Raw genomic sequence first — 72,089 nt, 5'->3', positions numbered from 1 at the left:
CACCGGTCTACCCACATATCAAATTATCAAAGTAACGAACGCGAATCATATGAGCGTGATGAAAACTAGCTTGACGATAATTCTCATGTGTCCTCGGGAGCGCTTTACTTTATATAAGAGTTTGTCCAGGCTTGTCCTTTGCTACAAAAAGGATTGGGCCATCTTGCTGCACCTTATTTACTTTTGTTACTTGTTACCCATTACAAATTACCTTATCACAAAGCTATCTGTTACCGATAATTTCAGTGCTTGCAGAGAATACCTTACTAAAAACTGCCTGTCATTTCCTTCTGCTCCTCGTTGGGTTCGACATTCCTACTTATCGAAAGGACTACGATAGATCCTCTATACTTGTGGGTCATCAAGAGTCTTTTCTGGCGCCGTTGCCGGGGAGTGAAGCGCCTTTGGTAGGTGGAATTTGGTAAGGAAAAATTTATATAGTGTGCTGAAATTTACTGTCACTTGTTACTATGGAAAGTAATCCTTTGAGGGGCTTGTTCGGGGTATCTTCACCCCGACCAGTAGAGCAAAGAGTTGCTCCTCAACCTACTGAACCTACTGAAAATGTTTACTTTGAAATTCCTTCAGGTATGATAGAGAAACTGCTAGCTAGTCCTTTTACAGGTGATGGAACATTACATCCCGATTTGCATCTAATCTATGTGGATGAAGTTTGTGGATTATTTAAGCTTGCAGGTATGCCCAAGGATGTTATCAAGAAGAAGATCTTCCCTTTATCTTTGAAGTCAAAGGCATTGAAATGGTTTAGGCTATGTGATGATATTGGATCATGGAACTACAATCGATTGAAATTGGAATTTCATTAGAAGTTTTATCCTATGCATCTGGTTCATCGTGATCATAATTATATATATATAATTTTTGGCCTCACGAAGGAGAAAGCATCGCTCAAGCTTGGGGGAGGCTTAAGTCAATGTTATATTCATGCCCCAATCATGAGCTCTCAAGAGAAATTATTATTCAAAAAAATTATGCTCGGCTTTCTCTCAATAATCACTCCATGCTCGATACTTCTTGTACTGGATCTTTTATGATGAAGACTATTGAATTCAGATGGGATTTATTGGAAAGAATTAAATGCAACTCTGAGGATTGGGAACTCAACAAAGGTAAGGAGTCAGGTATAACACCTAAGTTTGATTGTGTTAAATCTTTTATGGATACCGATGCTTTTCGTGAATTTAGCACTAAATATGGACTTGACTCTGAGATAGTAGCTTCTTTTTGTGAATCCTTTGCTACTCATGTTGATCTCCCTAAGGAGAAGTGTCTTGAATATCATCCTCCCATTGAAGTAAAAGTAGTAGAACTTATTAAAGTTGAATAAAAGACTATTACTTATAATGTTGATCCTATTGTTCCTACCGCTTATATTGAGAAACCACCTTTCCCTGTTAGAATAAAGGATCATGCTAAAGCTTTAACTGTGGTTCGTACGAGTAATACTAGAACACCTACACCCTCTGAGCAAATTAAAGTTGAACCTAGTATTGCTATGGATAAGGATCTCTTGTCCGATAATACTGATGGGCATGTTATTTACTTTTGTGATGAAGCTGCTAGAATTGCTAGACCCGATACTAAAAATAAACATAGACCTGTTGTAGGCATGCCTGTTATTTCTGTTAAAATAGGAGATCATTGCTATCATGGCTTATGTGATATGGGTGCTAGTGCAAGTGCAATACCTCATTCTTTATATGAAGAAATTATGCATGATATTCCACCTGCTGAGTTAGAAGGTATTGGTGTTACAATTAAGCTTGCCAATAGAGATACTATTTCCCGATTGGGATTGCTAGAGATGTTGAAGTATTGTGTGGGAAAGTTAAATATCCTGCTGATTTTCTTGTTCTTGGTTCCCCACAAGATGACTTTTGTCCCATTATATTTGGTAGACCCTTCTTGAATACTGCTAATGCTAAAATAGACTGCAAAAAGGATGTTGTCACTATTGGTCTAGGGGATATGTCTCATGATTTTAATTTTGCTAAATTTCGTAGACAACCCCACGATAAAGAATTGCCTAGTAAAAGATGAAATTATTGGTCTTGCTTCTATTGCCGTGCCTCCTAATGATCCTTTAGAACAATATTTTCTAGACCATGAAAATGATATGTTTATGAATGAAAGAAGGGAAATAGATGAAGTATTCTTTAAACAGGGACCTATTTTGAAACACAACTTGCGTGTTAAAATTCTAGGGGATCCTCCTCCACCCAAGGGTGATCCCGTGTTTGAGCTTAAACCATTACCTGATACTCTTAAATATGCTTATCTTGATGAAAAGAAGATATATCCTATTATTATTAGTGCTAACCTTTCAGAGTAGGAAGAAGAGAAATTATTGAAAACTCTGAAGAAGCATCGTGCTGCTATTGGATATACTCTTGATGATCTTAAGGGCATTTGTCCCACTCTATGCCAGCACAAAATAAAATTGGAGAAAGATGCTAAACCGGTTGTTGATCACCAAAGACGGTTAAATCCTAAGATGAAAGAAGTGGTAAGAAAAGAAATACTAAAGCATCTGGAGGCAGGTATAATTTATCCTGTTGCTGATAGTCAGTCGGTAAGTCCTGTCCATTGTGTCCCTAAGAAGGGAGGTATTACTGTTCTTCCAAATGATAAAGATGAATTGATCCCACAAAGAATTGTTAAAGGTTATAGAATGGTAATTGATTTCCGCAAATTAAATAAAGATACTAAAAAGGATCATTACCCTCTACCTTTCATTGATCAAATGCTAGAAAGATTATCCAAACATACACACTTTTGATTTCTAGATGGTTATTCTGGTTTCTCTCAAATACCTGTGTCAAAAGAGGATTAGGAAAAGACCACTTTTACTTTCCCTTTCGGTACCTTTGCTTATAGACGTATGCCTTTTGGTTTATGTAATGCACCTGCTACCTTTCAAATATGCATGACTGCTATATTCTCTGACTTTTGTGAAAAGATTGTTGAGGTTTTCAAGGATGATTTTTTTGTATATGGAACTTCTTTTGATGATTGCTTAAGCAACCTTGATCGAGTTTTGCAGAGATGTGAAGAAACTAATCTTGTCTTGAATTGGGAGAAGTGCCACTTTATGGTTAATGAAGGTATTGTCTTGGGGCATAAAATTTCTGAAAGAGGTATTGAAGTTGATAAAGCTAAAGTTGATGCTATTGAAAAGATGTCGTGTCCTAAGGACATTAAAGGTATAAGAAGTTTCCTTGGTCATGCCAGTTTTTATAGGAGGTTCATTAAAGACTTCTCAAAAATTTCCAGGCCTCTGACTAATCTCTAAAGATGTTCCTTTTGTCTTTGATGATGATTGTGTAGAAGCATTTGAAATACTTAAGAAAGCCTTGATTTCTGCACCTATTATTCAGCCTCCTGATTGGAATTTACCCCTTGAAATTATGTGTGATGCTAGTGATTATGTTGTAGGTGTTGTTTTAGGACAAAGAGTTGATAAGAAATTAAATGTTATCCAATATGCTAGTAAAACTCTAGACAATGCCCAGAGAAATTATGCTACTACTGAAAAGGAATTTTTAGCAATTGTATTTGCTTGTGATAAATTCAGACCTTATATTGTTGATTCTAAAGTAACTGTTCACACTGATCATGCTGCTATTAAATATCTTATGGAAAAGAAAGATGCTAAACCTGGACTTATTAGATGGGTTCTCTTGTTACAAGAATTTGATTTGCATATTATTGATAGAAAGGAAGCTAAGAACCCCGTTGCAGACAACTTATCTAGGTTAGAGAATGTTCTTGATGGCCCACTACCTATTGATGATAGCTTTCCTGATGAACAATTAGTTGTCATAAATGCTTCTCGTACTGCTCCATGCTATGTTGATTATGCTAATTACATTGTTGCTAAATTTATGCCACCTAGTTTCACATACCAACAAAAGAAAAAGTTTTTCTATGATTTAAGACATTACTTCTGGGATGACCTACACCTTTACAAAGAAGGAGTAGATGGTGTTATTAGACGTTGTGTACCTGAGCATGAACAGGAATAGATCCTACGCAAGTATCACTCCGAGGCTTACGGAGGACACCATGCTAGAGATAGAACTGCACATATGTTGCTAAATTTATACCACCTAGTTTCACATACCAACAAAAGAAAAAGTTTTTCTATGATTTAAGACATTACTTCTGGGATGACCTACACCTTTATAAAGAAGGAGTAGATGGTGTTATTAGACGTTGTGTACCTGAGCATGAACAGGAATAGATCCTACGCAAGTATCACTCCGAGGCTTACGGAGGACACCATGCTAGAGATAGAACTGCACATAAGGTATTGCAATCCGGTTTTTATTGGCCTATGCTCTTCAAGGATGCCCGTAAGTTTGTATTGTCTTGTGATGAATGTCAAAGAATTGGTAATATTAGTAGACGTCAAGAAATGCCTATGAATTATTCACTTTTATTGAACCATTTGATGTTTGGGACTTTGATTATATGGGATTGTATCCTTCCTCTAATGGGTATACACATATTTTAGTTGCTGTTGATTACGTTACTAAGTGGGTAGAAGCTATTCCAACTAATAGTACTGATCATAACACCTCTATTAAGATGCTTAAAGAAGTTATTTTTCCGAGGTTTGGAGTCCCTAGATACTTAATGACTGATGGTGGTTCACATTTTATTCATAGTGTTTTTCGTAAAATGCTTGCTAAGTATGATGTTAATCATAGAATTGCATCTCCATATCACCCACAGTGTAGTGGCCAAGTAGAACTGAGTAATAGAGTGCTTAAATTATTTTTGCAGAAAATTGTTAATAGATCTAGAAAGAATTGGTCCAAGAAACTTGATGATGCATTATGGGCCTATAGAACTGCATATAAGAATCCTATGGGTATGTCTCCGTATAAAATGGTTTATGGAAAAGCATGTCACTTACCTCTCGAACTAGAACAAAAGGCATATTGGGCCATTAAAGAGCTCAACTATGACTTCAAACTTGCCGGTGAGAAGAGACTATTTGACATTAGCTCACTTGATGAGTGGAGAACCCAGGCTTATGAGAATGCCAAACTGTTTAAAGGAAAATTTAAAAGATGGCATGACAAAAGGATACAAAAACGTGAGTTTAATGTAGGTGATTATGTATTGTTATATAACTCTCGTTTAAGATTTTTTGCAGGAAAACTCCTCTCTAAATGGGAAGGTCCTTACATTATCAAGGAGGTCTATCATTCCGGTGCCATAAAAATCAAAAACTTCGAAGGCACAAATCCGAGGGTGGTGAACGGTCAAAGAGTCAAACATTATATCTTAGGTAATCCTATAAATGTTGAAACTAATGTTATTGAAATCGTAACCCCGGAGGAGTATATAAGGGACACTTTCCAGAACGTTTCAGCCTCCGAAAAGGAATAGGTATGTGGTACAGTAAGTAAACCGACTCCAAAATAGTTCTAATAGCAATTTTTCTCTGTTTCAGAATATTTAAGAAAATAGAAAAATAAGAAGCAGTCGGAAAGGACATGAGGCGTCCACGAGGGTGGAGGGTGCACCCTACTCCCTGGGCGCACCCCCTGCCTCGTGGGCACCTCGTGTGCCCCCCGGACTCTGTTTTCTTACACGATACTTCTTTTGGTCGGTAAAAATTCATTATATAATCTCCTGAAGGTTTTGACCACCGTACCACGCAAATATCCTCTGTTGTTGTTTCGAGCTGTTTTCTGCCAGAGTTGTCAAGGCTAGGCATCATGTCGTACCCTTCCTCCAACAATGAGGGCAACGATGCTTGGCTAATGAAGATAGAGCTGTAGAGAGAAGAACCGGGGGAGATCAACAAGGATGATGGGATCAAGAAGGCCATAGAGGATCAAGTTCCGGCAGCAGAAGATGAATACATCCTTCAACCTCATTACAATCTTCTTACCCCTACTAAAATTGAAGCTTTCAAGATGACTGAAATAGTTCGGGTGCAAAACAAGTATCTAACTCGTGAAAATATTTTGTTGCAAGAGCATATCACCGCACTCAAGGGCATTATTTGGAGCACCTCCTACACTCGATGTTGGACGACAAGCCTACATCATCAACAACTCCATCATCACTACCACCAAAAGAGACATAAATAAATGGGTATGGGCACTCCCCTTGGCAACTGCCAAGCTTGGGGGAGTGCCCCAGTATCGTATCACCATCACACTTTTATCTTTACTATTTTTCTTAGTTCGATCCTTTTAGTAATATCTTGATCTAGTAGAATAAAGTTTTAGTATGATTTAGTTTTGAGTTTTGCTTTATGATCCTTCTATGTAATCGAGTCCGTGAGCTATATATAATAAAGATTAGTTTTGAGTCAAGGGATTGGTTATCTTGCTATGATCTTGAGGGAATAAGAGAAAGAATAAAAAGAAATAAAGAGATCATATTGATCTTATGGAGAATAATGACTTCACATATAAAGAGTATGATGAATAAAAGTTGTTGAGAGTTGAAAAACATAGTTTTGGTCATCGTTGCAATTAATAGGAAATAATAAAGAAAGAGAGGTTTTCACATATAAATATACTATCTTGGACATCTTTTATGATTGTGAGAACTCATTAAAATATGACATGCTAAAAAGTTGACATTGGACAAGGAAGACAACTTAATGGGTTATGCTTTCTTTAATCTGAAATAAATTATATTGTCATGGATCATCCAACATGTTGAGCTTGCCTTTCCCCCACATGCTAGCCAAATACTTTGCACCAAGTAGAGATACTACTTGTGCTTCCAAATATCCATAAACTCAGTTTTGCCATGAGAGTCCACCATATCTACCTATGGATTGAGCAAGATCCTTCAAGTAAGTTGTCATTGTTGCAAGCAATAAAAAATGCTCTCTAAATATGTATGACTTATTAGTGTGGAGAAAATAAGCTTTATACGATCTTGTGATGTGGAAGAAATAAAGGCGACAGACTGCATAATAAAGGTCCATATCACAAGTGGCAATATAAAGTGACGTTCTTTTGCATTAAGATTTCGTGCATCAACCATAAAAACACATGACAACCTCTGCTTCCCTCTGCGAAGGTCCTATCCTTTATTTTTGTCCTATACTTCATACAAGAGTCATGGTGATCTTCACCTTTCCTTTTTACATTTTATCCTTTGGCAAGCACTGTGTGTTGGAAAGATCCTGATATATATAGCTAATTGGATGTGGGTTTTCATAAACTATTATTGTTAACATTACCCTTGAGGTAAAAGGTTGGGAGGCAAAACTATAAGCCCCTATCTTTCTATGTGTTCGATTAAAACTTCATACCAATAAGTATTGCGTGAGTGTTAGCAATTGTGAAAGACTAAATGATAGTTGAGTATGTGGACTTGCTGAAAAGCTCTTATATTGACTCTTTCCGATGTTATAATAAATTGCAATTGCTTCAATGACTGAGATTATAGTTTGTTAGTTTTCAATGAAGTTTATGATTCATACTTTACATTGTGAATAAGATTGTTACTTTCACATAAGAAATCATATGACAATATATATATGTTGCAGTTATAAGAATGATCATGATGCCATCATGTCCGTATTTTATTTTATCGACACCTCTATCTCTAAACATGTGGACATATTTTTCGATATCGCCTTTCGCTTGAGGACAAGCGAGGTCTAAGCTTGGGGGAGTTGATACGTCCATTTTGCATCATGCTTTTATATCGATATTTATTGCATTTTGGGTTGTTATTACGCATTATGTCACAATACTTTTGCCTATTATCTATTATTTTACAAGGTTTACACGAAGAGGGAGAATGCTGGCAGTTGGAATTCTGGGCTGGAAAAGGACCAATATTAGAGACCTATTTTGCACAACTCCAAAAGTCCTGAAACTCCACAGAATTCAGTTTTAGAATATATAAAAAATATTGGGCGAAGAAAGCACCAGAGGGGGGCCACCCACCATCCACGAGGGTGGGGGGCACACCCTACCCCCTAGGCGTGCCCCTTGTCTCGTGGGCCCCTGGCAGGCCTCCGTTGCCCATCTTTGGCTATATGAGGTATTTCTCCCTGGAAAAAATAATAAGCAAGCTTTCGGGACGAAACACCGCCGCCACGAGGCGGAACCTTGGCGGAACCAATCTAGGGCTCCGGCGGAGCTGTTCTGCCAGGGAAGCATCCCTCCGGGAGGGGGAAATCATCACCATCGATCCTCTCATTGGGAGGGGGTCAATCTCCATCAACATCTTCACCAGCACCATCTCCTCTCAAACCCTAGTTCATCTCTTGCATCCAATCTTTGTCTCAAAACCTCAGATTGGTACTTGTGGGTTGCTAGTAGTGTTGATTACTCCTTGTAGTTGATGCTAGTTGGTTTATTTGGTGGAAGATCATATGTTCAGATCCTTTATGCATATTAATACCCCTCTGATTATGAACATGAATATGATTTGTGAGTAGTTACGTTTGTTCCTGAGGACATGGGAGAAGTCTTGCTATAAGTAGTCATGTGAATTTGGTATTCGTTCGATATTTTGATGAGATGCATATTGTCTTTCCTCTAGTGGTGTCATATGAACGTCGACTACATGACACTTCACCATTGTTTGGGCCTAGGGGAAGGCATTGGGAAGTAAATAAGTAGATGATGGGTTGATAGAGTGACAGAAGCTTAAACCCTAGTTTATGCGTTGCTTCGTAAGGGGCTGATTTGGATCCATATGTTTCATGCTATGATTAGGTTTACCTTAATACTTCTTTTGTAGTTGTGGATGCTTGCAAGAGGGGTTAATCATAAGTGGGATGCTTTTCCAAGGAAGGGCAGTACCCAATCACCGGTCTACCCACATATCATATTATCAAAGTAACGAATGTGAATCATATAAGCATGATGAAAACAAGCTTGACGATAATTCCCATGTGTCCTCGGGAGCGCTTTACTTTATATAAGAGTCTGTCCAGGCTTTTCCTATGCTACAAAAATGACTGGGCCATTTTGCTGCACCTTATTTACTTTTGTTACTTGTTACCCATTACAAATTACCTTATCACAAAACTATATGTTATCGATAATTTCAGTGCTTGCAGAGAATACCTTACTGAAAACCGCCTGTCATTTCCTTCTGCTCCTCATTGGGTTCGACACTCTTACTTATTGAAAGGACTATGATAGATCCCCTATACTTGTGGGTCATCAGACACCATCACGGAGGGGTTCACCACTTCCATTGGTTCCTCTCCGATGATGCGTGAGTAGTTCTTTGTAGACCTTCAGCTCCGTAGTTAGTAGCTAGATGGCTTCATCTCTCTCTCTCTCTCTCTTGATTATCAATACAATGGTCTCTTGGAGATCCATATGATGTAACTCTTTTGCGGTGTGTTTGTTGGGATCGATGAACTTTGAGTTTATGATCAGATGTATCTTTTTATATCCATGAAAGTATTTGAGTTTCTTAGATCTCTTTTATGCATGATCTCTTATAGCCTCGTATTTCTTCTCTGATATTTGGGTTTTGTTTTGCCAACTTGATCTATTTATCTTGCAATGGGAAGAGGTTCCCGGTAGTGGATTCGATCTTACGGTGCTTGATCCCGATGACAGAAAGGGAACTGACACGTATGTATCGTTGCTACTAAGGATAAAAATATGGGATCTATATCTACCGCCATAGATAAACGGATCTCATCTACATCATGCCAACGTTCTTATTGCATTACTCCATTTTTTCATGAACTTAATACACTAGATGCATGCTGGATAGCGGTCGATGTGTGGAGTAATAGTAGTAGATACAGGCAGGAGTCGGTCTACTAATCTTGGACGTGATGCCTATGTAATGATCATTGCTTGGATATCATCATAATTATTTGAGGTTCTGTCAATTGCCCAACAGTAATTTGTTTACCCACCATTTGCTATTTTTCTCAAGAGAAGCCACTAGTGAAACCTACGGGCCCCGGGTCTTCTTTCTCATATATTTGCCTTTGCGATCTACTTTTTATTTGCTTTTATTTTCAGATCTATTAAACCAAAAACCCAAAAAAACTTTGCTGCACTTTATTTTATTTGTGATCTATTTGTTCAATATATCACAAATTTATCTCCCGTCCACGCACCGTTTGAGGCACCGTACCCGAAAGGGATTGACAACCCCTTTAACACGTCGGGTTGCAAGCTGTTGCTATTTGTGTGCATGGGTTGTTTACGTTGTGTTGCTTGGTTCTCCTACTAGTTCGATAACCTTGCTTTCATATCTGAGGGAAATACCTACCGCCGCTATGCTCCATCATCCCTTCCTCTTTGGGGAAATACCGACGTAGCTTCAAGCAACATCAAAAGGAATTTCTAGCACCGTTGCCGGGGAGGAACTTCATCATAACCAGGTTCCTAATCACAAATCTCATCTCCTCGCAATTTACATTATTTGCCATTTGCCTTTCTTTATTTTATTTTTTGTTTTAGTTAGATTTATTTATCAATTCTCATACAATTTAATCTATCTCAATATCGTCGAGGGATTGACAACCCCTTCACGCGTTGGCTTACAAGTATTTATTGTTTGTGTGCAGGGGCTATTTACATTGTGTTGCTTGGTTCTCCTACTGGTTCGATAACCTTGGTTTCATATCTGAGGGAAATACCTACCGCCATTGTGCTGCATCATCCCTTCCTCTTTGGGGAAATACCGACGTAGCTTCAAGCGACATCACTAAGTTACTACTGTTGCTGCTACTGTTACAACTGCTCCGAAATCATTGTTACTTCTATTACTGTTACTATCGCTGCTACTACTATTGCTATCGCCATCAAACTATCATACTACTATGTTGCAGATATTTAGTCTCCAGGTGTGGTTGAATTGACAACTCAACTTCTAATACTTGCAAATATACTATGGCTTCCCTTGTGTCGAATCAATAAATTTGGGTTGAATATTCTACCCTCGAAAACTTTTGCGATCCCTATACTTGTGGGTTATCAAGACCTTTTTCTGGCGCTGTTGCCGGGGAGCATACATATATTTGTTGAGTCACTTTGGATTTATATCTATTGATCACTATGAAGAATCTCAAGGATGAAAAAACCAAGATCTTTCCCTCTAAGACGAAGGGAGGCAAGGAACTGTTAACTATATTTGCACTTGATTCGCCTTCTGTTTTGAGTAAGCTTGTAACACCACCACATGCTATTAATCCTGATATGTCACAAGTTACTGATGATGCCACTTCTACTATGAATGATGCTATTGATGATGATAGTACCTTGCTTGATGATAATGTGCCACTGGGTGAATTTCTTGATGAACAACTTGCTAGAGCTAAAGAAATTGAAACTGATGAAACTGATGAAGTTATTGAAACTGAGAATTATGAAACACCTATTAGAACTAGCTCTCCTATATATGAATTTCCTGAGATACCTGAGGGTTATGTTATGGATGGAGAGGTTGCTAGGGATTTCCTTGCTTGTAAGGATAGAGAGGACCTCAAGAAATTGCTTTGCAAGTTGAAAGAAAAATCTTTGAATGCTGGAATCAAATATGATCCTAAGTTTGGTACTTCACATATCTTTATTACCGATAAGAATTATGAATTCTCTATCGACCCAGGGTTAATTACTTTGGTTGAATCTGATCCTTTCCATGTCTATGAAACTGAAACTGTTGTGGCACATATTACTAAACTAAATGATATAGCCACCCTATTTGCTCATGATGAGAAAACTCACTACTATTACATTCTTAAGTTATTTCCTTTCTCATTGAAGGGTGATGCTAAGATATGGTACAATACTCTTACTCCTGGCTGTGTGCGTAGTCCCCAGGATATGACTTAATGCTTCTCTGAAAAATATCTTCTTGCTCATAAGAAACAAGTTGCCTTTCAGGAAATATGTAACTTTGTGCAAATTGAAGAAGAGAGTCTCCAACAATCTTGGGGGAGGCTTCTCCAATTACTTAATGCTTTGTCTGATCATCCTCTCAAGAAAATGAAATACTCGATATCTTTTATAATGGACTAATAGATGCTTCTAGGGACTTCCTAGATACTTGTGCTGGTTGCATTTTCAGGGAACAAACTGTTGAGGAAGCTGAGGAATTATTGAATAATATATTAACGAATTATGATGATTGGACACTTCCTGAACCACCGCTTAATCCCACCCTGAAGAAGAGGGGTATTCTATTTCTTAGTTTTGAAGATATGCAAGAGGCGGAGAAATGTATGATGGAAAGAGGTATTAAAGCTGAAGACGTTAAGAATGTACCACCTATTGAAGAAATGCATGGTCTTGACAGACCACCCTAGGTGGTGGACATAAATTCTCTGTTAAAGTTTGATGAAGGTGACATCCCTTACAATAAAAATCCTAGCCAATGCTTATATGAATTTGAAAATTACATTATGAAGAAAGATCATTTCAATGCCTATGTTATGAAACAGTTAAGACAAAACTCTGATATGATTGCTTTCTTGAGTGATTTGTTATTTAGAATCACTATTGATGTTAGAGGAGTAGGAAAACATGCTGCTATGGTCCAAACTCAGTTAGAACAAGTTGCTAAATCTCAAAGTGAGTTACTTAATGAAATGACTAATAATATGAATGATCATGTTGTTAGAGTAATGACTACAGGTAAAATGACTCAGGAACCTCTTTATCCCGAGGGACACCCTAAAAGAAATGAAAAAGACTCTCAAAGAACTAATGTAGATGCACCTAGTCCTTCTAAAAAGAAAAGGAAAAATAAAAATGATAGGACTTTGCATACTTCTAGTGAACCTGAGGTGGAAAAACCTTCTGATGACAATGATGTTTCTATTTCTGATGCTGAAACCCAATCTGGTAATGAACATTCACCTAGTGATAATGAAGATGATAACTATGATGTTCATGTAGATGCTCAACTAGACAATGATAAGGAACCAGATAATGATGTTGAAACAGAACTTGTTGTTGTTCTTGACAACCCACCTCCTAAAAACAAATGATGTGATAAGAGAGGCTTTGCTGTTAGAAAACATGGTACAGAAAGAGAACCCTGGGTTCAAAAACCCATGCCCTTTCCACCTAAACCATCTAAGAAAAAGGATGATGAAGAATTTGAACGCTTTGCTGAAATGCTTAGGCCAGTCTTTTAGCGTACTCGTTTGACTGATATTTTAAAGATGGACCCTTATGCTAAATATATGAAAGATATTGTCAGTACTAAAAGAAAAATACCCGAAGCTGAAATATCCACCATGCTTGCTAATTACTCTTTTAAGGATGGAGTACCTAAGAAATTAGGAGATCTAGGAATATCAACTATACCATGTTCCATCAAAAGAAGTTATGTCAAAAACTGCTTTATGTGATTTAGGAGCTGGTGTTAGTGTCATGCCTTTCTCTTTATACAAAAGACTTGATTTGAATAAACTCACACCTACTGAAATATCATTGCAAATGGCTGACAAATCAGCTGCCATACCAACTGGTATTTCTGAGGATGTGCATGTTGTGGTTGCAAATGTTACTATCTTAACAGACTTTGTTATACTTGAGATGCCCGAGGACGACAACATGGCGAGTATCCTTGGTAGACCCTTTTTGAATATTGCAGGGGCTGTTACTGACTGCAAGAAAAGCAAGGTCACTTTTCATATCAATGGTAATGAGCATACGGTGCACTTTTCGAAGAAACAATTTCAAGTGAATGGTATTAATGTTATTGAAAAATCTTTGGCAATTACTATTGGAAGTTTACAACTCCATCTACCTACTACCAAAAAGAAATATGAAATACTTATTGTTGGGGAGATGCTTATCCCCGCTGAGGTAACTCAGTATTTTACGGAAGTTCTTCAGGTTCATTCTAATCGGAAGTGGTTGTTAATAAGAGTTGATCAACCTTATTAATGGATTATTTTCAAGAGGCGTGTGGTCGATGAACTTAGTAGGCACAACCTTCTATACCCACTTTTTATTTTTTCTGTTATTTCTAGTTAAATACAATAAAATGCCATGTTTATCCTATTTTCTGAATTTTCCGTGCAATAAAAAAGTGCCCAAAAATAGAAGTGATCAGGATGACCTGAAACTCTGACATGATTTTTTCTGAATATTTAAGAACTTTTTATACAAAAAACATCACAGGGGGTGCCCTGGTGCCCACTAGGCACCAGGGTGCTCCAGCTACCCCAGGCGCACCCTGGTGGGTAATGGCCCCCACAATGCCCCCCTCACTTATACCCTCAGCTCACTTCACTGCCTACCTCCAGAAAAATCTCTCTCTCTCTCTCTCTCTCTCTCTCTCTCTCTCTCTCTCTCTCTCTCGTGTTCTTGCTCTCAAACCCACGGATTTCGATCTCTTTGCTCAAAACTCCATTTACGAAACTATTTTGGGGGATTGCTAGTTGGTAGACTCTTTCATTGCTCCAATTAGTTTTTATTCTAGTGGTTTATATTTTGAGTAGTTAGCTACTCTTGGTGCTGCTGCAAATGAGCTTGCATGTTGAATTCTTTGAGTTCCAAGTAGTTTGAATGCTTGATATGGCTTCTAGGCATCCATATGAGTAGTTATTACCAATCTTGTGAAGTTTTGTTGACATAATTTTGTGGCTCAAAAATTCCAGAAATTTGTTCGTACGAAAAAAATGTACCTCTTTGGGAGGAGATCTTCGTGGAGGAGGTCCTCAAAGGCATCATCGAGCGGTAGCTTGATACGAACTGCTTATGTTGAACCAAGTGCAAGCTCGATCCGGGACGCCGATACCAAATCATGCCTATGGTCATATAACAAGTTCATGTTAGGTGCAGGTATCAAGGAAGAATTTGAGCAGCATGTTCACAACATCGAGCTCGCTCCCTTCATCGCAGATAAGTGCATCCAACATCTCAACCTCACACAGACATTCACTAAGAAATATAAATATCATTCTCGTGATTCTAGAGTTTCATTTAGCCTTTTATGATAATGCCTTCATCATGCCTCTAGAAGAGTTATGTGTTCCATGTGAAATTCCATATTGGGGTTCGTTGGACGAACCACCAAAATCTGAGTATGAGATGTTTTTAATTGGCCTCTGTTGTGGTGAGAATAGAGGAGTGGCACAAGCTAGAATAAAAAGCATACAATTTCCATCAATCTGTTACTTTGCACTCCTTAATGGCAAATGCATCATGGGCAAACAAGATTGCAGTACCCTTTGTGCTCCAGACCTTAGCCTCATACACACTGCTCTGGCGGGAATTAAATTTTATAATTTGGGAGCAATTGTTGCACGGAGGTTGCAACGCAACACTGATAGTGGTTACTTTTAATGGGGGGTTTATGCCTCCAGTATAGCTAGGAAGCTGGGAGTGTCACCTTGGCCCAATGATCCTATTTTACCTACCCAGTACCTAGACTTTGGGGCCATGCAACGTCATGAGTTCATTAAATATAAGGCCACTGACTATAAATATAACTTGATGTTTGATAAAAAATCCATTGTACCTGTTATTTTTCCTGCACCTGCTCTCTTTGATTATCATAGTAAAGGAATATACTACATTTATGAGAGCAAGGCGCGCGAGCACAACACGGCAGTCGAGGCTGCTTGATGGGTTGAGGAGGCAGCACCAAGAGCCTCCGTGAGTTATCACTCTGACTATTACCCAGGCCACGGATGGTGATTACCAAGCTAGGTCAAAAGCCTAAGCTTGGGGGAGTACGTATTTCCACCGACATTATATTCATGTTCACACACTTCATTCTAATTGTCGGTGTTAATACTTTTTCATTGTATTATCTATATTAGTTTTATTTTCTCACTTTCTTCTTGTGTGTTTGAAAAAAAACTTTGAGAAAATCCAAAAAAATCTTGCTTCTTTTCAGTTTTCTTTCTAGTTTAATTTAGTTCTAGTATTAAAAGAAAACCCAAAAAGATTTCCCATTTCTTCTTTTGATTGTTGGGAGCTCTCCGATGTAAATAGTTTTTCTCGTCTTCGGTCTTCTTTCTTTAATTTGCTTTCTTTAAGAAAAATCAAAAATTCCAAAAATATTTCAATGTGTTTCTCTGAAATTCTTTTCTTTTGTTGAGTCGGTCTAAGGAGAAGACCATGATGAAAATGTTGAGTGGCTCTCATATGCATTATTGGTGATCTAACGAAGAGCCCATGTTATTTTATCTTCTCCTCTGAGTAAAATGTTGCAGATTCCAGCTTAGTCCATGACAGTCTTGCACTATTATTATTTTCAGATCATTCGGGCGTGCAAGTGAAAGGCAATAATGACGATATTTGATGAAGTGTCTGTGGCAGGGAAAAGCAGGTATGAACTCAACTTGTTTTTGTAATATGTTTAACTCGGTATCCATGATTCAACATATTATGATTGAACATGTTTGTAATGACAATTAGAGATTATAGTTGCTCATGCCATGCTTAAGTAGCTAGGAGTGGATAATGATTTATCTTAGATGTCAACATGCATTAAAATGATTGTGATATAGTATGATAATATGGTATCCTCCTCTGAATGTTTCAAGTGGCTTGACTTGGCACATGTTCACACATGTAGTTGATTCAAAACCATCATAGCCTCCACGATATTTATGTTCGTGGTGTCTATATCCTACTCATGCTAGTATTCAATGTTAATTGTTCATAATGCATGATCAAGACCGTTTTCGCTCTCTAGCTGGTGGCTTCTCAACCTAAATGGTAGCCTTCGCCTGTACTAAGCGGGAATACTGCTTATGCATCAAAATCCTTAAATCAAAGTTATTTTGGATGAGTCCACCATATCTACCTATATGCGGTATTACCCCGCCATTCCAAGTAAATTTGCATGTGCCACCTCTAAAAATTCAAATGAACGTCTGTTTTGTGTGCATGGGTCGCTCATGGAGCGACAGGGGGTGGTCAGTATCTTCCATTCTAAGCGGGTTATTCTCATGATGAGTGTTTATTCACTTGTCCTTACACGAGAGGGGCTGGTAATCGGGATGCCCAGTCCCATGATAAAAAAATGCAAATAATTAAACAAAACTCCCCAGGACTGTTGTTGGTATGGAAGGCACCTGTGGATTCGTTTAGCCATGACTTGTGTTTGTTGGTGGAGGGGGAGTAAACTTTAATTTTTACCACTTGGGAACCACCACTAATTTGTTTACCATGGAAGATATTGAAAATTCTTGGTCGTAACGTTAACAGGAAGGGTATACCTCCCAAAAATTATATGTATCTCTGATTTAAGCTATGAGCTTTGACACATCTGCAAATCCCTGCTTCCCTCTATGAAGGGCATATGTGACGCCCTCGATTCAATCATACACTAATCATACATGCAAATGTGTACGATCAAGATCAAGGACTCACGGGAAGATATCACAACACAACTCTAGAGACAAATTAAAATAATACAAGCTTTATATTACAAGCAAGGGGCCTCGAGGGCTCGAATACATAAGCTTGAAAACACAGGAGTCAGCGGAAGCAACAATATTTGAGTACAAACATGAGTTAAACAAGTTTGCCTTAAGAAGGCAAGCACAAAAGCAACATCGATCGAAAAGGCAAGGCCTCCTGCCTGGGAGCCTCCTAACTACTCTAGGTCATCAGTGGTCGTCACGTAGTAGTAGGCACCCTCGGGGTAGTAGTAATCATCAGTGGTGTCGTCTGGCTCCTGGGATCTGTCATCTGGCTCCTGGGATCTGTCATCTGGTCGCAACAATCGGGTATGGGGGAAAAAGAGGTAGCAAAGAAACCGTGAGTACTCATCCAAAGTACTCGCAAGACTTACATCAGATCTAAACTAAGTATGCATCTGTATCAAAGGAAATGGGTTGTATCTGTGGACTAAACTGCAGAATGCCGGAAGAGAAGGGGGAAAGCCTAGCCTATCAAAGACTAGCATCTTTTGGAACCCACCATCTTGCAGCAACAGGAGGGAGTAGAGTAGCATAAAGTAAAGTAGTAGAAGTGCTATCAACCTCGGCGAGAGATCCTTTCTCGACTCCCTGCGAGAAAGCAATCCCAGAGCCATACTATCCATTTCTCATCACAATCCAATTCGCATCACAAGTATCCAGTTCTAGTTGTATCGATCGGGATACAACTCCAAGTGTCCGTTACCGTAGGGCAGGCTATCGATATATGTTTTCTTCCCTGCAGGGGTGCACCAACTTACCCACCACGCTCGATTAACTCCGGACGGACACACTTTCCTGGGTCATGCCCACCCTCGGCCAAACAATACGCTGCAACCCGACCTAGGCTTAATAGAGAGGTCAACACGCCGGACTAAACCTATTCCCCCAGGGGTCATGGGCCATCTCCCCGGGAACTCCTGCATGTTGCGTATGCAGCCAGTGAGCAGACCTAGCAACCTCCTTCAAAAAGGCAGGTGCTTACCAGTCCAACCCGGCGTGCGCCGCTCAGTCGCTGACGTCTATTAAGCTTTGGCTGATGCATACGACGCATAACGCCCATACTATGCCCATGTGATGATTAGTGCTATCAGGCCAGAGGCCCCTCGGATCAAATATCCAAATCGTAGTGGATTAGGAGCACGCGGTAACAAGCAGAGACTCACGAAAGATGTGACCCCGTTGCCCCGTCTCGAGTACTTGCGGCAAGGGCTAAGAATGTCCGGCCACGCCTCGTAAGTATCTCGCGGGCACCTTCTAGGCCAACCCAACTCCACATCACTCGCTATTAAGCTCGCGCGGGTACCCCTCAGGGTCGACCCATCTTTAGTAACATGGTTCAATGTAAAGTCATAGTAATCATAGTAACTAGGTGTCTAACACCAAGGGGAAAACCCGAGGAATCACCCCCGGTGAATTCCACTCGATGTTATCATCAAGGTGAACGTAAGAGGATCCACCCTCGAGGTTCACACTTGCGGGGTTGCACGACGGAACCGTAACAGAAGTGGTTAAGGAGGAAATCACCCTCGATGACCACGACCGAATAGCTACACTACAGACATCTCATCAGGAGTGATGTAAGAGGGTCCACCCAGGGCACTTGATAGTAACTCTGCAGAGTCATACAACTAGGGGGGTGATGTGTGGTGTCGGGGTCTGGACGTTGATCACGTTAATCGAATCATCGAACATAAAGCGGGGCAACTGGGACAAGGTGGGGGTCACTGATGGATCACTAACCAACCTATACTAAGCACTTTAGGATAAGAAGGTAAGGTAACAATAAGAAAGTAACAAAAATAGGCTGTGCATCAGAGTAGGATCATACAGAAAGCAGTAGCAGTTCTAATGCAAGCATGAGAGGGTAAGAAATGGGCGATATCGGAATGCTCAAGGAGGGTTTGCTTGCCTGGTTGCTCTGGCAAGGAGGGGTCGTCGTCGACGTAGTCGATCATAGGGGCTGCATCGGTCTCGAGGTCTACCGGAGAGAAGAGGGGGAAGAAATAGTAAATACAGAGCAAACAATGCATCATAAAATATAACAAGGCAAAACGCGGTGCCAGGGGTGACCTAACGCAGTACTAGGCGATACTGGTGAAGGGGAGAAACATCCGGGGAAAATCCCCGATGTTCCGCGTTTTCGGACAGATGAATCGGAGGGGGAAAGTTGCGTTTCCGCTATGCTAGGGATGCGTGGCGGACGAACGAGCTACGTATTCGGATTCGTCTCATCGTTCTAAGCAACTTTCATGTACAAAGTTTTTCGATCCGAGCTACGTTCTATTTAATATGATTTCTCAAAGTTTTATTAATATTCCAAAACTGTTTTAATTATTTATTTCAAATTTAAATAAGGCTGATTCTTTTTATACCCAGACTGGGCCAGCCATAGTCAATGACATGTGGGGCCAGTCAAAGCCCAGTCAGCAGGTCAACAGTGAACAGTCAAGGTTGACCTTGGTCAAAGTGTGAACAGTTTTAGTGAGGCCTACATGTCATAGACAATGTGTCTATTAAGTCAATTAATTAGAGATAACTAATAGGGTTGGTCCACATGTCATTTGATATTAATGTAAATTAGCACTAATTTAACACTAACTAATCTAATCCTAATTAAACAAGGGGCCGGCCGTACTGGACAATGGTCCAGCCGGCCACAAACACAACACACACACCACGCAAGACACTTGGATGGCCATGGCTAGTAGCAGTAGCAGCCGGTGGCACAAGCAGTAGGAGCACCAACAGCGGAGCAGCGTTAGCAGCGGCAGCAGCACACATCAGCAAAACTGCACTAGCAGGTGAAGCGGCGGCAGCGACAACTAGCATCGACGTAAGTAGCAGCAGAGCAACGACATGGAGCAGCAGCAGAGCAACAGCAACAGAAGAGCAGCAGGGGCACGTCCATGCGCGGGTGCACGCGCGGATTGGCGCGGGGGCACGGCAGTGCGCGGCCAGAGATGGGCGTGGGCGCGGGCGGGCGCGTCCGCGCAACAAGATGGGGCGCTCGCTACGGCGGCTACGACGGTGGATCGAGCGGCCACAAGGGGGAATCGGTGCGGCTCACCGAGAGGAAGTCCAGGGACGTGCTTGCGACGGTCGGGGTGGCGCGGTGGTGTAGATAGACGGCGAGATGCCACGGCCGTGGAGGAGAAACCGGCTCGATCTCGAGCGGACGGTGTGGCTCCGGTCGAACGGATGCACAGGGATGACAGAGTCGGCGACGAGGAAGTCCCTGGACAACCTTCCAATCGCCGGGGAGGTCAGTGGCCACGGGGACGGCGACGACGCGTCGACGGCAGCTTGGGCACAAGTCCGAGGGAAAACGTGAGTGGGAGTGGGGGATTTCGGGGGCTAGGGTTCGTCAACTGTGTCGAGGAAAGTCTTATACATCTCCATGAGTGCTCAGATGATCGACATGAGGCAATCTGGACATGGACGGCGTGTGCACGCGTGCACAGTGCCATGGCGCCCTTGCCTCTGCCTTCCTCCTGTACGTGAAGTAGGAGAAGGCCGGTGGTGGGCTAGGTAGTGCTACTGTAGCACTGGGGCTATAGTGCACAGTGGTGCATTTTCTCTTTTTCCTTTTATATCTCTGTTATATATTTTTCTTTTCTATTTAAATGGCTACTAAATGAATTTTGTTAAAAGTGAGACTTGTCACGAAAACACTTTGCAATATTAGGGGGCTGTCCACAAAGTTTGGGGGCATTTTGAAAAGGTTCTAAATATTTTTTTGAAATTGCAAAGGTCACTAAAATTGATGTTGGTCCAATTTTTGTTAGGTTAGGGGCATTTTAAATAATCAATTAATGTTGATTCCTACTGTACAATTACTAGAGGAATATTTAGAATATTGTACACATTTTTTTCCTATTGTTTGGTGAAATAATTTCTGGACTTTATAATTTAAATTTGAATTTGAACCAAATTGAGAGTGGGTGGTATAATTTAATCATGTCATTATGAATTCCTATTGTGCCATGTCATCTTTATTGTACAGCTACAGTGACCACATGCTAATGCAACTTAATCATGTCATCAAGATGACATGGCACATTAGCATGTGGTCACTGTAGCTAACCACTAGGGGTGTTACAAATCTCCTCCACTATAAGAAATCTCATCCCGAGATTTAAGAGGTGGAGTAAGGGGGAAGGGGTTTGGCTACGAAATTCTAACGGATCTTCTCGTTCTTGGTTGCTCTTCTCGAAGAAGTTGATTCATAGTGTTGATGTCTTCATTTCTCTGCAGCAAGGCTTCATGATGAAGTTGTCAAGATCGGGATTAAGTATAGGCATGTGGTATTAGGTATCACCTGCTATTAAATAACATTCATGGATCAAATATAGTGATATTAATTCATTTCTTAATACTTCATCAATTTGGCAAATGTCAGAGATAATTGAAGGTTGCACATATGTCCGCATATAACCACTACGACACAAATATACTATTAGAGATGTGTTCTCCAAAGGACAAAGGGTATCTTGATGCAAGATGGGAGGCATAAGAAGATTACACGTGCACGCATGTGCGAATTTACTAGTTAAACAAGGGGCCAACCGTACTGGACAATGGTCCAGCCAGCCACAAACACAACACACAAACCACGCAACACACTTGGATGGACATGGCTAGTAGCAGTAGCAGCCGACGGCACAGGCAGTAGGAGCACCAACAGCGGAGCAGCGTTAGCAGCGGCAGCAGCACACAACAGAAAAACTGCACTAGCAGGAGAAGCGGCGGCGGCGGCAACTAGCATCGACGTAAGTAGCAGCAGAGCAACGACATGGAGCAGCAGCAGAGCAACAGCAACAGAAGAGCAGCAGGGGCACGTCCATGCGTGGGTGCACGCGCGGATTGGCACGGGGGCACGGCAGTGCTCGGCCAGAGATGGGCGTGGGCGCGGGCGGGCGCGTCCGCGCAACAAGATGGGGCGCTCGGCTACGGCGGCTACGACGGTGGATCGAGCGGCCACAAGGGGGAATCGGTGCGGCTCACCGAGAGGAAGTCCAGGGACGTGCTTGCGACGGTCGGGGTGGCGCGGTGGTGTAGATAGACGGCGAGATGCCACGGCCGTGGAGGAGAAACCGGCTCGATCTCGAGCGGACGGTGTGGCTCCGATCGAACGGATGCACAGGGATGACAGAGTCGGCGACGAGGAAGTCCCTGGACAACCTTCCAATCGCCGGGGAGGTCAGTGGCCACGGGGACGGCGACGACGCGTCGACGGCAGCTTGGGCACAAGTCCGAGGGAAAACGTGAGTGGGAGTGGGGGATTTCGGGGGCTAGGGTTCGTCAACGGTGTCGGGGAAAGTCTTATACATCTCCAGGAGCGCTCGGATGATCGACACGAGGCAATCTGGACATGGACGGCGTGTGCACGCGTGCACAATGCCATGGCGCCCTTGCCTCTGCCTTCCTCCTGTACGTGAAGTAGGAGAAGGCCGGTGGTGGGCTAGGTAGTGCTACTGTAGCACTGGGCCTATAGTGCACAGTGGTGCATTTGCTCTTTTTCCTTTTATATCTCTGTTATATATTTTTCTTTTCTATTTTAGATGGCTACTAAATGAATTTTGTTAAAAGTGAGACTTGTCACGAAAACACTTTGCAATATTAGGGGGCTGTCCACAAAGTTTGGGGGCATTTTGAAAAGGTTCTAAATATTTTTTTTGAAATTGCAAAGGTGACTAAAATTGATATTGGTCCAATTTTTGTTAGGTTAGGGGCATTTTAAATAATCAATTAATGTTGATTCCTACTGTACAATTACTAGAGGAATATTTAGAATATTGTACACATTTTTCCTATTGTTTGGTGAAATAATTTCTGGACTTTACAATTTAAATTTGAATTTGAACCAAATTGAGAGTGGGCGGTATAATTTAATCATGTCATTATAAATTCCTACTGTGCCATGTCATCTTGATTGTACAGCTACAATGACCACATGCTAATGCAACTTAATCATGTCATCAAGATGACATGGCACATTAGCATGTGGTCACTGTAGCTAACCACTAGGGGTGTTACAAATCTCCTCCACTATAAGAAATCTCATCCCGAGATTTAAGAGGTGGAGTAAGGGGGAAGGGGTTTGGCTATGAAATTCTAACGGATCTTCTCGTTCTTGGTTGCTCTTCTCGAAGAAGTTGATTCATAGTGTCGATGTCTTCATTTCTCTGCAGCAAGGCTTCATGATGAAGTTGTCATTCTTTCTTCGGGATCTTCATCGTCCTACGAATGCGATAAGTGGGGAAATTCCGGAAGAACGCATCCCCACAAGTTGGGCATATGACGGTGAACTCAGGGAAGAAGACAAGACTTATTTCTCGAGTTGCAACTCAGGGAATTCATTGAGAGCAATTTGCGATGGTACAAAAGTGTCAAACGGGTAGGCAATCATTCGATGCCTAATCAGAAGGCGAGAAGGGTTCAGAGAAACGAAAATAAATATTGCATTTGATACTAGAGTAGATCGTTTCTAGGAAGGTGGTTCGTGATCTACATATGAAGCCAAGCGTGAGGAATAACTTTGGAAACATGGGTGTACAGGAGAGTCAGGTTTCGATCCTGTTGAACTGTGGATTATGGGCCCACCATGTGGTTAAAAAGTAGAAAGGGCGTTGACATCTTGCAAGGTTAGGATAGCAAGGTATGTCAGAGCATAGACTGCCAGTTATATTGGCAACAACGTTGGTACCAAGGGCGAGGGACGAAGAGAACCATTTTCCTGCTTGTTGAACGAGGCGGACCATTAGGCAAAGTTCTCGTCCATCGGTGGCTACCGGAATGTCATCAACAATAGTAGCAGGGTCTTACTGGCAGAGTGATACAACGAGGTGTTTGATGTCTACTACACAACCTTCTTCTTGTAGACGTTGTTGGGCCTCCAAGTGCAGAGGTTTGTAGGACAATAGCAAATTTCCCTCAAGTGGATGACCTAAGGTTTATCAATCCATAGGAGGCATAGGATGAAGATGGTCTCTCTCAAGCAACCCTGCAACCAAATAACAAAGAGTCTATTTTGTCCCCAGCACACCCAATAAAATAGTAAATTGTATAGGTGCACTAGTTCGGCGAAGATATGGTGATACAAGTGGTATATAGATGGTAGATAATAGTTTTTGTAATCTGAAAATATAAAAACAGCAAGGTAACGAATGATAAAAGTGGGCACAAACAGTATTGCAATGCTAGGAAACCAGGCCTAGGGTTCATACTTTCACTAGTGCAAGTCCTCTCAACAATAATAACATAATTGGATCACATAACTATCCCTCAACATGCAACAAAGAATCACTCCAAAGTCACTAATAGCGGAGAACAAACGAAGAGATTATGGTAGGGTACGAAACCACCTCAAAGTTATTATTTCCAATCAATCCGTTGGGCTATTCCTATAAGTGTCACAAACAGCCCTAGAGTTCGTACCAGAATAACACCTTAAGACACAAATCAACCAAAACCCTAATGTCACTAGATACTCCAATGTCATCTCAAGTATCCGTGGATATGATTATACGATATGCATCACACAATCTCAGATTCATCTATTCAACCAACACATAGAACCTCAAAGAGTGCCCCAAAGTTCCTACCGGAGAATCACGACGAAAACGTGTGCCAACCCACAAGTTGATCACCAAAACATACATCAAGTGAATCACATGGTATCCCATTGTCACCACAGATACGCACAGCAAGACATACATCAAGTGTTCTCAAATCTTTAAAGACTCAATCCGATAAGATAACTTCAAAGGGGAAACTCAATCCATTACAAGAGAGTAGAGGGGGGAGAAAACATCATAGGATCCAACTATAATAGCAAAGCTCATGATACATCAAGATCGTATCACCTCAAGAACACGAGAGAGAGAGATCAAACACATAGCTACTGGTACATACCCTCAGCCCCGAGGGAGAACTACTCCCTCCTCGTCATGGAGAGCACCGAGATGATGAAGATGGCCACCGGAGAAGGATTCCCCCCTCCGGCAGGGTGCCGAAACGGGTCTAGATTGGCTTTCGGTGGCTACAGAGGCTTCTGGTGGCGGAACTCCTGATCTATTGTGCTCCCGGATGTTTTTAGGGTATATGGAGATATATAGGCGGAAGAAGTACGTGAGGGGGGCCACGAGGGGCCCACGAGGGTGGAGGGCGCGCCCAGAGGGGGTGGACGCGTCCCCCTGCCTCGTGGCCTCCTCGTAGGTCCCCTGATGTGCACTCCAAGTCTTTTGGGCTTCTTTCCTTCCAAAAATGAGTTCCGTGAAGTTTCAGGTCAATTGGACTTCGTTCGATTTTCCTTTTCCTCGAAACCCTAAAACAAGGTAAAAACAGAAACTGGCACTGGGCTCTGGGTTAATAGGTTAGTCCCAAAAATGATATAAAAGTGCATAATAAAGCCCATAAACATCCAAAACAGTAGATAATATAGCATGGAGCAATCAAAAATTATAGATACGTTGGAGACGTATCAGCATCCCCAAGCTTAATTCCTGCTCGTCCTCGAGTAGGTAAATGATAAAAACGGAATTTTTGATGCGGAGTGCTACTTGGCATAATTTCAATGTAATTCTTCTTAATTGTGGCATGAATATTCAGATCCGAAAGATTCAAGACAAAAGTTCATATTGACATAAAAATAATAATACTTCAAGCATACTAACTAAGCAATCATGTCTTCTCAAAATAACATGGCTAAAGAAAGTTCATCCCTACAAAATCATATAGTTTAGTCATGCTTCATTTTCGTCACACAAGAATGCTCTCATCATGCACAACCCCGATGGCAAGCCAAGCAATTGTTTCACACTTTAGTAATCTCAAACTCATAAACCTTCACGCAATACATGAGCGCGAGCCATGGACATAGCACTATGGGTGGAATAGAATATGATGATGGGGGTTATGTGGAGAAGACAAAAAGGAGAAAGTCTCACATCAACGAGGCTAATCAATGAGCTATGGAGATGCCCATCGATTGATGTTAATGCAAGGAGTAGGGATCGCCATGCAACGGATGCACTAGAGCTATAAATGTATGAAAGCTCAACAAAAGAAACTAAGTGGGCGTGCATCCAACTTGCTTGCTCACGAAGACCTAGGGCACTTGAGGAGGCCCATTGTTGGAATATACAAGCCAAGTTCTATAATGAAAAATCCCCACTGCTATATGAAAGTGACAAAACAAGAGACTCTCTATCATGAAGATTATGGTGCTACTTTGAAGCACAAGTGTGGCAAATCATAGTAGCATTGTCCCTTCTCTCTTTTTCTCTCATTTTTTTGGGCCTTCTCTTTTTATGGCCTTTTTCCCTTTTTTTCTTTTTTTGGGCCTTCTCTTTTTTTTCCTTTTTTTATATTCCTCACTTGGGACAATGCTCTAGAAAATGATGATCATCACACTTTTATTTATTTACAACTCAATGATTACAACTCGATACTAGAACAAAGTATGACTCTATACGAATGCCTCCGGCGGTGTATCGGGATATGCAATGAACCAAGAGTGACATGTATGAAAAATTATGAGCGGTGGCTTTGCCACAAATACGATGTCAACTACATGATCATGCAAAGCAATATGACAATGATGAATGTGTCATGATAAACGAAATGGTGGAAAGTTGCATGGCAATATATCTCGGAATGGTTATGGAAATGCCATAATAGGTAGGTATGGTGGCTGTTTTGAGGAAGATATAAGGAGGTTTATGTGTGAAAGAGCGTATCATATCACAGGGTTTGGATGCACCAGCGAAGTTTGCACCAACTCTCAATGTGAGAAAGGGCAATGCACGGTACCGAAGAGGCTAGCAAGGATGGAAGGGTGAGAGTGCGTATAATCCATGGACTCAACATTAGTCATAAAGAACTCACATACTTATTGCAAAAATCTACAAGTCATCAAAAACCTCGGTACTACGCGCATGCTCCTAGGGGGGATAGATTGGTAGGAAAAGACCATCACTCGTGCCCGACCGCCACTCATAAGGAAGACAATCAAATAACACCTCATGTTTCAAATTTGTTACACAACGTTTACCATACGTGCATGCTATGGGACTTGCAAACTTCAACACAAGCATTTCTCAAATTCACAACTACTCAACTAGCATGACTTTGATATTATTACCTCCATATCTCAAAACAATCATCAAGCATCAAACTTCTCTTAGTATTCAATACTCTATATGAAAGTTTTACTAATCTTGGATACCTAGCATATTATGATTTTAAGCAAATTACCATGTTATTTAAGACTCTCAAAATAATCTAAGTGAAGCATGAGAGTTCATCTATTTATTCAAAATAAAACTACCACCGTGCTCTAAAAAGATATAAGTGAAGCACTAGAGCAAATGACAAACTACTCGGAAAGATATAAGTGAAGATCAATGAGTAGTCGAATAATTATGCAACTATGTGAAGACTCTCTAAGATTTAATAATTTCAGATCTTGGTATTTTATTCAAACAGCAAGCAAAACAAAATAAAATGACATCTAATAATAGCAAACATCATGTGAAGAAGCAAAAATTTAGGATCAACCGATACTAACCGATAGTTGTTGAAGAAGAAAGGTGGGATGCCAACCGGGGCATCCCCAAGCTTAGACGCTTGAGACTTCTTGAAATATTATCTTGGGGTGCCTTGGGCATCTCCAAGCTTGAGATTTTTTGTCTCCTTAATTCCTCTCATATCACGGTCTCCCTAAATCTCAAAAGCTTCATCCACACAAAACTCAACAAGGACTCGTGAGATAAGTTAGTATAAACCATTGCAAAAACCTTATCATACTCTACTGTAGAAAATCACTAAAATTATTATTCAACATTGCATACTAAATGTCTCTGCATATTTAATAGTCCTATCCTCAAATAGAATCATTAAAGAAGCAAACATATGCAAAAAAATGCAACATAACAGCAATCTGCCTAAACAGGACAGTCTGTAAAGAGTGCAGCAAGATCCATACTTCCCTAGATCCAAAAATTATGAAAGAAAATTCCCACTGGAGTAAATTTATCATATCTTAATATGCAAAAGGTTTCAACATTTTATCACATTCTGACTTTTCTAGGGAATTATTGCAACAGCGGTAAACTTTCTGTTTTCAAACAGCAACATGTGGACTCCTAAAATAGGCATAGTAAAGGCTATCAATGCCACTTTTATTGAAATAAAAGATGAAAAACATTGTTCTAAATAAAATAAATAAAATCTTAACAAAATAAATTGACACTCCAAGCAAAACACATATCATGTGGTGAATAAAAATATAGCTCCAAGTAAAGTTACCGATGAACGAAGACGAAAGAGGGGATGCCTTCCGGGGCATCCCCAAGCTTAGGCTCTTGGCTATCCTTTAATATTACCTTGGGGTGCCTTGGGCATCCCCAAGCTTAGGCTCTTTCCACTCCTTATTCCATAGCCCATCGAATCCTTACCCAAAACTTGAAAACTTCACAACACAAAACTTAACAGAAAACTCGTAAGCTCCGTTAGTATAAGAAAATAAATCACCACTTCAAGGTACTGTAATGAACTCATTATTTATTTATATTGGTGTTAAACCTACTGTATTACAACTTCTCTATGGTTTATAAACTCTTTTACTAGCCATAGATTCATCAAAATAAGTAAACAACACATGAAAAACAGAATGTGTCAAAAACAGAACAGTCTGTAGTATTCTGGATCAAACGTATACTTCTGGAACTCATACAATTCTCAAATAAATTGCTGGACCTGAGTAATTTATCTATTAATCATCTGCAAAAATAATTAACTAAATAGCACTCTCCAAATAAAAATGGCAGCAATTCTCGTGAGCGCTAAAGTTTCTGTTTTTTACAGCATGATCAACAAGACTTTCCCAAAGTCTTCCCAAATGTTCTACTTGGCACAAACACTAATTAAAAGCATAAAACCACATCTAAACAGAGGCTAGATGAATTATTTATTACTAAACAGGAACAAAAAGCAAGGAACGAAAATAAAATTGGGTTGCCTCCCAACAAGCGCTATCGTTTAACGCCCCTAGCTAGGCATGATGATTTCAATGATGCTCACATAAAAGATAAGAATTGTAACATAAAGAGAGCATCATGAAGAATATAACTAGCACATTTAAGTCTAACCCACTTCCTGTGCATAGGGATTTTGTGAGCAAACAACTTATGGGAACAATAATCAACTAGCATAGGAAGGCAAAACAAGCATAACTTTAAAACTTTAAGCACATAGAGAGGAAACTTGATATTATTGCAATTCCTACAAGCATATATTCCTCCCTCATAATAATTTTTAGTAGAATCATGAATGAATTCAACAATATAACCAGCACCTAAAGCATTCTTTTCATGATCTACAAGCATAGAAAATTTATTACTCTCCACACAAGCAAAATTCTTCTCATGAATAATAGTGGGAGTAAACTCAATAAAATAATTATCATGTGAGACATAATACAATTGAAAACTAAAATCATGATGACAAGATTCATGGATATAATTATTCTTTATATCATACAAGTCATCACAATAATCATCATAGATAGCAACTTTGTTCTCATAATCAATTGGAACCTCTTCCGGAATAGTGGATTCATCACAAAAAAAAGTCATGACCTCTCCAAATCCACTTTCATCAATATAATCATCATAAATAGGAGGCATGCTTTCATCATAATAAATTTGCTCATCAAAACTTGGGGGACAAAAAATATCATCTTCATCAAACATAGCTTCCCCAGCTTGTGGCTTTGCATATCATTAGCATCATGGATATTCAAGGAATTCGTACTAATAACATTATAATCATGCTCATCATTCAAATATTTAGTGCCAAATATTTTATAGATTTATTCTTCTAGCATTTGAGAACAATTATCCTTTCCATCATACTCACAAAAGATATTAAAAAGCTGAAGCGTATGAGACAAACTCAATTCCATTTTTATAGTTTTCTTTTATAAACTAAACTAGTGATAAAACAAGAAACTAAAAGACTCTATTGCAAGATCTAAAGATATACCTTCAAGCACTCACCTCCCCGGCAACGGCGCCAGAAAAGAGCTTGATGTATACTACACAACCTTCTTCTTGTAGACGTTGTTGGACCTCCAAGTGCAGAGGTTTGTAGGACAGTAGAAAATTTCCCTCAAGTGGATGACCTAAGGTTTATCAATCCGTAGGAGGCGTAGGATGAAGATGGTCTCTCTCAAGAAACCATGCAACCAAATAACAAAGAGTCTCTTGTGTCCCCAACACACCCAATACAATAGTAAATTGTATAGGTGCACTAGTTCGGCGTAGAGATGGTGATACAAGTGGTATATGGATGGTAGATAATAGTTTTTGTAATCTTAAAATATAAAAACAGCAAGGTAACGAATGATAAAAGTGGGCAAAAACAGTATTGCAATGCTAGGAAACAAGGCCTATGGTTCATACTTTCACTAGTGCAAGTCCTCTTTGTTGGGGAACGTAGCAGAAATTCAAAATTTTCTACGCGTCACCAAGATCAATCTATGGAGTAATCTAGCAACGAGGGGAAGGAGAGTGCATCTACATACCCTTGTAGATCGCTACGCGGAAGCGTTCAAGTGAACGGGGTTGATGGAGTCGTACTCGTCGTGATCCAAATCACCGGAGATCCTAGTGCCGAACGGACGGCACCTCCGTGTTCAACACACGTACAACCCGGTGACGTCTCCCATGCCTTGATCCAGCAAGGAGAGAAGGAGAGGTTGAGGAAGACTCCATCCAGCAGCAGCACAACGGCGTGGTGGTGGTGGAGGAGTGTGGTACTCCAGCAGGGCTTCGCCAAGCACCGCAAGAGACGAGGAGGGAGAGGGGTAGGGCTGCGCCAAGAAGGAGAGAATTCACATGTGTTGGGCAGCCCCAAACCTCAAGTATATATAGGGGGAGGGGAGGGGATGCGCCCCCACCTAGGGTTCCCTACCTAGGGGTGGGGGCAGCCCCTAGATCCCATCTAGGGGGCGGCCAAGGGGAGGGGGAGAGGGAGGCGCACCAGGCATGGGCCCTAAGGCCCATCTGCCCTTAGGGTTTGCCCCCCTCCTCCCCTTTAGGCGCCTTGGGCCCTTGTGGGGGGGGGGGCGCACCAGCCCACCTGGGGCTGGTCCCCTCCCACACTTGGCCCATGCAGCCCTCCGGGGCTTGTGGCCCCACTTGGTGGACCCCCGGGACCCTCCCGGTGGTCCCGGTACGTTACCGATAAAACACGAAACTTTTCCGGTGACCAAAACAGGACTTCCCATATATAAATCTTTACCTCCGGACCATTCCGGAACTCCTCGTGACATCCGGGATCTCATCCGGGACTCCTAACAACATTCAGTAACCACGTATATCTATTCCTTATAACCCTAGCGTCATCGAACCTTAAGTGTGTAGACCCTACGGGTTCGGGAACCATGCGGACATGACCGAGATAACTCTCCGGTCAATAACCAACAGCGGGATCTGGATACCCATGTTGGCTCCCACATGTTCCATGATGATCTCATCGGATGAACCACGATGTCAAGGACTTAATCAATCCCGTATACAATTCCCTTTGTCTAGCGGTACGATACTTGCCCGAGATTCGATCGTCGGTATCCCGATACCTTGTTCAATCTCGTTACCGGCAAGTCTCTTTTACTCGTTCTGTAACACATCATCCCGTGATCAACTCCTTGATCACATTGTGCACATTATGATGATGTCCTACCGAGTGGGCCCAGAGATACCTCTCCGTTTACACGGAGTGACAAATCCTAGTCTCGATTCGTGCCAACCCAACAGACACTTTCGGAGATACCTGTAATGTACCTTTATAGCCACCCAGTTACGTTGTGACGTTTAGCACACCCAAAGCACTCCTACGGTATCCGGGAGTTGCACAATCTCATGGTCTAAGGAAATGATACTTGACATTAGAAAAGCTTTAGCATACTAACTACATGATCTTGTGCTAGGCTTAGGATTGGGTCTTGTCCATCACATCATTCTCCTAATGATGTGAGCCCGTTATCAACGACATCCAATGTCCATGGTCAGGAAACCGTAACCATCTATTGATCAACGAGCTAGTCAACTAGAGGCTTACTAGGGACATGGTGTTGTCTATGTATCCACACATGTATCTGAGTTTCCTATCAATACAATACTAGCATGGATAATAAACGATTATCATGAACAAGGAAATATAATTAACTAATTTATTATTGCCTCTAGGGCATATTTCCAACAGTCTCCCACTTGCACTAGAGTCAATAATCCAGTTCACATAGCTATGTGATTAACACTCAAGGTCACATCCCCATGTGACTAACACCCAAAGAGTTCTGGGTTTGATCATGTTATGCTTGTGAGAGAGGTTTCAGTCAACGGGTCTCCAACATTCAGATCCGTATGTACTTTGCAAATCTCTATGTCATCTTGTAGATGCAGCTACTATGCTATATTTGTAGCCATTTCAAATAACTGTTCTACTTGGAGCTATTCTAAATTGTTGCTCCATTATACGTATCTGGTATCTCTACTCAGAGCTATCCGGATAGGTGTTAAGCTTGCATCGACGTAACTCTTTACATCGAACTCTTTATCACCTCCATAACCGAGAAACATATCCTTATTCCTCTAAGGATAATTTAGAGTGCTATCTGGTGATCTACTCCTAGATTACCTTTGTACCCTCTTGCCAGATATGTGGCAAGGCACACATCAGGTGCGGTACTCAGCCTGGCATACCGTATGGAGCCTATGACAAAAGCATAGGGGACGACCTTCATCCTTCCTCTTTCTTCTGCCGTGGTCGAGCTTTAAGTCTTAACTTCATACCTTACAACTCAGGCAAGAACTCCTTGTTTGACTGATCCATCTTGAACACCTTCAAGATCATGTCAAGGTATGTGCTCATTTGAAAGTACCATTAAGCGTTTTGATCTATCCATATAGATCTTGATGCTCAATGTTCAAGTAGCTTAATCCAGGCTTTCCATTGAAAAACACTTTCCAAATAACCCTATATGCTTTCCAGAAATTCTATGTCATTTCTGATCAACAATATGTCAACAACATATACTCATCAGAAATTCTGTAGTGCTCCCACTCACTTCTTTGGAAATACAAGTTTCTCATAAACTTTGCATACAACCAAAATCTTTGATCATCTCATCAAAGCATACATTCCAACTCCGAGATGCTTACTCCAGTCCTTAGAAGGATTGCTGGAGCTTTGCATACTTATTAGCATCTTTCAGGATTGACAAAACCTTCCGGTTGCATCACATACAACCTTTCCTCAAGAAAATCGTCGAGGAAACAATGTTTTGACATCCTATCTGCAAGATTTCATAAATAATATAGTAATCGCTAATATAATTCCAACAGACTCTTAGCATCGCTACGAGTGAGAAAGTCTCATCGTAGTCAACTGCTTGAACTTGTAGGAAAACATCTTAACGACAAGTCGAGCTTTCTTAATGGTGATACTTACCATCATTGTCCGTCTTCCTTTAAAAAATCCATCTGTACTCAACAGCCTTACGACCATCGAGCCGTTCTGCCAAAGTCTACACTTTGTTTTCATACATGGATCCTCTCTCGGATTTTATGGCCTTGAGCCATTTATCGGAATCCGGGCCCACCATCGCTTCTCCATAGCTCGTAGGTTCATTGTTGTCTAGCAACATGACTTCCAAGACAGGATTACGTACCACTCTGAAGTAGTACGTATCCTTGTCATCCCACGAGGTTTGGTAGTGACTTGATGTGAAGTTTCATGATCACTATCATAAGCTTCCACTTCAATTGGTGTAGGTGCCACAGGAACAACTCCATGTGCCCTGCCACACACTAGTTGAAGAGACGGTTCAATAACCTCATCAAGTCTCCACCATCCTCCCACTCAATTCTTTCGAGAGAAACTTTTCCTCGAGAAAGGACCCGATTCTAGAAACAATCCCTTATTGCTTTCGGATCTGAGACAGGAGGTATACCCAACTGTTTTGGGTGTCCTATGAAGATGCATTTATCCGCTTTGGGTTTGAGCTTATCAGCCTGAAACATTTTCACATAAGCGTCGCAGCCCCAAACTTTTAAGAAATGACAGCTTAGGTTTCTCTAAACCATAGTTCATACGGTGTCATCTCATCGGAATTACGTGGTACCCTATTTAAAGTGAATGTGGTTGTCTCCAATGCCTAACCCATAAACTATCGTGGTAATTCGATAAGAGACATCATGGTATGCATCATATCCAATAGGGTGCAGTTATGATGTTCGGACACACCATCACACTATGGTGTTCCAGGCTGTATTAGTTGTGAAACAATTTCCACAATGTCTTAATTCTGTGCCAAACTCGTAATTCAGATATTCATCTCTATGATCATATCATAGATATTTTATCCTCTTGTCACGACGATCTTTCAACTTCACCCTGAAATTACTTGAACCTTTCAATAATTCAGACTCGTGATTCATCAAGTGAATATACTCAACATCTACTCAAATCATCTGTGAAGTAAGAACATAACGATATCCACTACATGCCTCGGCACTCATTGGACTGCACACATCAAAATGTATTACTTCCAACAAGTTGCTTTCTAGTTCCATTTTACTGAAAACGAGGCTTTCAGTCATCTTGCCCATGTGGTATGATTTGCATGTCTCAAGTGATTCAAAATCAAGTGAGTCCAAACGGTCCATTTGCATGGAGTTTCTTCATGCATATACACCAATAGACATGGTTCGCATGTCTCAAACTTTTCAAAAACGAGTGAGCCCAAAGATCCATCAACATGGAGCTTCTTCATGCGTTTTATACCGATATGACTTAAGTGGCAGTGCCACAAGTAGGTGGTACTATCATTACTATCTTATATCTTTTGGCATGAACATGTGTATCACTACGATCGAGATTCAATAAACCATCCATTTTAGGTGCAAGACCATTGAAGGTATTATTCAAATAAACAGAGTAACCATTATTCTCCTTAAATGAATAACCGTATTGCGATAGACATAATCCAATCATGTCTATGCTCAATGCAAACACCAGTCTTGATGGTAGAGGGAGCGTGCGATGCTTGATCACATCAAGCTTGGGAAAAACTTCCAACACATATCGCCAGCTCACCTTTAGCTAGTCTCCGTTTACTCCGCAACCTTTTATTTCGAGTTTACTAACACTTAGCAACCGAACCGGTATCTAATACCATGGTGCTACTAGGAGTACTAGTAAAGTACACATTAACACAATGTATATCCAATATACTTCTATCGACCTTGCCAGCCTTCTCATCTACCAAGTATCTAGGGTAATTCTGCTCCAGTGGCTGTTCCCCTTATTACAGAAGCACTTAGTCTCGGGTTTGGGTTCAACCTTGGGTTTCTTCACTAGAGCAGCAACTGATTTGTCGTTTCATGAAGTATCCCTTCTTGCGCTTGCCCTTCTTGAAACTAGTGGTTTCACCAACCATCAACAATTTATGCTCCTTCTTGATTTCTACTTTTGTGGTGTCAAACATCGCGAATATCTCAAGGATCATCATATATGTCCCCGATATATTATAGTTCATCACGAAGCTCTAGCAGCTTGGTGGTAATGACTTTGGAGAAACATCACTATCTCATCTGGAAGATCAACTCCCACTCGATTCAAATGATTGTTGTACTCAGACAATCTGAGCACAAGCTCAACAATTGAGCTTTTCTCCCTTAGTTTGCAGGCTAAGAAAATCGTCGGAGGTCTTATACCTCTTGACGTGGGCACGAGCCTGAAATCCCAATTTCAGCCCTCAAAACATCTCATATGTTTCGCGACGTTTCAAAACGTCTTCGGTGCCTCAACTCTAAACCGTTTAACTGAACTAGCACGTAGTTATCAAAATGTGTATGTCAGATGTTCGCAACATCCACAGACGACGTTCGAGGTTCAACACACTAAGTGGTGCATTAAGGACATAAGCCTTCTATGAAGCAATGAGGACAATCCTCAGTTTACGGACCTAGTCCGCACAATTGCTACTACCATCTTTCAACTAAATTTTCTCTAGGAACATATCTAAACAGTAGAACTGAAGCGTGAGCTACGGCATAATTTGCGAAGACCTTTTGACTATGTTCAGGATAATTAAGTTCATCTTATGAACTCCCACTCAGATAGGCATCCCTCTAGTCATCTAAGTGATTACATGATCCGAGTCAACTAGGCCGTGTCCGATCATCACGTGAGACGTACTAGTCATCATCGGTGAACATCTTCATGTTGATCGTATCTACCATACGACTCATGCTCGACCTTTCGGTCTCTTGTGTTCCGAGGCCATGTATGTACATGCTAGGCTCGTCAAGTCAACCTAAGTGTTTCACATGTGTTCCGAGGCCATGTCTGTATATGCTAGGCTCGTCAACACCCGTTGTATTCAAACGTAAGAATCTATCACACCCGATCATCACATGGTGCTTCGAAACGACGAACTTTCGCAACGGTGCACAGTTAGGAGGAACACTTTCTTGAAATTTTAATGAGGGATCATCTTATTTACTACCGTCATTCTAAGCAGATAAGATGAAAAAACATGATAAACATCACATGCAATCAAATAGTGACATGATATGGCCATCATCACTTTGCTCCTTTTGATCTCCATCTTCGGGGCTCCATGATCATCATCGTCACCGGCATGACACCATGATCTCCATCATCATGATCTCCATCATTGTGTCTCCATGAAGTTGTCTCGCCAACTTATTACTTCTACTACTATAGCTACCGGTTAGCAATAAAGTAAAGTAATTACATGGCGTTGTTCAATGACACGCAGGTCATACAATAAATAAAGACAACTCCTATGGCTCCTGCCGGTTGTCATACTCATCGACATGCAAGTCGTGATTCCTATTACAAGAACATGATCAATCTCATACATCACATATCATTCATCACATTCTTCTTGGCCATATCACATCACATAGCATACCCTGCAAAAACAAGTTAGACGTCCTCTAATTGTTGTTTGCATGTTTTACGTGGCTGCTATGGGTTTCTAGCAAGGACGTTTCTTACCTACGCAAAAACCACAACGTGATATGCCAATTGCTATTTACCCTTCATAAGGACCCTTTTCATCGAATCCGATCCGACTAAAGTAGGAGAGACAGACACCCGCTAGCCACCTTATGAAACTAGTGCATGTCAGTCGGTGGAACCAGTCTCACGTAAGAGTACGTGTAAGGTCGGTCCGGGCCGCTTCATCCCACAATGCCGCCGAATCAAGATTGGACTAGTAACGGTAAGCGTATTGAACAAAATCAATGCCCACAACTACTTTGTGTTCTACTCGTGCATAGAAACTACGCATAGACCTATCTCATGATGCCACTGTTGGGGAACGTAGCAGAAATTCAAAATTTTCTACGCATCACCAAGATCAATCTATGGAGTAATCTAGCAACGAGGGGAAGGAGAGTGCATATACATACCCTTGTAGATCGCTACACGGAAGCGTTCAAGTGAACGGGGTTGATGGAGTCGTACTCGTCGTGATCCAAATCATCGGAGATCCTAGTGCCGAACGGACGGCACCTCCGTGTTCAACACACGTACAGCCCGGTGACGTCTCACATGCCTTGATCCAGCAAGGAGAGAGGGAGAGGTTGAGGAAGACTCCATCCAGCAGCAGCACAACGACGTGGTGGTGGTGGAGGAGCGTGGTACTCCAGCAGGGCTTCGCCAAGCACCGCAAGACGAGGAGGGAGAGGGGTAGGGCTGCGCCAAGAAGGAGAGAATTCATATGTGTTGGGCAGCCCCAAACCTCAAGTATATATAGGGGGAAGGGAGGGGCTGCACCCCCACCTAGGGTTCCCTCCCTAGGGGTGGCGGCAGCCCCTAGATCCCATCTAGGGTGCGGCCAAGGGGAGGGGGAGAGGGAGGCGCACCAGGCATGGGCCCTAAGGCCCATCTGCCCTTAGGGTTTGCCCCCCTCCTCCCCTTTAGGCGCCTTGGGCCCTTGTGGGGGGGCGCACCAGCCCACCTGGGGCTGGTCCCCTCCCACACTTGGCCCATGCAGCCCTCCGGGGCTTGTGGCCCCACTTGGTGGACCCCCAGGACCCTCCCGGTGGTCCCAGTACGTTACCGATAAAACCCGAAACTTTTCTGGTGACCAAAACAGGACTTCCCATATATAAATCTTTACCTCCGGACCATTTCGGAACTCCTCGTGACGTCCGGGATCTCATCCGGGACTCCGAACAACATTCGGTAACCACGTATATCTATTCCTTATAACCCTAGCGTCATCGAACCTTAAGTGTGTAGACCCTACGGGTTCGGGAACCATGCAGACATGACCGAGATAACTCTCCGGTCAATAACCAACAGTGGGATCTGGATACCCATGTTGGCTCCCACATGTTCCACGATGATCTCATCGGATGAACCACGATGTCAAGGACTTAATCAATCCCGTATACAATTCCCTTTGTCTAGCGGATCAATACTTGCCCGAGATTCGATCGTCGGTATCCCGATACCTTGTTCAACCTCGTTACCGGCAAGTCTCTTTTACTCATTCCGTAACACATCATCCCGTGATCAACTCCTTGATCACATTGTGCACATTATGATGATGTCCTATCGAGTGGGCCCAGAGATACCTCTCCGTTTACACGGAGTGACAAATCCCAGTCTCGATTCGTGCCAAACCAACAGACACTTTCGGAGATACCTGTAATGTACCTTTATAGCCACCCAGTTACGTTGTGATGTTTGGCACACCCAAAGCACTCCTACGGTATCCGGGAGTTGCACAATCTCATGGTCTAAGGAAATGATACTTGACATTAGAAAAGCTTTAGCATACGAACTACATGATCTTGTGCTAGGCTTAGGATTGGGTCTTGTCCATCACATCATTCTCCTAATGATGTGATCCCGTTATCAACGACATCCAATGTCCATGGTTAGGAAACCGTAACCATCTATTGATCAATGAGCTAGTCAACTAGAGGCTTACTAGGGACATGGTGTTGTCTATGTATCCACACATGTATCTAAGTTTCCTATCAATACAATACTAGCATGGATAATAAACGATTATAATGAACAAGGAAATATGATAATAACTAATTTATTATTGCCTCTAGGGCATATTTCCAACACTTCAACAATAATAACATAATTGGATCACATAACTATCCCTCAACATGCAACAAAGAGTCACTCCAAAGTCACTAATAGCGGTGAACAAATGAAGAGATTATGGTAGGGTACGAAACCACCTCAAAGTTATTCTTTCCAATCAATCCGTTGGGCTATTCCTATAAGTGTCACAAGCAGCCCTAGAGTTCGTACTAGAATAACACCTTAAGACACAAATCAACCAAAACCCTAATGTCACTAGATACTCCAATGTCACCCCAAGTATCCGTGGGTATGATTTTACGATATGCATCACACAATCTCAGATTCATATATTCAACCAACACATAGAACCTCAAAGAGTGCCCCAAAGTTCCTACCGGAGAATCACGACGAAAACGTGTGCCAACCCCTATGCATAGGTTCATGGGCGGAACCCGCAAGTTGATCACCAAAACATACATCAAGTGAATCACGTGGTATCTCATTGTCACCACAGATACGCACGGCAAGACATACATCAAGTGTTCTCAAATATTTAAAGACTCAATCCGATAAGATTACTTCAAAGATGAAACTCAATTCATTACAAGAGAGAAGAGGGGGAGGAGAAACATAAGATCCAACTATAATAGCAAAGATCGCGATACATCAAGATCGTACCACCTCAAGAACACAAGAGAGAGAGAGAGATTAAACACATAGCTACTGGTACATACCCTCAGCCCCAAGGGAGAACTACTCCCACCTCATCATGGAGAGCACCGGGATGATGAAGATGGCCACCAGAGAAGGATTCCCCCCTCCGGCAGGGTGCCGAAACGGGTCTAGATTGGCTTTCGGTGGCTACGAAGGCTTCTGGCGGCGGAACTCCCGATCTATTGTGCTCCCGGATGTTTTTAGGGTATATGGAGATATATATAGGCGGAAGAAGTACGTCAGGGGCCCCATGAGGGGCCCACGAGGGTGGAGGGCGCGCCTAGAGGGGGTGGGCGCGCCCCCTGCCTTGTGGCCTCCTCGTAGGTCCCCTGACATGCACTCCAAGTCTTCTGGGCTTCTTTCCTTCCAAAAATGAGTTCCGTGAAGTTTCATGTCAATTGGACTCCATTTGATTTTCCTTTTCTTCGAAACCCTAAAACAAGGTAAAAACAGAAACTGGCACTCGGCTCTGGGTTAATAGGTTAGTCCCAAAAATGATATAGAAGTGTATAATAAAGCCCATAAACATCCAAAACAGTAGATAATATAGCTTGGAGCAATCAAAAATTATAGATACGTTGGAGACGTATCAGTGTTTACATAAGCAGGGAAATAATACTGCTTATATAATATAGATCACAATAAGGTTTAAACAAACCAATGGAAAGGAAAATGTAATTGTCAGATTAAACAGAACAATGGAAAGGAAAATGTGTTTAAACACATATTTCAGGGGTATATCCTTCCCAAGGACAAGCAGAGCATGATATCCATGACAAGATAGAAGTATAAAACCATTTAGGTAAGGGGAAAGAAATTTCATGACATTACCCATACAACGGTGTTTGGATAATTGATAAAGAAAATTTAGTATCGTGCTTCAAATATTCTTATTGGAGAACGGATTACCACAGACATGCTTCGAGCTAGCATTGACATGGTTTCAAGCAAAGGTCGGACTTTGGATACTCCAAGGATCCATCGGAACAACTTAGAAAATAAGTCTTACAATTTTAGCAGTGAAAAGATGAGGGTGTGGCCGACGGGCTCAGCCACAATCCATCGACATGCCAAAAAGGATGTATTTCCAAAATTATATGAACAAGTTTGTGTTGGGGAAGGCAAGAATGTTGTCGATGACGACATGAATCATCGAGGGGAAGGATTGTATATCTTACCATGAATTCGATTGATATCTTGGAAAAAGCTCAGAATGTTGATGATGATCACGACACATTTGTCGAGAGATTGCATGAAGATGTCACCGAGCAGAAAAGGGAGGATGAAGTGAAAGGCTATGAGAACCACGGATTCGACACAAGCTCAAAGCCAATCTTGTTGTTCGAGGTGAAATGCTAAGATGAGGAAGATCGACGTAAGCTTAGCTCACCGTCGGAAGTTGCTCCGAGCATAAGGACCAGGTAGCACAGTTAAAAAGTTGACATGATAAAAATATAGCCGATCAGGCTAGGAATGATGTGATGGGGTATAAAGCTTCCGAGTATCATGTACTAGGTGTAATGCCAGAAGATAAATCGGAGTAGAGGTTGGACGGGGGAATGATTTGTAGAGGATAAGTAATTGTAACTTACCCAGTAAATGGGATCAAGGAGGAAATATGGTCGGGACCATAACTGCAAGGGATCCAATTTACGATACCAGAAGAATATTCAAATGATTAAATATCCTTGCAAGAAGCTTTCATGATAAGTTCCACACCGTGTCCGTGGGCATGAACACAAAGGTTCAGGGTCGACTCCCACTTCTATAATGCATAACCTTTCATTTTACTTCTCACTCTTGATGAAGCTGTTGTATTGAATTTTATCTGACGAAAAGCCAGTAGAGTATAACCCGCATAACTTTTGAGTTCACACAGATTACGGAAGGCATAGGTTCAACCCATCGGGGCATCTTAGGAACATATAACATAAATTCCAAGAATAAATAACACAAGCTCGGTAGTAGAGCATGCTTGAGAAAGCGGAGGATACAATTTACCAAAAGCATTATGTATCCAAGGAAAGGCTTACAAGCTTATTGAATATGAATGACGTTGTCGGATAAAATCCGAAAAGGGGGATCTAGTGGTCCACAAGGGATCTGATGTGAGCATCAATATCCAACCAGAGGAAGAAAGAATGCAAGGAGATCAGATTATAGAAACAACTGACTAACTCAAAGTTCAATTGCAAAGGAATTATGAATTCCAAGACAAGGGATCAGAAGCAATGCTCTGATTAGGGATGGATAGGTAGAATAGCCTTAGGTTTACAATCGATGGCGATTTGATTGATCGAGATTCAGCACATGTTAAAATGACGTCTGAGCCGGAAGGATGAATTCTAGGATCTGATTAAGGATTGCGAGCATTCACAACATATTGTATCAACAACTCAAAATGATAATGACAAAGGCTGGCAATAAGATTACTAGACTTATGGTATTAACCATAATGCAAGCAAGCAAGAAATTCAAGGACAATAGGCTATTGAGGATTTTCACAAGAACGAATGGTATTACGAAGACTTTTGTGAAGTACATGAATCAACTAAGGATGAGCAAATACTCGATAGGTGCACAAAATTATCCGTAGGGGTATTCAGATGACAAGGAATTGCAAGGCAGTAAGCTCAAAGGATTCTCGAAAAAAGGAGAGCAGTTCAGGGCATCTTGTAATAACAAGATCAATGGGATAGAATGTAAGATTGGCAAGTGTATGCAGTTATCCATACGGATATATAACAGTGGTAGGGAATTTGCAAGGGCGGTGGGCACAAGTGTCTCTGGAGAACAACGTAGAGTATCTTCGAAGTCTTCTCGCACAGTAGGTGATCATCTATGATAAGGGGCTCTCCGGAAGAAAGTAGTTACGAGAACCTAGAGTCAAATTTAGTAAAATCATTTAACCCGAATAGAAGAGAGATCAGAGTCCCAAAGTATAGACGAGGAATAAAAGATCCTAATACCACTCAATTGGCGACGTGGGCCCGTAAGACACACAACCAAGTTAGTAAAACGGTTTTCGGTTTGTAGACTCAACTTCGGCCAAGGAGTTGGAAAGGGGGATCCTACAGGCAGTTGGCTCTGATACCAACTTGTGACGCCCTCAATTCAATCGTACACTAATCATACACGCAAATGTGTACGATCAAGAACAAGGACTCACGGGAAGATATCACAATACAACTCTAGACACAAATTAAAATAATACAAGCTTTATATTACAAGCCCGGGGCCTTGAGGGCTCGGATACATAAGCTTGAAAACACAGGAGTCAGCGGAAGCAACACTATCTGAGTACAGACATGAGTTAAACAGTTTGCCTTAAGAAGGCTAGAACAAAAGCAACATCGATCGAAAAGGCAAGGCCTCCTGCCTGGGAGCCTCCTAACTACTCTAGGTCGTCAGTGGTCGTCACGTAGTAGTAGGCACCCTTGGGGTAGTAGTAATCATCAGTGGTGTCGTCTGGCTCCTGGGATCTGTTATCTGGTCGCAACAATCGGGTATGGGGGGAAAAGAGGTAGCAAAGCAACCGTGAGTACTCATCCAAAGTACTCGCAAGACTTATATCAGATCTAAACTAAGTATGCATCTGTCTCAAAGGAAATGGGCTATATCTATGGACTAAACTGCAGAATGCCAGAAGAGAAGTGGGAAAGCCTAGCCTATCGAAGACTAGCATCTTCTGGAACCCACCATCTTGCAGCAACAGGAGGGAGTAGAGTAGCATAAAGTAAAGTAGTAGAAGTGCTATCAACCTCGGCCAGAGATCCTTTCTCAACTCCCTGCGAGAAAGCAATCCCAGAGCCATACTATCCATTTCTCATCATAATCCAATTCGCATCACAAGTATCCAGTTCTAGTTGTATCGATCGGGATACAACTCCAAGTGTCCGTTACCGTAGGACAGGCTATCGATAGATGTTTTCTTCCCTGCAGGGGTGCACCAACTTACCCACCACGCTCAATTAACTCCGGCCGGACACACTTTCCTGGGTCATGCCCGCCCTCGGCCAAACAATACGATGCAACCCGACCTAGGCTTAATAGAGAGGTCAACACGCCGGACTAAACCTATGCCCCCAGGGGTCATGGGCCATCTCCCCGGGAACTCCTGCACGTTGCGTACGCAACCAGCGAGCAGACCTAGCTACCTCCTTCAAAAAGGCAGGTGCTTACCAGTCCAACCCGACGCGCGCCGCTCAGTCGCTGACGTCTATTAAGCTTCGGCTGATGCATACTGTAACACCCCGGATATGACTTTCCCAATATGTATTCCAACTCTTGCCGTTTCCGGCCTTAAGTTATTTTATTTTCTCGGGTTCGGGTTTTTGTCTCCGTATGTTGTTATCGTTGTCATGCATCTCATATCATGTCATCATGTGCATTGCATTTGCATACGTGTTCATCTCATGCATTCGAGCATTTTCCCCGTTGTCCGTTTTGCATTCCGGCGCTTCGTTCTCCTCCGGTGGTCATTTCTACCTTTCTTTCGTGTGTGGGGATTAAACATTTCCGGATTGGACCGAGACTTGCCAAGCGGCCTTGGTTTACTACTGGTAGACCGCCTGTCAAGTTTCGTATCATTTGGACTTCGTTTGATACTCCAACGGTTAACCGAGGGACCGTAAAGACCTCGTGTGTGTTGCAGCCCAACACCCTTCCAAGTTGGCCCAAAACTCACCAAAACCCTCTCCATCATCTAGAGCGTTCGATCACGATCGCGTGGCCGAAAACCACACCTCATTTGGACTCTCCTAGCTCCCTCTATGCTTATATATAGACCCCTCCTCTAAATTCGCGGATCCCCTCTTCCAAAACCCTAGATCCCCACCTCGTGCCCGCGCCGCACACGTCCGCCGCCCCGCCCGGACCAATCGCAGCTCGCCATGTGGCGCTGCCCGTGCCCACATCGCCGCTCCCGCCGCCGGCCCGCGAGGGCCCGAGGCCGGCCCTCCCCGCCGATCGCGCGGGCCAGATTCACGCCGCCCCGCTGCCTCTTCTTCTCCGTCGCGCCGCCGCGCCGGCAGCCGCCGGATCTCGCCGCTCCGCCGTCGCGCCCAGCCGCCACCTCGCTGCTCCACCGCACGCCTCCACGTCGCCGACCCCGCCGGACACCTCCTCGCCGCCGGATCCGGCCGAAGGAGGCCGGATCTACTCCTCCCCTGCCTCCCCGCCGCTCCATCGGGCTCGCCGGAGCCGCGGCGACCTCGCCGGACTCACCTCGGGCCGCATGCCACCGAACCCTAGATCTGGAGGTCCAAATTTTCTTCTAAGTCCTTGTTTTTCCATATTCAAGAGCCCTTGTTCATCGTGTCGTAAGTCCGCATCCGTAGATCCGTTTTGGGCATATAGCATATCAAAATGTTCGCTTCTGAGAGTACATCATTTCATTCGATTGCATCATTTTCATTTGAGTTCATTTTGATGCCCGAAATGCTGTTAGAAGAGTGCTACTTGAGATTATTGTCTGATCTGCTACTCCATTTAGATTTTTGTCATTTTTGCCATGATTAATGTGTGCATGATATGCCCATGAGCCCTACATATGTTTTGTTAAGGGTTTTGCCATCTTTCCAGAGGTGCAACCCATGTATTTTCGTGATGTGTGTGGTGACTAGCACAAGCTTGCAAAGTGAGGCACTTGGTAATGCTGATTTCAGGGACTTAGCATTTCCACTAAGTCCTTGAGCTGTTTATCTCATATGACCATATGTTCATGTTGTTTCCTAGTGATCTGTGCCTCTTTTGAGGATGATCAGTAAGGATGTTTTGTTAATCTTGTAGTGCTCTATCCATCCATGTCTTTGTTTGCAATTATGGAGCACCCTAGCTTGAGTCAATCGAGCTCTACTTTTGCTACTTCGTGAATCTGGGCAGATTGTCTACTTGTTAGCAATTTTGCCGATGATGTTGTAGCTGATCCGTGCATGCTATGTTATTGTTCTTGCCATGTCTAGCTTGTATTTTGTGTATTCTTGATGGATGTATGCTTAGTTTGTCATGACTTGCTCCGTAGTGAGTGCATCGAGCTCGTAAACATGCCTACTTGATATCTGTTTTCAGCATGCTCCAGTTTTCACTAAGTCTGAGAACTGATTACGTTTTTGCCATGTTCACATGCTTGCAAATGTATTTTCTGATCCCTTTTGGCTCAAGGTCACTAAGGGACTTTTGTTAAGCTCTTTTAGTAGCTCCATGCCATACCTTACTTTGCCATGTTCAGGTCCTGTAGCATATAGTTTTGTTGCTCCGAAGAGTGCTATCTGATCTGAAATTCCAGACAAGTGTTAATTTCACTAAGTCTGAAATCTGTTTTCCATATGCATTTTTGCCATGCTTGTTTGAACATGTTAATGGATGAATTGGCCGTAGCTCAGTGCTACACTTTTGGTAAGCATCATGAATGGATTCCTGCCATGTATTTTGATGCCTTGTTTGAGTGTTGTAGCATGTTCATCTTGTTGCATTTAGATGGCTACTTGCTGTATATCGCAGAACGTGGTCATATTTGAATTGCTTGCCATTTCCAAACCGTAACTCCGATTCCGGCGTTCTTTATATCGTTTTCAAGCGATTTCATCTCATTTTTCCAGTGACACACTTGGAATTCCAAGTTGAGGCCAGGTTCATGCTTTCCCTGTCACATCTTGCATATGCATCCCGCATCGCATCCCGCATAGCATACCATCTTTGCATCATATTGTTTGAGCCTTGCACGTGGTTGATTGTGTCCTTATTGCTTGTTTGTCTTGTTTGAGTAGAGCCGGGAGACGAGTTCGCTAACGAGGAGCCCGTTGAGTTTGCTTTCGAGGATCTAGTCAACTCTGACAACTTTGCATGCAAGATGATCATACCCTCGAAATCACTACTATCTTTGCTTTGCTAGATGCTCGCTCTTTTGCTATGCCAATGCTACGATGCCTACCACTTGCTTTCAAGCCTCCCAAATTGCCATGTCAAACCTCTAACCCACCATGTCCTAGCAAACCATTGATTGGCTATATTGCCGCTTTGCTCAGCCCCTCTTATAGCGTTACTAGTTGCAGGTGAAGTTTGGAGACCGTTCCTTGTTGGAACATTATTTTACTTGTTAGGATATCATTATATTGCCATGTTATCTTTATGAATCTATATACTTGGTAAAGGGTGGAAGGCTCAGCCTCTCGCCTAGTGTTTTGTTCCACTCTTGCCGCCCTAGTTTCCGTCATATCGGTGTTATGTTCCCGGATTTTGCGTTCCTTACGCGGTTGGGTTATAATGGGAACCCCTTGATAGTTTGCCTTGATTAAAGCTTTTCCAGCAATGCCCAACCTTGGTTTTACCATTTGCCACCTAGCCTCTTTTCCCTTGGGTTTCCGGAGCCCGAGGGTCATCTTATTTTAGCCCCCCCCCCCCGGGCCAGTGCTCCTCTGAGTGTTGGTCCGAACTAGAGTCCTATGCAGCGCCCCCTCGGGGAAACTCGAGGTTTGGTTTTAGTTGTATGGAGCGCTCATCTGAGTGTGCCCTGAGAACGAGATATGTGCAGCTCCTATCGGGATTTGTCGGCACATTCGGGTGGTGTTGCTGGTTTTGTTTTAACCTGTCGAAGTGTCTTGAAGAACCGAGATACCGAGTCTGATCGGAACGTCTCGGGAGGAGGTCTATTCCTTCGTTGACCGTGAGAGCTTGTCATGGGCTAAGTTGGGACTCCCCTGCAGGGATTTGAACTTTTGAAAGCCGTGCCCGCGGTTATGGGCAGATGGGAATTTGTTAATGTCCGGTTGTAGATAACTTGAACCTTAACTTAATTAAAATGAATCAACTGAGTGTGTTACCATGATGGCCTCTTCTCTGCGGAATCCGGGAAGTGGACACGGTGTTGGAGTAATGTTTGCGCAGGTTGTCCTCTAGTTTCTCGCTCGCGCTTTGCCTCCTCTTCTCGCTCTCTTTTGCGAACAGGTTAGCCACCATATATGCTAGTCACTTGCTGCAGCTCCACATATTTACCTTGCCTTACCTATTAAGCTTAAATAGTCTTGATCGCGAGGGTGCGAGATTGCTGAGTCCCTGTGGCTCACAGATTACTATTACACCAAATGCAGGGCCTGATGATTCCGCTCCAGGTGACGTGCTTGAGCTCAAGTGGGAGTTCGACAAGGACTCTCAATGATACTACGTGTCTTTTCCTGATGATCAGTAGTGGTGCCCAGTTGGGGTGATCGGGACCGTGTCGCATGTTGGGTTATCTTTTATTTTGGCGCCGTAGTCGGGCCATGAGTGTTTGGATGATGTAATGTTATTTATGTACCTTGATTGACGTGGCGAGTGTAAGCCAACTATGTTATCTCCCCTTTATTATTTATATTACATGGGATGTTGTGAAGATTGCCTTACTTGCGACATATGCCTTCAATGCGATTATGCCTCTAAGTCGTGCCTCGACACGTGGGAGATATAGTCGCATCGAGGGTGTTACACATACGACGCAGAACGCCCATACTATGCCCACGTGATGGTTAGTGCTATCAGGCTAGAGGCCCCTCGAATCAAATATCCAAATCGTAGTGGATTAGGAGCACGCGGTAACAAGCAGAGACTCACGAAAGATGTGACCCCGTTGCCCCGTCTCGAGTACTTGCGCCAAGGGCTAAGAATGTCCGGCCACACCTCGTAAGTATCTCGTGGGCACCTTCCAGGTCAACCCGACTCCACATCACTCGCTATTAAGCTCGCACGGGTACCCCTCAGGGTCGACCCGTCTTTAGTAACATGGTTCAGTGTAAAGTCATAGTAATCATAGTAACTAGGTGTCTAACACCAAAGGGAAAACCCGAGGAATCACCCCCGGTGAATTCCACTCGATGTTATCATCAAGGTGAACGTAAGAGGATCCACCCTCGAGCTTCACACTTGCGGGGTTGCACGACGGAGCCGTAACGGAAGTGGTTAAGGAGGAAATCACCCTCGATGACCACGACCGAATAGCTACACTACAGAGATCTCATCAGGAGTGGTGTAAGAGGGTCCACCCTCGACACTCGATAGTAACTCTGCAGAGTCGTACAACTAGGGGGGGTGATGTGCGGTGTCGGGGTCTGGACGTCGATCACGTTGATCGAGTCATCGAACATAAAGCGGGGCAACTGGGACAAGGTGGGAGTCACCGATGGATCACTAACCAACCTATACTAAGCAGTTTAGGATAAGAAGGTAAGGTAACAATAAGCAAGTAACAAAAACAGGCTATGTATCAGAGTAGGATCATACAGAAAGCAGTAGCAGTTCTAATGCAAGCATGAGAGGGAAAGAAATGGGCGATATCGGAATGCTCAAGGAGGGTTTGCTTGCCTGGTTGCTCTGGCAAGGAGGGGTCGTCGTCGATGTAGTCGATCACAGGGGTTGCATCGGTCTCGGGGTCTACCGGAGAGAAGAGGGGGAAGAAACAGTAAATACAGAGCAAACAATGCATCACAAAATATAACAAGGCAAAACGCGGTGCCAGGGGTGACCTAACGCAGTACTAGGCGATAATGGTGAAGGGGAGAAACATCCGGGGGAAAATCCCCGGTGTTCCGCGTTTTCGGACAGATGAATCGGAGGGGAAAAGTTGTGTGTTCGCTATGCTAGGGATGCGTGGCGGACGAACGAGCTGCGTATCCGAATTCGTCTCGTCGTCCTAAGCAACTTTCATGTACAAAGTTTTTTGATCCGAGCTACGGTTTATTTAATATGATTTTTCAAAGTTTTATTAACATTCCAAAATTGTTTTAATTATTTATTTTGAATTTAAATAAGGCTGATTCTTTTTATACCCAGACTGGGCCAACCATAGTCAATGACATGTGGGGCCAGTCAAAGCCTAGTCAGCAGGTCAACAATGAACAGTCAAGGTTGACCTTGGTCAAAGTGTGAACAGTTTTAGTGGGGCCTACATGTCATAGATACTGTGTCTATTAAGTCAATTAATTAGAGATAACCAACAGGGGTGGTCCACATGTTATTTGCTATTAAAGTAAATTAGCACTAATTTAACACTAACTAATCTAATCCTAATCTATACCAATATAAAAAGACCCACTGAGGTAGATCCAATAGATCTCGGCCATCCATTCGCATTCATCCAACAGTTGTTATTGTCCTAATGGTGAGCGACTAAACACGTTTAGCGCTAAACACAACTTTCTCTTCTGTGATCACCTTTCTTTGGCACAAAAGGAAAGAAGCTGCCCACGATCAGTCAAGAAAGAAAGAAAGGAAAGTACTTTCTCTTCCGTGGTCACATTCCTTTGGCACGAAAGGAAATAAACTGCCCACGTCAATCAAGAAAGAAAGAAAGGAAAGTAACCGCTGCATCATCGCATCTCCCCCAATCGCCTCCGGCCATCGCACCTTCACGACACCTCCCCCATCGCCTCGAGCCGCCGCACCTTGAAGGATGCCGGCTCCCCCATCTTTGTGTTGCCCCAACCCATCGCCTCGCCTTGCCTCAGCCGTCGGCGGCGCCGCCTCCTACACCGCTTGGCCGGTCGTTGGTGGCGACGCCTCCTCCTACACCACCTGGCTTGGCTGCCAGGGACGGCACATCCTCCTACAGCCAGCCGTCTGGAAGCCGCCTCCTACACCGCCTAGCAGGTCATTGGGGACGCCTCATGTTCCTCGGTGTTATTCACCGTCCATCTGGGCGGCTCCGCGGACAACTGCCTCACTAGCTTCGCAGCCTCGACATCCTCCAACCGGATCCTTTGATCTCCTTCTTGGCAGGGAGAATGGCGAGCAATAGAGTCGGCGGTGGTCTCCCTGTTCGGCTCTCACTCTATCTGTCATGCTTGGTGCCCTTCCGAGGTCGACATCGACCAGGTGTCGGCTGACGCTGCCTCCCGGGTTCTCAGCTTCCACATGGTGCATCCACCCGGCCGGGAACCAACCCAGGCTCAAGCGACGACCATGGCCGTTGGATCTATCATTGCGTTAAGTTTGGCCAGTTACATGCCCTTGCCACGCACCAGCCGCTAGGTGTCATATTGATCTGATGTCTTTTTCTTTTCCATTGTGTTTATCGAAATCTGACCAGACTCGCGTTTTCAGCTAATTAGCAATTTAAAATGTGTAGACGTCTACCTATGCATTTGTTCTCACCAAGATGAAGGGAACTGGATAGTATTGTCCATATGATAAAACCAAGTCAATGTGATTAATCAAGTACATTCACAAGCAGTCTGGTATAAAACTAAACTTCATGTTATCATGTAGATGCTTATTATTTCATTTTGCCTTACTATAAAGGTGCATATTGATGATCTTATAGATGGTGTTACTTATATGAAAGGGCACAAAAATAGCGTAGATAGTAGTACTGCAAATCTTGGACTGGTTGCTATACTGAAGCTAATATTCTGAACCTGAGGTGACAAGATGTAGGATCTTTGCTGGTTGCAACAAGCCCCATTTGAGAGGTCCATCATATTGGTGAAGGAAAATTGATAGCTCATTGCTCAGGTCTTAACCTTTTTAAAAGATAGTCAGTGATGTCAGTACAATAAATTCAGAGATGGCATATTTATCGTATGTAACTTATGGTAATCTGGAAAAAACATCGTGACAACTAGCCATTGGTAAGTCTATGTGCTCTACTTTTTTCCTTCTACTAGGCATCAAGATCAGTAAAATATCTTCATGCTTCTCCACTAGAGTGGGTCGGATGATTGATTTCACTGGAATTTGCGCGTACTCAAGTCATGGCTTATGCAAAGTTACTTTACAGTTTTATTTTGCGAAAATGCCAAACGGAGACCAAGCTCCATGGAGGCCTTTATTTGAAAACTTCAAAATTTGAACTTTTCAATTTCAAAAAATTCTATAAATAAATACACATATACCTAGATACATAATGTACATGTGTGGAATTTTTTAGATGGAAAAACATTAAAATGTGAGCTACACAAAAAAAACAAATCTGGGGCTTTTAGCATATGTATTGTTCATCTTCAAAGTCCATGTTTTTTTTGTGCAGCTCGCAATTCAAGGTATTTCATCCTGAATTTTTTCACACATGCACTTTACATCCTTGCATACATGTGTATATTTTTATGATTTTTTTAAAACTGAAATTTATGAATTTTTTTCTAAATAAAGGGCTCCATGGAGGTCGGTCTCCAAAATGCCCTACTCTTTATTTTGTTGCTATTAAATACTTCATAAGTCTGTGTTTTGTGTAATTGATTGAATGGGTTTTCTTTTGTGGTTTCATATGATGAGTTTGTCAAGATCGGGATTAAGTATAGGCATGTGGTATTAGGTATCACGTGCTATTAAATAACATTCATGGATCAAATGTAGTGATATTAATTCATTTCTTAATACTTCATCAATTTGGCAAATGTCAGAGATAATTGAAGGTTGCACATATGTCCGCATATAACCACTACAACACAAATATACTATTAGAGATGTGTTCTCTGAAGGACAAAGGGTATCTTGATGCAAGATAGGAGGCATAAGAAGATTACACATGCACGGACGTGCGAATTTACTAGTTAAACAAGGGGCCGGCCGTACTGGACAATGGTCCAGCCGGCCACAAACACAACACGCAAACCACGCAACACACTTGGATGGACATGGCTAGTAGCAGTAGCAGCCGGTAGCACAGGCAGTAGGAGCACCAACAGCGGAGCAGCGTTAGCAGCACACAACAGCAAAACTGCACTAGCAGGAGAAGCGGCGGCGGCGGCAACTAGCATCGACGTAAGTAGCAGCAGAGCAACGACATGGAGCAGCAGCAGAGCAACAGCAACAGAAGAGCAGCAGGGGCACGTCCATGCGCGGGTGCACGCGCGGATTGGCGCGGGGGCACGGCAGTGCGCGGCCAGAGATGGGCGTGGGCGCGGGCGGGCGCGTCCGCGCAACAAGATGGAGCGCTCGACTACGGCGGCTACGGCGGTGGATCGAGCGGGCAAAAGGGGGAATCGGCGCGGCTCACCGAGAGGAAGTCCGGGGACGTGCTTGCGACAGTCGGGGTGGCGCGGTGGTGTAGATCGACGGCGAGATGCCACGGCCGTGGCGGAGAAACCGGCTCGATCCCGAGCGGACGGTGTGGCTCCGGTCAAACGGATGCACGTGGATGAAGGAGTCGGCGACGAGGAAGTCCCTGGACAACCTTCCGGTCGCCGGGGAGGTCAGTGGCCACGGGGACGGCGACGACGCGTCGACGGCAGCTTGGGCACAAGTCCGAGGGAAAACGTGAGTGGGAGTGGGGGATTTCGGGGGCTAGGGTTCGTCAATGGTGTCGGGGAAAGTCTTATACATCTCCAGGAGCGCTCGGATGATCGACATGAGGCAATCTGGACATGGACGGCGTGTGCACGCGTGCACAGTGCCATGGCGCCCTTGCCTGTGCCTTCCTCCTGTACGTGAAGTAGGAGAAGGCCGGTGGTGGGCTAGGTAGTGCTACTGTAGCACTGGGCCTATAGTGCACAGTGGTGCATTTGCTCTTTTTCCTTTTATATCTCTGTTATATATTTTTCATTTCTATTTTAGATGGCTACTAAATGAATTTTGTTAAAAGCGAGACTTGTCACGAAAACACTTTGCAATATTAGGGGGCTGTCCACAAAGTTTGTGGGAATTTTGAGAAGGTTCTAAATATTTTTTCTAAATTGCAAAGGTCACTAAAATTGATGCTGGTCCAATTCTTGTTAGGTTAGGGGCATTTTAAATAATCAATTAATGTTGATTCCTACTGTACAATTACTAGAGGAATATTTAGAATATTGTACACATTTTTGTCCTAGTGTTTGGTAAAATAATTTCTGGACTTTATAATTTAAATTTGAATTTGAACCAAATTGAGAGTGATTTAATCATGTCATCATGATGACATGGCACATTAGCATGTGGTCGCTGTAGCTAACCACTAGGGGTGTTACAGCATATCTATTTACTTTTATGTTATTTTAATTTTATTTTGAGTCATCACCTTCTCAAACAAGCACCATACCTGAGAGCAGTATTGTCATCCTCATGCATTGTATATAGTTAATGTTGAATGCATCATGACAGGATCTCTTCTATGTTTAGTCGCTGCATGAACTTTGAAGGTGCTCTGCATTTATATTTTGCGGTCTCAGAAAGGGCTAGCGAGATAACATTATTGTCATATTATATCATGATTGTTTTGATAAAGTGTTGGCATTTGAGATATCTTATTATTGCTCGCTAGTTGATTATGCCATTAATATGAGTGAATTTAATTTCTAAAAGTTATTGTTTGCATGGTTAGTCATGATCTTTGCTGAAAACCTGGGTGCTATTTAAGCATATATATGGACACAAGAACAAAACAGTTCGTAAAAGTTTTTTCTTTATCACTTTTAGTTTATCAACTAAATTACTTGAGGACAAGCAGTGGGTTAAGCATGGGGGAGCTGATACGTCTCCATCGTATCTACTTTTCCTAATGCTATTGCTCTTGTTTTGGACTCTAATTTGCATGATTTGAATGAAACTAACCCGGACTGACGTTGTTTTCAGCAAAACTACCATGGTGTTGTTTTTGTGGAGAAATAAAAGTTCTCGGAATTGGATGAAACTTTTTGAAAAATTATTTTGGAATAAATAAAAAATACTGGAACCAAGACCCATTAGAGGGGGGCAGCTTCCCACTAGGCACCAGGGCGCGCCACCCCCCTCCGGTCCGCCCTGGTGGGTAGTGGGGCCCACGAGGCTCCACCAACCCTAATTTCAGCCCTATAAATTCATGTTTTTGGAGAAAAAATAGAAGAGAAAGTTTCATCGTGTTTTACAATACGGAGTCGGTGCCACCTCCTGTTCTTCATCGGGAGGCCAGATCTGGAGTCCGTTCGGGGCTCCGGAGAGGGAGATCTTTCGTCTTTGTCATCATCAACCATCCTCCATCACAATTTCATGATGCTCACCGCTAGGAGTGAGTAATTCCTTCGTAGGCTTGCTGGATGGTGATGGGTTGGATGAGATTCATCATGTAATCGAGTTAGTTTTGTTAGGGCTTGATCCCTAGTATCCACTATGTTCCGAGATTGATGTTGTTATGACTTCGCTATGCTTAATGCTTGTCACTAGGGCTCAAGTGCCATGATTTCAGATATGAACCATTTATGTTTTCACCATTAAATCTATGTTTGTGATCCGATCTTGCAAGTTATATGCACCTATTACGTGTTATGATCTGTAAACCCCAAGGTGACAGTAATTGGGATACTTTCCGGTGATGACCGTAGTTTGAGGACTTCATGTATTCATCATGTGTTAATGCTTTATTCCGGTTCTTTATTAAAAGGAGGCCTTAACATCCCTTAGTTTCCTTATGGACCCCGCTACCACGGGAGGGTAGGACAAAAGATGTCATGCAATTTCTTTTCCATAAGTATGTATGACTATTTACGGAATACATGACAACATTATATTGACGAACGGGAGCTAGTATTGTGCCGCCCTAGGTTATGACTGTTATATGATGAATATCATTCAATGAAATCACCGATCCAATGCCTACGAGCCTTTTTACATATTGTTCTTACTAAGTTACTACGGTTGCTGCTACTGTTACAACTGCTCCAAAGTCATTATTACTTCTGTTACTATTACTATCGTTGTTACTACTATTGCTATCGGTATCAAACTATCATACTACTGTGCTACTGATCACTTTGTTGTATATATTTAGTCTCCAGGTGTGGTTGAATTGACAACTCAACTGCTAATACTTGCAAATATTCTTTGACTCCCCTTGTGTCGAATCAATAAATTTGGGTTGAATACTCTACCCTCGAAAACTGTTGCGATCCCCTATACTTGTGGGTTATCAATTACCTCATACATATATTCGCCGGGTCATTTTCCCAAAGACAGCCTAGGTTTTCAAAAGACAATATATCAAAGACTTGTTACCGGGTTGAGCGACAATCAACTTCATGAAATTATGATAACACAACAATACAACATACTCAATGCACGAAGACATGGAACTATCAAAAGGAGTTTCTATCCAACTATTACATGCCACACGGGCCAAATTTCATCCAAGTATTTTATGAATCATAAGCCGGCGACAATCTCATAATTAGAAGCCGGGCGAAGAGCTTTCTGGGCGAATGTCGTCATGCACCAGTCATGGCTGGGTCATCTTGTGCCGACTTTCCTTGGTCCTTGGGAGATGCTGCTTCGTCTGCCAACCACTGTATTGATTCCAAAGCTTCAAAAATCGAATCTTCCTTCATCATAGATGAAGTACTGACGTCAGGAGCGAACTTTTTCTTACACGGTGGGATTAGCTCAAAGGGTTGTCGCGTTGGTGCACTCAGGCGTTTGCCGGCTTCGAGGTAGGCGGCTTGAAATTTGGTCAAGTCATTTTCTTCTCCAATTTTGGTCGTCGCCACCCAGTTTTCCCTAACACAGCGCAGAGAATCCTACTTTGAAAAAGGAGTCCCATCTACATGGAACTCCGGGAATCCCTCAGCCAGTTGAGTCGGATCCAACTCTGGGAGATAGGCCTTTGCGTGCACCAAAGCATGCAACACCCCTGACGGCAAGCCGGCCGCTTCAGCTTCCCAATTCACTCTGGCACCGTGGAAAGTTCCTTTAGCATATCCATGATATAATGAGGTGGTGCCTTGTGTTTTTTACTGCCATGATGCAGTATGAGCTGCCAACATAGAGCTACTCCATGAACTTGTATACAACCTTAAGCTTCACCAGAGGAAGCTCAACAAGGTTATGGCTTTTCTTGCCTACCAAACACGCATTACCGCATATCAGTAAGCCGACCAAATGATTAAGCTGGTAATGGGTGGCAGCTTGCAAGTATTTTTACTTACCAAAGATGGCTATGCACATATCCTTGGTCTGGCACTTCAGAGTTGTCAACTCTTCAGTTATCGGCTTAAGTGCTGCTTCGGCTTTCTTTGCATGCTTGATCAAGGCAACTCTTTCTTCTTCAAATGCATTTTGGGATTTATGGAGATTTGTAGATAGTTTTCAGCCTTTTCCCGTAGCTTCTTCTCATTCTTAAGATCTTTTTGCAAGCTGACAGCTGATGACTCGACATGATTTAACATTTCCTACATATAAAGCAAAACAAGTCAGAGGTATTCTTAGAAGTCACGAGCCCCGATCCGTCGCTGGCTAACGACCTGACACTTGGGGCTACATAGGTCAGATTTTGACATCAATTATAACAAAGTCCCATGCAGTTGCAATCACTCAATATGGCACTTGGGGGCTAATGCATTGATGTTTTTTTATCTTAATGAACTAAAAGACCCAGTCTATCACATGATGATAAGTCGGCCCTTGGAGGCTACCAGTTGCTCAATTTTTTTCTACATATGTTTTTAAAGTTGCAGTTCATTATTGCATAATGACCCGACCCTTGGGGGCTACACTTGAGTACAACTACTACATACATATTGTAGACGGCTCAAAGATCTTAACCCGGATCTGTCTTCAAGGCCTTTTTGCCAGTCTTAGGCACATCACTAAATTCTCTACTTAAGACTTGGGGGTTACTTAAATATATGTAAGAAAGCACAAGACTAGAGGCATACCTCATATTTTCGCAAAGTATTCACCATGGCGGCTTCAAGGTCCCGGATCTTAGACAGTCGGGCCATATATCCTTGGTGCAGAGAATTTGCATTCAGATCCTCCAAATATGGAAGTTCAATCTTGGTCTTCACTTTTCCCTTCATTGGTGATTCATCTTTTGCAAAGATTTTTGCCAAGACATTGGAAGCCTCAGGGATATTCTGCTTCTCACCTGTGATCTTCACATCAGTATAAGTCGCCTCAGGAGGAGGCTCAATAGTTGGGTTTTCCTTTTCCTCCACTATAAGAGTGGAGGCTTTTGCAGGAGTCACCGGGTTGTCGCATGAGCCGGATCATTTTCACGAGTCGGCTTAGTCTCATCAGTAGTTTGGGTCTCATCGACCGCCTTGTTTTAGAATTCTGGGCCGACCCTTGAAAGATTCTAAGGGGAGTCCTCGGTCTTAAGAGCGGCATCACTTGATTCACCAATTTTCTTCTTGGTGAAGGCTTTGGCCCTGGAATAGCATGAACAAGTTAGTAACAGCAGAAACGCAGAAAAGAAGGAAAAGTAGATGCTTTATAAAAGCTTACCCATGGTTGATGGTAAAATTAGGCGCCTCAGTGGCGCTGAATTCATCAGATGACGTTGAAATCATTTGGTAATCCGGGTTGGACAGATGGAGAGGCTCTTTAATTTGGTCTGCTTGGGGCCGTGAGTCCGTTGGGCTATGCGGCACCTCAACTCGTGCTTTTCGCCGAGCCAATGAGTTGGATAGGCCTTCTACTAATTCTCCGGAGTCGCTCTAGGTCTTCCACTTTGGAGTGCGAGCAGACTGAGTTTTATTCAAAAGAAATTATGGATCTATGTGAGCGCCCGGATGTGAAAATTGCACCTTTCCGATTGCTCGTCTCGTTTCCTTTGGGGTGACTAGTTCTAAGTCAGAATAAGAGGGATTTACCTCCGTCTCGTCGGCTCGACTGTTCTCGGTGTTATCCTGTGATGTGTGGCATTAGCAAGTTGATTGAATAGACGACCGATGGAGTCAAGATCTGTTACCTCATTTTCCTCCTCATCATCATCAACCGGCTCTTTAGTGTTGGTGTCTTTTGGAGGAGTGGCGACTCATTCAGTCTTCCACCACTGAGAGTTCTCCTGAACAAATGGTAAGCCAGAATATTAAATAAAGTAGTGAGTAAAAAGGTATAAGTAAAACAAGAGAAGGAAAAAGGTGACTCACCGGAGGTGCCGGGTTGCCTGTAAAGAAGGGGGCGAGCCCTACAGTCTTAATTGCCTCCCCAGTTTCGGTAAGTAATCTTTTGGTGGATGACAACAAGTCGGCGGGAGATAGATCGACTTGGCTAAAGCGCAGAGCATTCGCCGGCTCGCCTGTATATGTATACATGAGTCGACTCTTTAAACTGAGGGGCTGGATTCGCTAGCTCGCCCATCACTGGTTCAAATCAACCCCAGTAAGACCATGAGCCGTCAAGGCATTGCTTGTTTTAATATAGGGGTTGGAACTTCTCCCTTTCTTCTTGGGAGGCGAAGCCTGGAAAGATGGTCGAGGCATCGCGCCGGTCCAGCCTTACAGTAAAACCAAGTTTTGTGCCATCCTTTAGGATGGCTTATCGGCTGGACTCCAGGAAAAGCCGAATTCTTCCTGCTTTGGATGGTGACTCCTCTGAGTTCTATGCTCGGGCCATTTTTGTGCTATGTTTGGTGATTCAGATAGAACAATTCTTGAAAGAAGCTGACAGACGACTCTATCTGCAAATACACCTCACAGAACACTTGGAATTGACACAAGTTCAAGACAGAATTGGGACCAAGGTCTTGAGGCCTAATGTTGAAGTGATGGAGTACATCCCAAATTTTTTTGAGCCGGGGACGTCGAAAGCCTCTTTCCAGGTGGTCAGCGAAAATGATAATTTCGCCTTGAGTCAACTGAGGATGGATCTCTTCTTCAGGGGCACGCCATTCTATCTCATTTTGATCTGGCAACAACCCAGAATCTACTAGGGTTTGAAGCTTGAGCGCAGACGAGTTAGACTTGTCCCAATTGACTACCTTGTTAGCTCGAGCCATCGTTTCGGTTGCGGTGAAGTTTCAACTACAAGGGATGAATAACGGATATGAGCCGACAAAAGTCAAGTTTCAACTACAACGGGTGAATAACGGATATGAGCCGACAAAAGTCATAAAAACATTCTGGGTTGTGGTAGTTGCAAATTGAACTATCTAGTAGGTTATAAGTGTTGGAAATATGCCCTAGAGGCAATAATAAAATGGTTATTATTATGTTTCCTTGTTCATGATAATTGTCTATTGTTCATGCTATAATTGTGTTATCCGGAAATCGTAATACATGTGTGAATATATAGACCACAACATGTCCCTACTAAGCCTCTAGTTGACTAGCTCATTGATCAACAGATAGTCATGGTTTCCTGACTATGGACATTAGATGTCATTGATAACGGGATCACATCATTAGAAGAATGATGTGATGGACAAGACCCAATCTTAAGCATAGCACAAGATCGTGTAGTTCGTCTGCTAGAGCTTTTCTAATGTCAAGTATTTTTTCCTTAGACCATGAGATTGTGCAACTCCCAGATACTGTAGTAATACTTTGGGTGTGCCAAACATCACAACGTAACTGGGTGACTATAAAGATGCACTACGGGTATCTCCGAAAGTGTCTGTTAGGTTGGCACGAATCGAGATTGGGATTTGTCACTCCGCATGACGAAGAGGTATCTCTGGGCCCACTCGGTAAAACATCATCGTAATGAGCTCAATGTGACTAAGGGTTGGTCACGGGATGATGTGTTACGGAACGAGTAAAGTGACTTGCCGGTAACGAGATTGAATGAGGTATTGGGATACCGACGATCGAATCTCGGGCAAGTAACGTACCGATTGACAAAGGGAATTGAATACGGGATTGATTGAATCCTCGACATCGTGGTTCATCTGATGAAATCATCATGGAATATGTGGGAGACAACATGGGTATCCAAATCACGCTGTTGGCTATTGGCCGGAGAGTTGTCTCGGTCATGTCTGCATGGTTCCCGAACCCGTAGGGTCTACACACTTAAGGTTCGGTGACGCTAGGGTTGTAGAGATATAAGTATGCGGTAACCCGAAAGTTGTTCGGAGTCCCGGATGAGATCCTGTACGTCACGAGGAGTTCCGGAATGGTCCGGAGGTAAAGATTTATATATAGGAAGACCAGTTTCGGCCACCGGGAAAGTTTCGGGGGTCATCGGTATTGTACCGGGACCACCGGAAGGGTCCCGGGGGTCCATCGGGTGGGGCCACCTATCCCGGAGGGCCTCATGGGCTGAAGTGGGAAGGGAACCAGCCCCTGGTGGGCTGGTGCGCCCCCCTTAGGCCTCCCTTGCGCCTAGGGTTGGAAACCCTAAGGGGGTGGGGGCGCCTCCACCTGCCTTGGGGGCCAAGCCAGCCCTAGGCCGCCGCCCCCTCCCCTTAGATGGGATCTGTAGGGGCCGGCGCCCCCAGGCCCCCTATATATAGTGGAGGGGAGGGAGGGTAGCCGCACCCAAGTCCCTGGCGCCTCCCTCTCCCCCCGTGACACCTCTCCCTCTCGTTGGTGCTTGGCGAAGCCCTACCGAGATCCCGCTGCTTCCATCACCACGCCGTCGTGCTGCTGGATCTCCATCAACCTCTCCTCTTCCCTTGCTGGATCAAGAAGGAGGAGACGTCTCTCCCAACCGTACTTGTGTTGAACGCGAAGGTCCCGTCCGTTCGGCGCTTGGTCATCGGTGATTTGGATCATGACGAGTACGACTCCATCAACCCCGTTCTCTTGAACGCTTCCGCTCGCGATCTACAAGGGTATGTAGATGCACTCCCCTCTCCCTCGTTGCCAGATGACTCCATAGATTGATCTTGGTGATGCGAAGAAAATGTTAAAATTCTGCTACGTTCCCCAATAGTGGCATCATGAGCTAGGTCTATGTGTAGTTTCTATGCACGAGTAGAACACAAGTTGTTGTGGGCGTTGATTTTGTCAATTTACTTGCCGTCACTAGTCTTATCTTAATTCGACGGCATCATGGGATGAAGCAGCCCGGACCAACCTTACACGTACGCTTACGTGAGACTGGTTCCACCGACTGACATGCACTAGTTGCATTAGGTGGCTAGCGGGTGTCTGTCTCTCCCACTTTAGTCGGATCGGATTCGATGAAAAGGGTCCTGATGAAGGATAAATAGAAATTGGCATATCATGTTGTGGTTTTGGCGTAGGTAAGAAACGTTCTTGCTAGAAACCTATAGCAGCCACGTAAAAACTTGCAACAACAATTAGAGGACGTCTAACTTGTTTTTTGCAGCATGTGCCATGTGATGTGATATGGCCAAAAGGATGTGATGAATGATATATGTGATGTATGAGATTGATCATGTTCTTGTAATAGGAATCACGACTTGCATGTCGATGAGTATGACAACCGGCAGGAGCCATAGGAGTTGTCTTAATTTATTTATGACCTGCTTGTCAACATAAACGTCATGTAATTACTTTACTTTATCGCTAACCGTTAGCCATAGTAGTAGAAGTAATAGTTGACGAGACAACTTCATGAAGACATGATGATGGAGATCATGATGATGGAGATCATGGTGTCATGCCGGTGACGACGATGATCATGGCGCCCTGAAGATGGAGATCAAAAGGAGCAAAATGATATTGGCCATATCATGTCACTATTTGATTGCATGTGATGTTTGTCATGTTTTACATCTTATTTGCTTAGAACGACGGTAGCATAAATAAGATGATCCCTCGCAATAATTTCAAGAAAGTGTTCCCCCTAACTATGCATCGTTGCTAAGGTCCGTTGTTCCGAAGCACCACGTGATGATCGGGTGTGATAGGTTCTAACGTTCGCATACAACGGGTGTAAGCTAGATTTACACACGCAATACACTTAGGTTGACTTGACGAGCCTGGCATGTACAGACATGGCCTCGGAACACGGAAGACCAAAAGGTTGAATATGAGTCGTATAGAAGATACGATCAACATGAAAATGTTCACCTATGATGACTAGTCCGTCTCACGTGATGATCAGACAGGGCCTAGTTGACTCGTATCATGTTTCACTTAGATGACTAGAGGGATGTCTATCTGAGTGGGAGCTCATTATTAATTTGATTAGATGAACTTAATTGTCATGAACATAGTCTAAAATCTTTACAATATGTCTTGTAGATGAAATGGCCCATGCTAATGTTGCCCTCAACTTCAACGCATTCCTAGAGAAAACCAATCTAAAAGACGATGGCAGCAACTACACGGACTAGGTCCGTAACCTGAGGATTATCCTCATAGCTGCCAGGAAAGCATATGTTCTTGATGCACCGCTAGGTGAAGCACCTGTTTTCCCTGCAGAACAAGACGTTATGAACGCTTGGCAGACACGTGGTGATGATTACTCCCTGGTTCAGTGTGGCATGCTTTACAACTTAGAACCGGGGCTCCAAAAGCGTTTTGAGCAACATGGAGCAGATGAGATGTTCCAAGAGCTGAAAATGGTTTTCCAAGCTCACGCCCGGGTCGAGAGATATGAAGTCTCCGACAAGTTCTATAGTTGTAAGATGGAGGAGAACAGTTCTGTCAGTGAGCACATACTCAAAATGTCTGGGCTGCATAACCGCTTGTCTCAGCTAGGATTTAATCTTCCGGATGATGCGGTCGTTGACAGAATCCTTCAGTCGCTCCCACCTAGCTACAAGAGCTTTGTGATGAACTTCAATATGCAGGGGATGGAAAAGACCATTCCCGAGGTATATTCAATGCTGAAATCAGCGGAGGTGGAAATCAAAAAGGAACATCAAGTGTTGATGGTGAATAAAACCACTAAGTTCAAGAAAGGCAAGGGTAAAAAGAACTTCAAGAAGAACGACAAGGGAGTTGCCGCGCCCGGTAAGCAAGCTGCCGGGAAGAAGTCAAAAAATGGACCCAAGCCTGAGACTGAGTGCTTTTATTGCAAGGGAAACGGTCACTTGAAGCGGAACTGCCCCAAGTACTTAGCAGAAAAGAAGGCCGGCAATACCAAAGGTATATGTGATATACATGTTATTGATGTGTACCTTACGAGCGCTCGTAGTAGCCCCTGGGTATTTGATACCGGTGCAGTTGCTCATATTTGTAACTCAAAACAGGAATTGCGGAATAAACGGAGACTGGCGAAGGATGAGGTGACAATGCACGTCGGGAATGGTTCCAAGGTCGATGTGATCGCCGTCGGCACGCTACCTCTGCATTTACCTACGAGATTAGTTTTAAACCTCAATAATTGTTATTTAGTACCATCTTTGAGCATGAACATTGTATCTGGATCTCATTTAATGCGAGATGGCTACTCATTTAAATCTGAGAATAATGGTTGTTCTATTTATATGAGAGACATGTTTTATGGTCATGCCCCTCTGGTCAATGGTTTATTCTTATTTAATCTCGAACGTGATGTTACACACATTCATAGTGTAAATGCCAAAAGATGTAAGGTTGATAATGATAGTCCCACATACTTGTGGCACTGCCGCCTTGGTCACATTGGTGTCAAACGCATGAAGAAACTCCATGCAGATGGACTATTGGAGTCTCTTGATTATGAATCATTTGACACGTGCGAGCCATGCCTCATGGGTAAAATGACCAAGACTCCGTTCTCCGGAACAATGGAGCTAGCAACCAACTTATTGGAAATCATACATACTGATGTGTGCAGTCCAATGAGCGTTGAGGCTCGCGGTGGCTATCGTTATGTCCTCATCCTCACTGATGACTTAGGTAGATATGGGTATGTCTACTTAATGAAACACAAGTCTGAGACCTTTGAAAAGTTCAAGGAATTTCAGAGCGAGGTTGAGAATAAACGTGACAGGAAAATCAAGCTCTTACGATCAGATCGTGGGGGAGAATATTTGAGTCATGAAGTTGGCACACACTTAAGGAAATGTGGAATAGTTTCACAACTCACGCCGCCTGGAACACCACAACGTAATGGTGTGTCCGAACGTCGTAATCGCACCCTATTGGATATGGTACGATCTATGATGTCTCTTACCAATCTACCGCTATCATTTTGGGGTTATGCTATAGAGACTGCCGCATTCACTTTAAATAGGGCTCCATCGAAATCTGTTGAGACGACACCGTATGAATTGTGGTTTGGCAAGAAACCTAAGCTGTCGTTTCTAAAAGTTTGGGGATGCGATGCTTATGTCAAGAAACTTCAACCTGAAAAGCTCGAACCCAAATCGGAAAAATGCGTCTTCATAGGATACCCTAAAGAAACTATTGGGTATACCTTCTATCTTAAATCTGAAGGCAAGACCTTTGTTGCCAAGAATGGATCCTTTCTAGAGAAAGAGTTTCTCTCGAAAGAAGTAAGTGGGAGGAAAGTAGAACTTGATGAAGTATTGCCTCTTGAACCGGAGAGTGGCGCAACTCAAGAAATTGTTCCTGAGGTGTCTGCACCGACTAGGGAGGAAGTTAATGATGATGATCATGAAACTTCAGATCAAGTTGCTACCGAACTTTGAAGGTCCACAAGGACGCATTCCGCACCAGAGTGGTACGGCAACCCTGTCCTGGAAATCATGTTGTTAGACAATGGTGAACCTTCGAACTATGAAGAAGCGATGGCGGGCCCAGATTCCGACAAATGGCTGGAAGCCATGAAATCCGAGATAGGATCCATGTATGAAAACAAAGTATGGACTTTGACTGACTTGCCCGTTGATCGGCGAGCCATAGAAAATAAATGGATCTTTAAGAAGAAGACAGACGCGGATGGTAATGTGACCATCTATAAGGCTCAACTTGTCGCTAAGGGTTATTGACAAGTTCAAGGGGTTGACTACAATGAGACTTTCTCACCCGTAGCGAAGCTGAAGTCCGTCCGAATCATGTTAGCAATTTCCGCATTCTATGATTATGAGATATGGCAAATGGACGTCAAAACGGCATTCCTTAATGGTTTCCTTAAGGAAGAATTGTATATGATGCAGCCGGAAGGTTTTGTCGATCCTAAGAATGCTGACAAGGTGTGCAAGCTCCAACGCTCAATCTATGGACTGGTACAAGCATCTCGGAGTTGGAACATTCGTTTTGATGAGATGATCAAAGCGTTTGGGTTTACGCAGACTTATGGAGAAGCCTGCGTTTACAAGAAAGTGAGTGGGAGCTCTGTAGCATTTCTCATATTGTATGTGGATGACATACTATTGATGGGAAATGATATAGAATTCTTGGAAAGCATAAAGGCCTACTTGAACAAGTGTTTTTCAATTAAGGACCTTGGAGAAGCTGCTTATATATTAGGCATCAAGATCTATAAAGATAGATCGAGATGCCTCATTGGTCTTTCACAAAGTACATACCTTGACAAGATATTGAAGAAGTTCAATATGGATCAGTCCAAGAAGGGGTTCTTGCCTGTATTGCAAGGTATGAGATTGAGCACAGCTCAATGCCCGACCACGGCAGAAGATAGAGAAAATATGAGTGTCGTCCCCTATGCCTCGGCCATAGGGTCTATCATGTATGCCATGTTGTGTACCAGGCCTGGTGTAAACCTTGCCGTAAGTTTGGTAGGAAGGTACCAAAGTAATCCTGGCATGGAACACTGGACAGCGGTCAAGAATATCCTGAAGTACCTAAAAAGGACTAAGGATATGTTTCTCGTCTATGGAGGTGACGAAGAGCATGTCGTAAAGGGTTACGTCGATGCTAGTTTCGACACAGATCTGGATGACTCTAAGTCACAAACTGGATACGTGCATATTTTGAATGGTGGGGCAATCAGCTGGTGCAGTTGCAAGCAAAGCGTCGTGGCGGGATCTACATGTGAAGCGGAGTACATGGCAGCCTCGGAGGCAGCACAAGAAGCAATCTGGGTGAAGGAGTTCATTACCGACCTAGGAGTTATTCCCAATGCGTCGGGCCCGATGACTCTCTTCTATGACAACATTGGAGCTATTGCCCTTGCCAAGGAGCCCAGGTTTCACAGGAAGACCAGGCATATCAAGCGTCGCTTCAACTCCATTTGTGAAAATGTTCAAAATGGAGACATAGATATTTGTAAAGTGCATACGGACCTGAATGTCGCAGATCCGTTGACTAAGCCTCTTCCTCGAGCAAAACATGATCAACACCAGAACTCTATGGGTGTTCGATTCATCACAATGTAACTAGATTATTGACTCTAGTGCAAGTGGGAGACTGTTGGAAATATGCCCTAGAGGCAATAATAAAATGGTTATTGTTATGTTTCCTTGTTCATGATAATTGTCTATTGTTCATGATATAATTGTGTTATCCAGAAATCGTAATACATGTGTGAATATATAGACCACAACATGTCCCTAGTAAGCCTCTAGTTGACTAGCTCGTTGATCAACAGATAGTCATGGTTTCCTGACTATGGACATTAGATGTCATTGATAACGGGATCGCATCATTAGAAGAATGATGTGATGGATAAGACCCAATCTTAAGCATAGCACAAGATCGTGTAGTTCGTCTGCTAGAGCTTTTCTAATGTCAAGTATTTTTTCCTTAGACCATGAGATTGTGCAACTCCCGGATATTGTAAGAATACTTTGGGTGTGCCAAACGTCACAACATAACTGGGTGACTATAAAGGTGCACTACGGGTATCTCCGAAAGTGTCTGTTGGGTTGGCACGAATCGAGACTGGGATTTGTCACTCCGCATGACGGAGAGGTATCTCTGGGCCCACTCGTTAAAACATCATCGTAATGAGCTCAATGTGACTAAGGGTTGGTCACGAGATGATGTGTTACGGAACGAGTAAAGTGACTTGCCGGTAACGAGATTGAACGAGGTATTGGGATACCGACGATCGAATCTCAGGCAAGTAACGTACCGATTGACAAAGGGAATTGAATACGGGATTGATTGAATCCTCGACATCGTGGTTCATCCGACGATATCATCGTGGAATATGTGAGAGTCTACATGGGTATCCAAATCCCGCTGTTGGCTATTGGCCGGAGAGTTGTCCCGGTCATGTCTGCATGGTTCCCGAACCCATAGGGTCTACACACTTAAGGTTCGGTGATGCTAGGGTTGTAGAGATATAAGTATGCGGTAACCCGAAAGTTGTTAGGAGTCCCGGATGAGATCCTGGACATCACGAGGAGTTCCGGAGTGGTCCGGAGGTAAAGATTTATATATAGGAAGACCAGTTTCGGCCACCGGGAAAGTTTTGGGGGTCATCGGTATTGTACCGGGACCACCGGAAGGGTCCCGGGGGTCCACCGGGTGGGGCCACCTATCCTGGAGGGCCTCATGGGCTGAAGTGGGAAGGGAACCAGCCCCTGATGGGCTGGTGCGCCCCCCTTGGACCTCCCTTGCGCCTAGGGTTGGAAACCCTAAGGGGGTGGGGGCGCCTCCACTTGCCTTGGGGGCCAAGCCAGCCCTATGCCGGTGCCCCTCCCCTTAGATGGGATCTGTAGGGGCCGGCGCCCCCCAGGCCCCCTATATATAGTGGAGGGGAGGGAGGGTAACCGCACCCAAGTCCCTGGCGCCCCCCTCTCCCCCCGTGACACCTCTCCCTATCGTTGGTGCTTGGCGAAGCCCTACCGAGATCCCGCTGCTTCCACCACCACGCCGTCGTGCTGCTGGATCTCCATCAACCTCTCCTCTTCCCTTGCTGGATTAAGAAGGAGGAGACGTCTCTCCCAACCGTACGTGTGTTGAACGCGGAGGTGTCGTCCGTTCGGCGCTTGGTCATCGGTGATTTGAATCACGACGAGTACGACTCCATCAACCCCGTTCTCTTGAACGCTTCCGCTCGCGATCTACAAGGGTATGTAGATGCACTCCCCTCTCTCTCGTTGCTAGATGACTCCATAGATTGATCTTCGTGATGCGTAGAAAATTTTAAAATTCTGCTACGTTTCCCAACAATAAGTGTCCGGGTTGTGATTAGCAAAACAAGCAAAGCTTTACAGTGAAAAAAACGACTACGGACCATGGTGAATCTACAAGCTAGCAACAACACGAGCCGGCAGAAGACACTAGTGCAGTTCACAAATTTGACAATTGATAGTGCTATTCGGGTCGAAACAGCCACAAATAGGATGTGCTCAGATTTGGCTATGTCTATGGATCTAGGAAATGCTTGGAAAAGAAAAATAAAGACCTAGACATGGAAAAATTGCTACACATGGAAGAAGCAGTGGGATCTACCAAATGCAGCAAAGGGGATCTAAGTTAAGACGAACTATATCGTGATGATGGCTAAATGATTTGGGTGTGTTACTGAAGTGAATCTAGATCTCTGAAGATGAACTATGACGAACTCCGACGAACTTTGCATGAACCATAATGGAGAGGAGCACTTACAAATTTGCGAAAAGGAAGATTCAAAGGCTTCGAGCTCTGCGAGTGCGGCCGCAGCGGCTTCAATGGAGGTCCGGCGACGGTGGCTCTGTTGTTGCAGTTGTCGTCGGAGGCAGCGAGCGTGAAAGGGCGTAGTGGCATCGGGAGCGAGAGGAAGAAGAAGCACGAGGAGCACAGAGGGTAAAGGGTAAACTCTGTGGGTCCTTGGGCCTATTTATAAGGAGGGTAGAAACCGAAACGGCTGGAGCAAAATCCCAGGCGGTGCAATAAATTTCGGATGGAAAAGTGCCTCAATTCTTGCACCTATCAAACCCACTCAAAGATTCGTTGTGATGTCACGTGGGGATTCCGGAGATCTGTGAAGTGATGTCACGGTATGGGAGGCACAGAATGACAAGTGTGGAACAAGCTACATGACCTGGCATGTGAGTTTGACCCGGCCAGAAGTGTCATAAAGAAGCGAGATAAGAAGCAATGGAGGGATGGTGCGATGCCGGTTTGAGAAATCCAGAGCTTAATCGTTCACCTTTTTGTTTTTATTCATCTTGTTTTCAGGACAAGTTTAACATGGATGAATCCAAATTAAACTGGAGGGGGGGGGGGCTAATGTTGGGGATATTTCCCCTGACCATGACCCAGCCCTGTATACGACCCGGCTGAGGCCTGAAGGCACTATGGGTCGTACTGCTCAACGGGTCAAGGAGACAAACCAAGAAACAGGTTGAAGACCCGTGAAGTGACCTGGCCATGGGCCGACTTATACTGAAGAAGGTGGGCCGACTCGATCAGAAGGCCATATGGAAGTACTTTCTTGGGAAGCAAGACAATAAGAATTAGAATAGGATACGAGTTGTTATCACGACCTGAGCTTTGTTGTAAACCTGGGGATTCGACCTGTTATATAAAGGGGACCCCCCAGGTCGAAAAGACTAAGTTGCAATCTCTCGAAAGCTAGGTTAGCGAATCCGCATCCTTGTAATCGAGGTCTTCAGCAATATCAATAGAGCAGGAAGTAGGTCTTTACCTCCATCGCGAGGGGCCGAATCTGGGTAAACTCGTGTCTTTCGTTCCCGATCAACCCCGTTCAAGCGACCATCGAGTTGCGATGACCTCAAGACTTAGTCCTATCACGAGGACATCTGCCACGACAAAACCACGACAAATATCGATGCTAAGAAGAGGTAAATGGACCACATGAAGGAGGCTACAAGAATCCAAAATGATCTGAGTCATTCAATCAGCTATATCCAACGTCTCACGCTGCTCCAATGATGTATCCATCATATCATAAATAATTTCAAAACATGTTATTGCATGAATCATAATTTAAAAAATAATATTAAATATATTAAACACAATTAATGTTGAAATCAATCTGAATTACGTTTTTTTGGAGGAAAAGGCCATCATAGCTAGCTTTATTAACTTAGTCAATTATTACATCGTTCACAAGGTGGCTGATTAAGAAACCCGGGGGTTCATCAGACCAACTTCTATCGGACTTATTACAAAAGCTGAATTTTGATAGCTCATGAGCGACACAATTTGCATCACAAAAAATATGCTTAAAGATGACCTTTCCTACTAATGGAGCCGAGTCTATGCACTCCGCAAAAAACGTTGCTGCCGCATCCCACCATTTCTCTTGGCCTTGACAATAATTCACCACGTTCAGAGAATCGGACTCCGCTTCAACTCTGTTAAACCCCATCGCATTCACCATGTTTAAGCCATCTCGCATTGCCATAGCTTCGATGGTCACCACATCTGCTGCATACTGTATGAATTTACATTGTGCCGCCAGAAATCGGCCTCTATCATCCCGAATAACAGCAGCAGTCGCACCTGAGCCTTCCTCTGCATGAAATGATGCATCGACATCGAGTTTGATAAATCTTGGGTCTGGCTTCGTCCATTTATGTATAATGTTCCCCGTCTTGCGACTAACTGAATTGACATGATTCCCAACTAGTCCAAGAACTGAACTAGTCCATCGAGAAGATGGTGGGCAAGAGTCATGGTGAGTATGTTGTCGACGTAATCACCAGATATACCAACAGCCAGTAGCAATAATCTCCTTGCAATTTATTCTGGGCATGATTTGGAATGGCGCGTCGTATTCTACCAGCAGAAACTCCAGTATGGCTGAACCTGACCAATCAACTTGCACATCATGATTGATCCGGTTAGTTAGGCCCAGTCCAGACCATAAATTCCTTGCTAAGACGCATTGGAATTACGATTATAACCTTGAAACAATATTAGTGTCAAAACTGGACAGAATTACTAGTCTAGTTAAAACAATTTTTTTTTTGGTTTTCCTGTTCGTGTTTTGCCTTCGGCAAATCAGGACTGTTGATGTGTCTTGCATCTTATCAAACGGCTGCTTCGAGGTCCTGGCCGTGGTAGTGCAGCCGAACGGGCGGCGCAGGAGGCCACGAAACTACGAATGCCTTCCGGGGTAGCGAACCCGCCGCATGTCTCTCCGCCTCCTCCTCCCACCTCGCGGCAGCCTACGCCTCCTTTCCCCTCTCCGTCGCCACCAGACCCCAAGGCCTCCGCCCTTTCGAACGACTGCCACCGGCGTCCCACAGAGGGCCTCTAGTTTCTTCAGTATCCCTATCCGCGCCTTCACCAGTATCTCCGGCATGGCTGCTGGGACGCAGCAGCAGACCGTGGAGGTTAGGGAGAGCGTGGAGCTGACGGAGGAGGAGGAGCGGATCTTCGCTAAGCTGCTGGACGTCGTCCGCCACTTCGGACTCGGCACCCAGCTCCGCGTCGCCGGGGGATGGGTCCGGGACAAGGTGAGCTTAATTGAAAAGCCTAATGAGTTTAATATGTAGGGTTTATGGCGTGGCTTCTTGTCGCTC

The 72,089-nt window shown here is 43.3% G+C and overlaps 1 protein-coding gene across 1 annotated transcript in view; it reads left to right on the top strand.

Moving 5' to 3' along the window:
• Window positions 1-71,633: 71,633 nt before the first annotated feature.
• LOC119302335 (CCA tRNA nucleotidyltransferase, mitochondrial-like) overlaps window positions 71,634-72,089 on the top strand; it is a 7,398-nt gene continuing 6,942 nt past the window's right edge. The window contains exon 1 of the mRNA XM_037579379.1: window positions 71,634-72,023. Coding sequence (XP_037435276.1) covers window positions 71,697-72,023 — 327 coding nt within the window. The 5' untranslated portion in view covers window positions 71,634-71,696. The remainder of the gene's footprint in view (window positions 72,024-72,089) is intronic.

Source organism: Triticum dicoccoides, chromosome 5A, assembly GCF_002162155.2.
Source record: "Triticum dicoccoides isolate Atlit2015 ecotype Zavitan chromosome 5A, WEW_v2.0, whole genome shotgun sequence".
Lineage (NCBI taxonomy): Eukaryota > Viridiplantae > Streptophyta > Magnoliopsida > Poales > Poaceae > Triticum > Triticum dicoccoides.
Note: the sequence above shows the minus strand (reverse complement) of the source record. Positions and strands in the feature narration are given on the sequence as shown.